The 72,089-nt window shown below is 43.4% G+C and overlaps 2 protein-coding genes across 3 annotated transcripts; both read left to right on the top strand.

The window, feature by feature from the left end:
* Positions 1-17,510: 17,510 nt before the first annotated feature.
* On the top strand, positions 17,511-33,697 carry E2F8 (E2F transcription factor 8). 2 transcript variants are annotated; one of them, XM_045557669.1, is made up of 13 exons: positions 17,512-17,767; positions 18,925-19,048; positions 20,787-21,068; positions 21,453-21,609; positions 23,603-23,917; positions 24,197-24,358; positions 25,942-26,079; positions 27,234-27,437; positions 27,744-27,831; positions 28,090-28,621; positions 31,925-32,057; positions 32,173-32,567; positions 32,945-33,697. In XM_045557669.1, exons 2-13 carry the CDS (start codon positions 19,034-19,036, stop codon positions 33,125-33,127), a joined length of 2,604 nt encoding a protein of 867 aa, XP_045413625.1. In that variant the 5' UTR covers positions 17,512-17,767; positions 18,925-19,033; the 3' UTR covers positions 33,128-33,697. The 2 variants fall into 2 exon arrangements, with proteins under 2 accessions (XP_045413626.1, XP_045413625.1); XM_045557670.1 differs by lacking the exon at positions 31,925-32,057 and having other exon boundaries at positions 17,511-17,767; positions 32,244-32,567.
* Positions 33,698-52,606: 18,909 nt separating this feature from the next.
* CSRP3 (cysteine and glycine rich protein 3) lies at positions 52,607-68,542 on the top strand. Its single transcript, XM_045557668.1, has 6 exons — positions 52,607-52,708; positions 61,282-61,421; positions 63,439-63,607; positions 65,380-65,512; positions 66,622-66,715; positions 68,213-68,542. Exons 2-6 carry the CDS (start codon positions 61,310-61,312, stop codon positions 68,287-68,289), a joined length of 585 nt encoding a protein of 194 aa, XP_045413624.1. The 5' UTR covers positions 52,607-52,708; positions 61,282-61,309; the 3' UTR covers positions 68,290-68,542.
* The last annotated feature ends 3,547 nt before the right edge of the window (positions 68,543-72,089 follow it).

Below are 72,089 nucleotides of genomic sequence, written 5' to 3'. Positions count from 1 at the left end.
ATGGAGCCATCACAGTGTACTGGGCTTTGTTCTAAGTGATTTTCAAGTGCTAACTCATTTTATCCACATGCCAAATCTATTAAGGAAGGTATTATCACTATCTTCATCATTACAGCTGGGGAAACTGAGGCACAGGTTAAGAAAGGTGCCTAGGAAGTTGGTGATATTTCTTTCCCAACTGAAGCATCTGACTCTCAAGCTCTGCTCTAACCACTGGTGTCAGACAGAGCTGGCTGTGTCACCTCAGGGGATGTAGTAACCTCCTTGGACACAGAAGCCTGGCACATGCCAGAGGCTCAATCAATTGTAGCTTCCCTTGACCTGAAGAAAGTCCTGTGATAAAATAACTTGCCACGTGCAGCCCTGGTGCTGGATTCCTGCTTTCAGGATGACCTGGAGGTACTTCCGTCCTTTCTTCCTCTCACAAAGGACTCAAGGACATTTGTCTTGAAATGTGATGGACAGTCATAAATGGGCCTGGACACTATCAAACAAGGAGACACATTCAACCTTGCTGACAGTCAAAAAACACACACTAGAATTAAATACCCTTTTCATCTATCAAATTAGAAAAGATTTTTTTTAAATGATGGTATCTAATGATGGCAGATGTTGAGTAAAACTTGTATTCCTAGACCCTACTATAACAGTGTCAATTGGAAACCAGTTTGGCCATGTAGAGTCAATTCTTGTTATTCATAGTAGTTACGTCCTATAAAGTCACCACTAAAACTGAATTAGCGAATTCAGAACCATTAGCGAATTCAGAACCATTGCTCCTAGGGCAAAATACAGGGTTATGTTCCTGTGAGCCTCTGGTCATCTCATTTTCATAAACCAATCAATATACAGCCTTGTTTTATATGTGCTTGTGTTTAAAGACACCATATTTAACATACTATATTTTGTTGATTCATTAACATTGAACATACAGCCAACAGCACCATTACTCACACCTGAACGAATCTCAAACACATATATTTTCTCTATAAGGCACATCATAGCCTTCTTGCACTTAGAAACACCAGATAGCACATCAACACTATGGTTGGGGGTCATTTTAAACAGCAAAATCACCAGCATAAAGCACAAAAATGCAAAAAACAACATGGCACTAAGTAGACCACGAAAAGCACACTTGTACACTTGTTTATAATACAACTGAATCAAGAAGGCAGGCGTGGGCCTTGCTTGACCTCAGCTGGGAATGTGCGTGGCAGGTGACTCAAATGCTTGCACTCTGTGCTTGTCCAAGAATGACCGTGGAAGCACAGCGGGTATTGATTTAGGGGTTACAAATACATTTTAGCAATTAGATGAATCCACAAATTCAGAATCTGTGAAAAATGAGGTTCATCTATATATATGAAGAACCTAACAAGTGTAAGTGCATTGAAAGGCACAGGTGACACAAATCAAGATTTGATTTCACAAGTACCTTTTGAACTGATCCTATTTCAGCTGAAAAAGATCAGCTGTGGCCTGGAGTGCAGGCTTGACGGCTAAGAACCGCTGTGCATTCCAGGCTGAGCACTACACCATGGAGAGCTGGAGGCCCCACACTTGGGTTTGGGGACGGGAAGCATCACAAAACCAGGCACAGGCTCCCCTCCCGTCACAGACTCCAGGCCCCGACCTCCAGGGAGAAAGCTCCCACCAAGAACCAAGGCCTTTGCAAGTGTCTGCCGAACGCATGGTTCTGGGGATGGCTGGGAGGACATCTCTCACTTGTTCCTGTCACGCTGGTCTCCTTGCTGTTCCCTTGAACACACCAGGCAGGGTACGATCCCACCTCAGGGCCTTGCACGTGCTGTCTGACCAGCCTAGAACACTCTCTAGACATTTGATTTCTTCCTTCACTCACCTCTTCCTGCTGTGCTCAGTGCGGACTTTTATGACCACCTACCCATCTCTCCCCCTCCTTTTTCCCTATTTTGTCTCCATAGCAATTATCACCATCCGATATATCATTTGTTTTACTTGTTCATTTATTATCTCTCACCCACATAAGCTAGGGGGAGGAGGGCTTTATCTTTTTTGCTGTAGCCCTATTCCTAGAAGGCAGCCTAGCACATAGTAGGCACTCAGTAAATATTTGTTGAATGAATGAATGTTAGTTACTAGTAAAACGATAGTGGGAATTAACATTTTTGCACCACTGTGTTGGGTTAACTCATGCCCATTTTGTAGGCCAAGGGACCAAGGCACCAGGGAGATTATGCAACTTAATTAAGGTCAACCAGCTAGTAAGAGATTGAACTGTAACAAAGCCCAGCTTTTTCTGACTCTAAAGTTAGAGTCAGCCCAGCTTTTTCTGACTCTTTTTATTTATCTGTTTACTTAGTTCTCTCTTCCCTCTTTATAATGCAAACTGTAGGAGGGCAGAAACTTCGGTTCATCAGTCCCTCCCTAGTACCAGGCAGAGTTAGGCCCCCCAAAGGATTTGTTGAATGAACACAGTAAGAAAAAAGCAACGCAGAATGATGAAATAGCTCACCTAAGGTCAAAAGCAGGGAATGGCCTGAGCTGGAAATCGCATCCATGCAGTCGTCATTCAACACATAAAGTTGAAGTGTCTCTTCCTCAGAGTCAGGTGCGGAGCCAGGCACTGGAGTCGTGGTGGTGGACGAGGAAGGGAAGTTTCTGGTCCTGCTCACAGGACTCAGCTCCAAAGGCTACGGTCCTCCTCCCAGCCTTGCTGGCCCGCTCTGTTTTCTTTCAGCTGTACGTACTTTTCGGCCTATGAACACTTTCTCACAAGCAATTGTGTACGCAGCGATTATTACTACACCTGTTTTTTGCATTGCCAGCTAAAATGCAGTTACATTTGAGTTGCAAACAAACAATGAGTAATTCTTCAGTATAAGTATGTTCCATGCGATACTCGAGGAATATTTATACTAAGAAATTACTCATTGTTTATCTGAAGTTCAAATTTAACTTCTCTTGGTTTTTTTCTCTTTTTTCCTCACGCAGAATCTATCTGGCAATCCTACAGATTTCATAGATAAGAAAACCGAGACTCATGAGAACAAAGAACTTCAGTAACTTGCCCCCAAAGCACGCAGCCAGTGGGAGAGCCAGAGCTAGCCCTTTCCACCGTGGGGCAATCAGCTGAGAGCTTCCTGAGTCCAAACACCTGACCTCTCACAGCTCTTTGCACTCCTTCCTCAAAGACCCCGTGCTTCTGAGCCCAAAACAATTCCAGGGTGGCTGTCTAAATCCATGTCCCCTGAGGATTATTTTGCTGTTGAAATGTCTCCTTGGCCTCCAGCAAAGAAGTAGTTTCTATATCTCTATTTAATCATTTTTAGTAAATTTTTTTCCTCATTATAAAAATACCTGTTTGTAATATATACACAGTGGAACACTATGCACCAATGAGAAAGAACAGCCTCTGCTACACACAACAACAGAACAGCGTGGCAAGTTTTTATACATTTATACACATCAACCTAAAAAAATAATACTGAGCAAACGTCCAGACACAAAAGAGAACATCCTGTCTGAGTCCACATATATAAAGTTCATAACACTCAAAACTAATCTAAGATGATGTATGTCAGAGGGGTTAGGGTCATTGGGAAGGAAAATGAGGGAACTTTCCAGGGTTTTGGTAACGTTCTGTGTCTTGATCTGGGTGATGGTTACACATGTGTATAAATAAATATATAAAAATTTACCAAGCTGTTCACTTAAGATTTGTATAGTTTTCCATGTGTAGGTTATACTTTAATGAAAAATTAAAAACCAGTAAACAATATATTCACACCTAATGGGTGTGGTGCACACTATCTGAGGGATGGGCATGCTTGTAGCTCTGACTCGGCAGTACAAAGGCAATATATGCAACCTAAATGTTTGTACCCCTGTAATATTCTGAAATAAAAAAAGCAAACAAATTAATGCATGTTCATTATTAAAAAGTGCCTAAAGTAGACAACTATAAAAAAATAAAAAATCATCTGTATTCCCACCACTGGGAGATATCACAACATTTAGTATGTATCCTTCCAGATCTTTTCCCAATAGCATTAACTTTTCATGAGCGTCTCCTAAGAAAGGAATCCAGGACCAATCACTGGAGGTGCTAACTTATTTAGGAGTCTGAATTTCCTGGGCATGACTTTCACTTACCCAGGAAGCCCTGACACACTAGATTTAATTTGGCCATTTTTAGAAAAGCATGGAACAATTAACAGCAAATAAATCGAATTAAAATCAAATTGAATACAGACTTTCAATGATATGTCAGAATTTAATTTTAAGCACAATAATAGAAAATGAAAGCTTGACTTGAAGGGATTCTTGAGCCTCCTGGGACCCCTGAGTGCCACCTACTGGTCATAGTCTTCCATGACACTCCCCATCATCTGAACGTATCCCCTTTCTACTTAAAAGCCTCAGCTATGATGCCTCCTTTTCTGGTGAGTTTACATGTCTCCCCCCAAGAGTTTTCCAAATGTCTTTGCTTCTCCAGTTAACTACACGGCTCTTAGAACATAGAAGTATCTTATAACAATAAATAGTTGCTGAACGAATGAAAGAATGGATGGGTAGATGGATGGATGGATGAGTGGGTGGATGGGTGGATGGATGGGGTAGATGGGTGGATGGGTGGGTGGGATGATAAATGGATGGATGAATGGATAGAAAGATAGATGGATGGCTAGATGGATGGGTAGACAGATGGACATTTTTTTTGCCTCATTGTAAAATAAGGGAATACTCCCTGCCCTACCCACCTCACAGGCTTTGTTGGAAGAATGGATAATCTAACCACCAGTAGAGACCATATAGATGTAAGGGAATATGATGACAACCTATTGCCAGGGGTGTAGGAGTCAAATTATGACCAGGGTAAACAGGGAGGCTACAGAGACAGGTAGTGTGTTAAAAACAGGAAACTTAAATAAATGTAAATTGTCTTAAGCCAGGGACTTAATAGGCACCTGAAAAATGCTGGCTTTTTTCCCTTTCCTCCCCACCCATTACAGCCCATTACAGCCCCAGCTACCAAATAAAAAATCCTTTCCATAGCATATGAGAAGTTAAGAATGGGGACTTATCCTTTCCTTGGCTCATTCAGAAATAAAATGATGGTCAACGTTTATTGTCCATTGTGAAACAGGCCAACACCACCATGCTTGTGGATGTGAGCTGGCACATCAAACCTCCCCTCATTTAGGAAAAGTGGCTTCTGAAACATCATTGCCAGGGTGGCTGATGGTGAAGTGCCCATCTGAGCATGTCCACTGTTGACAGCATTTGACAAGTGTCACACTTGCCTCACTTGTCTATCTGCACAGCAGGGCTCTGTTCTGCATAAAGTGGCACAATGTGGCCAAAAGAATATGGGCAAGGGGTGAGAAGGTTGGGCATTGCCACTCACTGGCTGGGTGACCTTGGGCAGGTCAGCTTGCCCTTGTCAGTATAGAAACATCGTAGACCGTGCAACAAGATAATGCCTGGGAAGACACTTTGTAAACTAAAGCAGTGGACTCAGGGTAAAGTGTGATGGCCACCCCAGGTGAACATCATGGCCCAGATGTGACCTGACCCAGCTCAAAAATTACAGGGGCTTCATTGATCTGGACCCAGCTCCTACTTATGAAATGCAACCCTGTTTTAGCAGCTACCTAACAATCTTATTTCACACTGAGCTTATGGCCCACTAAGACCTACCCCTATTGGCTTTATTTGTATGAACTGTACCCCTTCAATTACTCTTTGTTTGAGTAATTGATTTTTTAAACTAAATGTAGACTTTGTGCTACATTTCCATTAGATTAATCTCATTGCTTTGGTCCATCTACCTAGGCCATTAAAGTGTTTTTCACACTACTTTGCTATTCCATACATTACCTCACCCTGCTGACTTGGTGAGGGCTGAACATTTCAACAGTGTCCAATCCATGCATTCAATTTACATTGACTGAGCTCTTGCTGTTCTCTAGGCACTATGTAAGGAGCCAGGAGACATATAGCGTGTATCTGATGGAGGGTGGCAGGTCCATCACAGAGGTGAGCCCCGGCTGCCATGAGCTCAGAGAGCAGGACATGCCCATGGCTGCCACAGCAGGGGAAAGGTTTCCCAGTTTACGTGCTGTGCCAGAGGCCAAGACCCATTCCCCTTTTCTTTCTGAGCATACCACTAGACTGTATTTTCCAGCCCCCGACAGTTCTTGGTGCTTCTACATTAATGACCAGTCTTTCTTCCTGGGCAGATGAAAAGATTAAGTCCACTGTGGCAGGACTGTCATGATTTCCTCTGCCTTCCAAGCAAAGAAACTCCAGGTGGCAGTAGCTAGACTGTTCTTATTGCCCTGACCTCATCACCCTGTCTTCGTCTCCTTGCTAGCCCTCATGTCCCTCTGGCAAATATCAGTGGAGTTCCTACTCTAGGCCAGGTGCTATGTTGGGCTCCATTCTCTTAAATCCTCTTGGAGTTTGAAATCTCCACACTGGGGAGCAGCTTATTCCCCACTATGGTGGATGCCCTTCCCTAGCCCTTGCATCTCAGCCTAGACCAAGGTCTGAGCTTCTGCATCCCTATATGCCTGCTTAGTACTCGGCACTCCAAGGCACTGTGTAAAGTGCTGCACGAGGGAAGGAGAGAAGGCACAGAGAACCTTGTCCACTTGCTCTCTTGATTGGCAGAGCATTGCAGTAAGGAAAAACCTTGACTATGTGTAAAGAGACACAGGCTTGAGTCCATCAGCAACCGACAAACCTTGTAACTTTGGATACATCCTTCTGAGCTTTATTATAAAACCAGCTGAGTAAACTAGATATTTGAGTTCCCTTTCAGCTCTAATATTCTGATTCTTTCTATGCTAATCCCTAATTCTTGGATGAAACCTCTATTCTTATCATAATCTAGTTTTATAGTAAAACAAAAAAACTATTTTAAAAAGCAGAAGAAAGGGTAAAAGAGTTTAGGCAGCCTTCCTTATAATGAAACATCTGCTGGCAATATGCAGCCCAAAACTGAAAAACAACTGCTAAGTGTTATATTTTCAGAATATCCTAAGATTCTTCCTTGCCCATAACCTGATTTCTTTTAGGCCCAGACTAATCTTATCCAGACTCAAACTTCGTGCTAATTGTCAGGACTGGCTTGAATTATTCATGGAATTTCTATATTGGAATGGTCTGGGAGATATTCTTTGCAGATGTATTCATCCCTTCACATCTTCAGGAACTCTTAATAATGAGCTATTTGGATAGGCGAGTCCCTTAACTTCCTTGGGTCTCTGTTTCTTCACCTGTCAAGGAGGAAAACAGTTCCTCCCTTGATGTTGGCTCTAGAATGTCTTTGGTTCTATGATTGCGGGTGCCTCAGCCTGAAATTCCACATGCAGCTCACAAGCAACAGCAAACCATGCAGACATAAAAAAAAAAAATGAAGGATGCCATCTGATGATTAAACTCAAAAGGAATTATGCAATTAGCAAAGGACGTTGATCACACAACATGTGAGTCTAATTGCAGCACATGCAAATGTTTGCTAAATTAGATAAATATAGGTTTGCAGTCACTCTGGTGCACAGATTGAGTTGTAAAGTTAAGGAAAATATAAAAGTTAATTATAAGACGGGAGTGATAAACATAGGGTATGTGCACTAGGCTGATTAGGATTATTAACCAAGTAATCATCTCATGCCAAAGGTGGAGTGTTATAGGAGTCCGGGGCCCAGAGTCTCTCTACTGCATAATGAACTTACCACATTTTACAGGACATGAAAAACATGCTTCATTTTTACACAGCACCATCATCTGGGGAACCTCAGTACTTGGAACTGGTTATATTGGCTCACTAGTGTGCCCGATGCACGCTTGCTGAGGTGGGCAAGGCTTTGTGTATTGGCTTAGAGAAGAAATGCTATGTCCTGACCATTCTCAGACCCTCTCAAACCCGTACAAATGATAAATCCATCAGCCCATGAAGTGGCTCTCATGCGAGTGCACCTATTAGCCTGCCAGGACCTTCCAGGTCCAGGTAAAAAGAGTCCTGGAAAGGTAGCTACAGTGGGAGCCTAGGTTCTGGGGGCAGACTGCTGGGATTTGAATCCTGGGTCCATCACTAATTCTTTGACATGTTGGTTTAGCTCCACTGTGTCCTGGTATCATCTCTCTGTTAGAGACAACAGCACCTACCTCTCAGGGTTGTTGCAAGGCTTAAAGGAATAACACAAAGAATAGCCCTAAGAACACTGCCTGGCACATAGTAAACACCCAATAAATGACTCATTTCTTATTATTTGTTTTTCCCTGTTCATTAGGTTACTCATTCAACAAAGTAAGGGCACACTACATATAAGGCACTATTGCTAACAACCACAGTCAGGGATACACACACACACACACACACACACACACACACACACACACACACACACACACACACAGGTTCCATGGTCACATTGGGATACAGGGAGGAAATGTTGGCACACAAATAATTACAATGAAGCAACATGTGAGATGTACTGTTTCAGTGTTTCAAAATGCTTGAGGAGGGATCATTCCTGCAAGGTGCCTGGGGAAAGCTTCATTGAAGACAGGCCACTTCAGCTGGGCCAACAGAGAGAAGGTTGGGTGGGAAGGTATATAACATTCTAGGCAAAGGATACCTCATGAGCAAAGATGCTGAAGTCAGAAAATTCAAGGAAATGTCAAGTTATTGCAGGGAGTGGTGGGCAAGGCTGGAGCTTGCTGCCAAGCCCTGAGTCTGACTTCCTCCTGTGAGTCCCTGGGATGTTTTAAATGAAATGTGTTAGGACAAAGGAGTGTTAAAGGAAGATGGAGCTGGCAGTAAGCAGAAAGGGTGGAAAAGGAAAAGACTGGTGACAAAGGGAGCTGGAGACTGCTGCAATGGCCCCAAGGTATGGTGACAAGGGTAAGAATGAAAAAGGCAGGGAGGCAAGGGACACTGGGCCAAATTGACAAGACTCAGTGACCGAGTAGATGTGCAGAGCAAGAATAGGTAGACGGTAAGGTTTTCAACTTGGGTAGCAAGGACAGAAAGGGAGGCATGCTGGTCAACCAGAGATTCCGATCCCCAGTTACCCAGCATGTTATGCAAATGAGACCTCCACGGTGGGAGGCAGCACAGGGTAGGAGTTCGAGCACAGGCTTGAGAGTCAGACAGCTCAGAGTCCCCTGCTAGATGTGTTACCTTCAGCAAGTTTTAACTTCCCAGAGCTTCCATTTCCTCCTTCGAAAAACAGGGATAAAAACAACATACTGCTCAGGGATGTTGTGAAGATTAAATGAGATCATGTGATGGCAAAGCACCTGCACAGTGCCTGCCATATAGGGAGCTCTCAGAAAATCCTGAAAAAGAGAAAAGCCAGGCACAGTGGCTCACACCTGTGATCCCAGCGCTTTGGGAGGCCAAGGCAGGAGGATCGCTTGAGGCTAGGAGTTCAAGACCAGCCTGGGAATACAATGAGATGCCATCTCTACAAAACATGAAAAAATTAGCATTTTATTACACACCTGTAGTTCCAGTTACTTGGGAGACTGACTGAGGCACGAGGATCACTTGAGCTCAGGTGTTTGAGGCTGCAGTGAGTTCTGATCACGCCACTGTGCTCTAGCCCAGGTGACAGAGCAAGACCCTGCCTCTGAAAAAAAGAAAAGAAAGAAAAAGAAAACCAGTGCCCCAAGATGTAGAATATTCCTCAAAAATAAACAAATAAAAATTTAATACTTTGCATGCATATTCTCCTAAACATGGTTTATTCATGTTTTGTTGGTTCAGAAGCTCTTTGTGGATCCTGCAGAACCACCAGCATACTGTCCCTATGTGAAAGCCCCACAGAAGCACTGGCTGGCACATATTCACATCAGAATAAAGTTAAACCAGCTCCTTGTGTTGATTTGGAGCCAGAAATCCAGAAAGAGGGGGAGCAGTGAGCAACGATCCCAGATCCTGCTGCTGGAATCAGCCTCTGCACTTGGGTAAATTTCTCGCACGTTTCCATCCAGGACCCCATCGTTTTTCTTCTCCTGCCTCCCCAGCAATGCTCACTTCCACATGCCTTTCCCAATTTCCCAGGCGCTGCTGACCAGTCAGCTGCTGTGTGTGGACTTCAAAGGCCTATTGACACAGCTGCACACCACTGGGCCAGGCCTGTCTGAAATGCTTTATTCACACCTTAAGAGCAGCAGAGCCCACCCAAGGGGACTAATAAACCATCCCAGCTCCTGGAGCTCTGTTATTTAGTCAACAAAAATTCAACACACAAAAGCAAACTGGTTCTACCAAATGGGCCACTGGAGTTTGGAAATTATAAACCTGAATCCTGGCCTGATCTATTTTTCTGCCACTGCAGAGCTCTGCTCGCAGCTGACATCTTAGTGCAGACAAAATTGTCCTCCAGCCAAACTACTGTTATTTTTCAAAAATACCCTGAACTCTCTGAGACAATCTGTTAAGGGTCCAGAGAGACAGAAAGAGAGCAAGCTGCAAAGTAGGGGTTTGACCCCAGCTTGTCAGACTTCAAAGCCTGTGCTTTTCCTAGTTTTCAAGAAAAGCTCAGCCCTGGTGCAGAACTGTACAATGTTGGGAGGTTTAAGTGAAAAGGCTACTCTCCCGTTGTCACAGGGGAAACAACTGCAGCTCAGAGGAGTTGAGTGACTCGTGTAAGATCACACAGTGAATAGCAGCTCCTATTATGGAAACCAATGAGCTAGCAAGAGATTTGATCATATTAATAAGACTATTTCCTTACAATCAAATAGCAAGTAACATTTTCAAACAACGTTTTTACATATGTTGCCTCAGTTGGTTCCACACCATCAATGAAGTCTTTATGCCACAGATATTACCAGCCCATTTCACAGAGGAGGAAACTGAGGCTCAGAGCAGTAAGTGGCTTACCCAAAGTCACAGAGCTAGCAGGTACCAAGTTGAGACTACATCTGGAGTCTTCAGATTCTAAGCCAGTTGGCAAGTATTAACCAAATCCAATTCTATGTCCAGGCTTGTGATTAGAGAATGGAGATGTCTGTGTGCTAGGAGCAAACAGATAGGACAGCAAAGCACAGGAGAGGCGATATTTACTAATAAACTCAATAAACTAGACGAGAAAGCTTAAATGATGATGCGTTTACTAATTCTAATAAGAGGTAAGAGTATGCTCTCTTAAAGTATCTTCAACATATCTTTCTCAAGTATTTCTAGAAATTAAGTTCTTAAAAAAAAAAGACAAAGCAGGCCTCTAGTTTTAAGGATTCCAAAGACACTGGACGTTCCCTCCACAATAGAGCACAGAACACAGCTGCACCTGCAGGAGGGAATGGGGTGGGGGTTGGGCAGGGGGCAAAATAGAGGACACAGATTCAGCTGATCAGAAGAAACAATTTCCTGGCCGAGGGTTCTTACAGACACAATCTCACAATCTGGCTAGCAGGAATCTCTACAGAGTGATTAAGACAAGCAAAAAGAAAAAGAAAACCATATACACATTTGTCTGGATTGGTTTGGATTATAGTATGTATAATAATGTATTATTATAATAGCTATTATTGAGTACTTGTCATGTGCTAAAGATTGTGCTAAGCACTTTTCATCCATAATCTCATCTAATCCTCATGACAACCCTTCAAAGCATATAGTGAGGAAGGGGGAAAAGGAGGTTCAAAGAGGTTAGGTAATTTGCCATACGGCACACAACTATAACGATGAGATGGGCTTTGAACCAACCAAGGTCTGTTTCACGCCAAAGTCCTAACTTTTATCCACATCCTAGCCTACCTCAAGGAAGGATGACTGACTGGAAGATGCCCCTCTATTCTCCAAACCCTGAGTTTCTCTAAAAGCAGCCGTCTACCATAGGACACAGATATGACACTGTTATCACAAAGATGCCAAGGTAACTAGCATCCAAAAATTTCAGTTAACAAATAAATTTCTCTTTGTTAATAAAAACATAATGTCATTTTATATTCTTCAAATCAATTTTAAAACAATTATAGATTTTTCAAAGATTGAACTTGTAACAAAGTTTAACACTATTTCACAAGCACATGGAGAATTATCTGTTTTGTGGGTAAATTCAAATGCAATTAATTAATAACCATAATCACAAGTGGATTAATTTGTTCCAACCGATTTCCATATTGATAAATGCTGTGAGCTTTTATTGCAGATTTTCAACTAAGGCTAAGAAGAGAGCTATCTACTTCTTTTGGAAGATCTTAAATTTTTTGTCAACAATTTACGTTGGTCCTATTGTATGAGACCAATTTATGTTGGTCTCTGTATTGTATGATGAAGCAGTACAGTGAGCAGTGAAACTCTACCATAATATATCTGGGTATTGTAGGACACATTAGGTCAAATCAGATCCAGAAAACCATGACTTTAACAGGTATTCACAAACGCCGAGGAGTCGGAAGAAATCTGTTCAGGTTTCAGGAAGATGTGGGTTATTAAAGCACTTGGTGACTGCCTAGAACCTCATGGTGGGGATGCCCCAGAAGGACACAGCTGATCACCAGTCTGTTCTGTTCCCAGTGCCTGACTCCAGGATGGCTGAGACCCTGCTGAGGCCTAACGGACCCACTTATGCTGACTTCAATGATCATTCTGGGATAAACAGAGTTTCCTCCAGTGACTCCAAAGCAGCAGTCTTGAAGGACTCAGAAAAGCAGACAATTTGTCCAAATGCAGTCCACATCTCTGGAAGAGAGAGGAAAGAGTAAGTGAAAAGTTGACTCTGCTGTTGGGATCCCAAGGGCAGCCCCCGTGTCCTGTAGCTGGTGCCTAGGCCCGAGCAGTGATCCATACATATGGGCTGAAAAAAGACAACAGATCTTGGGTTCCTAGGGAAGAAAAATATCTACAGAAACATTTTTATAGTACTATAGAGGTAGGACATGGAAAAAGTCATGTTTGTTGGATTTAGAAGTGGCAGAGAAGTCTCATACTTAGAGGAAAATAATCAGATAATAGTAACAACAGCTAACACTTTGTGCCAGACGCTTCCTACTGCTTGACTGCAAACTCCAAAAGGACAAGGACTTGTCTCTTTCACTCACTTCGTACAACCAGCACCTAATTCAGGGTTTGGGGGCATGGTTGGTATTCAGTATACTATTTTTAAGTGAGTGAATAAATAAAACAGAAGCATCTAGATGAAGTAAAAAAAAAAAAAAAAAAAAAACCTGACACGTTAAAAGGTGTGGTAATCATGACCTGATTTGTCTAACATTATACAGCACCAAGTATGTGTCCAGTATTGGACTTAGTACTGAAGCTAAAGAGATTAAAAGACAAGGTATCTTCTGGGCTTAGTGGAATAACATTCTAGAGTAGAATTTAACTCAATCAACCAACATTAATCAAGCTCTGGGCCAGGCACCTGGCTGGGCACTAGGAAGACTGAAAGATGAGGAAGTCCCTCTCTCCACTGTCGAGAAGTTTACAGTGGTGTTGCTGGGTGGTGTTTAGAGTTGTGATCAAGAACAAGGGGATCAGTACAGATACCTTTCTATACCAGCTTTAAGCAAAGAGCAGCAATCACTGATCAGGGGGGTTATGGGATGCATGCTCCCTTTTTTTTTTTTTTTTGGCGACAGAGTCTCACTCACTGCAAACTCAAACTCCTGGGCTCAAGCGATCCTCTTGCCTCAGCCTCCCAAGTAGCTGGGACTACAGGCTGCACTACCACACCCGGCTAAGTTTTCCATTTTTTGTAGAGACAAGAGTGTCACCCTTGCTCAGGCTGGTCTCGAACTTCTGAGCTCAAGCAATCCTCCCACCTCTGCCTCCTAGAGGGCTAGGATTACAGACATGAGCCACCGCACCCAGCCTCCTGCATTTTTTAAGTAAATAAATTCCTGCCCCTACAGGAATCTGTATATATACTTTTTTAATGTCCTAGAACCAGGAAAAGTAGGTTTTTCCAACCCTCTGATAAGCACTAGATTACATGATGTTATGACAATTTTAAGATTATATGTGCAATAATACAATGAGTACAGAACTCAGACTCCAGTGAAGAGGACCCTCAATATTTTGTGCTCTATTATCCCCAAAGTATTTTAAAAATCTAGAAGCAGTAATTGCTCAATAAATGGCAGCAAATGTTGCTGTTGCAGCTGAGTCCAGGGCTGCAAATATCTATATAAGGCTTACTGGGAGTTCCCCACATGAGAGTCTGAGGTTATTTTACAAAGCCCTGCTGCTGCCGGGACAAACTCTGACCACGTCTAGCTCTGCAGTCAGCACACACCAGCTGCCGGCTCTCCCGCTTCCTGGGTCTCTTGTCGGTATCCATCCTCTTTAACCCAACCAGATTGGACCCAGCATGCCTCATTTGCAGGCAGAGTAACCAACTTGTTAAAGGGATCAGGGAGAGCTCAGATCTGGTTGACAGCAGCTGTGATCCAACCCAGCACATGGGGATTTGTGCAATTTAAAGCTCTAGACAGCTGTTTTGTGGTGGCAGTGCCACACTGCCACCGCGTGCTGCAGGAAAAGCACAAACCCAAATTGCCCCACTAGGTCGGGAAGTAAAGCTGGTGATACAAGCACCTGGGAGGTGGGGGTGGCAAGAGAGAGACAGAAAAGGTCTAGGAACCCATTAGCTAGAACAACTCCTTCCTGAGCCCCTCGTCCTCCCATGGTCAGCAAGGACGGTCCTGCCTGCTCTTTTCACACCCAGTGCATGACACTCTAGTGATGACGAAAAGGGACATGCTTCAGAAATCCCGAATGTTACCTTTGAATCTAGACACCTCAGATGACATCCATCTTTCTCCCTTACTTTTGATATCTTTTTTCATAATACCTTATTTCTTGCTGAACGTGTTACACAACACATCAGCCCTCTGAGTTGTGCAATCCACAAGGGTGGCAGCATGGAGTAGAAAAACTGGTCTAACTTCAGGGAGACACAGATTATACAACACGGTGAACAAAAGACCAGAAAGAAACACACAAATATTCCCTTGGATTATGTAACTAATAACTGGAAAACACCTTCGATGGCAAAATGAAAAAGATTTCAAGCTTGTTCCCTGATCCTTCCTTCTTGGTTTGCAGTAATCTATAAAAGTTTTCAATTGCCTTACATCTTTCCTTTACAGTTATGCTGAATTTCAGTTTGACACTCTATACAGTGTTGGATAGAATTATTTCAGCTTGCTTTCTTTTCTCATTACCTTTACACGAAAGGGTTGTCAAGACTTCAAAACTCCAATATATCACTTCACTTTTAATAGAACCACTTTTCAACATATTCAGTGAGTTTGATTATAATTTCACATGCTTCAATAAGACATGACAACTGTTATTAAGCAAGAATTACATCCCCACCTTTTCTATTTTTTATGTTGGGGGAGGGGTTACAATGGCTAAAGGCTGGCCTAAGGTGGCACTGACACTGCTTTCGTAGGAAATTTCAGAGGCAATGGAATGGGATATAGGAACTAAAAGCAGGTAGACCCAGATTCTAATTCTGGCTCTATAGCTAACTTGGCCATCACTTAAACCTTTTGTGCCTCAGTGTTCTTCTCTATAAAATGGGACAAAACTATCCTGTGAAGCAAGTGAAGACCACTACCCAGCACAGTGAACATGGCTTTCAGTGGAAAGCTCTAAAGAGTTACATACAGACTTGGCTTGCAATCCCTGCCCTGTCTGTCACTTATAGGAAGCCCTTGGATTTGTTACTTCAAAATGCTCTGCTGAGTAATAACCCATGCTTTATTACCTGTGCTGACTATGAAATGAGATGCCATCTGTGAAGTGTCACCAGAGGTGGCTGCTCCCTGCATTATTTGCCTTACAGGTACTTGTCACTCAGACACCTGCAGCATGAATGGCCCTATGGATCACAGATTTGAGGGAAATAGTCACTACCTTCGAACACAAGGGCATCAGACCTACTGCTTCTGAAGAGTCCCTTTAAAGGGGACTTAAAGCCTGCTGAACTCCCTGGGTGTAAACACTTAGGGAATGTTGGGCAGGGCAGAACCGGGACACTCCTATAAGCACTGATGGTTGAGGAGGTTGAGGGAGATGACAATCTGGCAAACAGCTAGTGGCTAAAGCTGAAGCACCAGCTGTCTTTTGTTGATGCACTTGGAGCCCCGCGTTGCTCCAGAAAAGGTGTACCTGGGTTCAGTAAGAGCCAGCCACTCCGTGCTATGGACTGTGGCACACTGTCCCGTGATCTCTGCTTTATTTCACATCTGGGACCTACAGGCGACCACCCCTTCTGCACAGCACCTTTCAGGTCGAAGCGCGTTCTTGAGCAATACCAGCACCTCAGCTGGAGACGAGGGGAGGACAGGGACACGACGGTGCTAACCGTTCGGGGCGGCCACTCTGCGCGCCCTGGGTCGCATTCCACTGGGATATGAGCCATGGCTCGTCACCTAGACCCCTGGCCCTACGGCGATAGCTGCAGTGCCCAGACCCTGGCATCAGTATTACAGCATTCCCGCCTTACCGAGTCCAGGAGCAAATAAGAATGTCTCGCTCCGCGAGTCAGCAATGGGAGATTCGCTGGTACAAAAGTAAGCGACGGGGCTGGGGGAGCGTGGCCCCGGGCCTTGCTGGAGTTTAAAGGCGTGAGATTACAGAGGAGGAAGAGCCCAAACCAAACAGTCGGTAGACACGAGCCCTGATCTTGGCGCGGTTGGGCAATACATGCGGTCCAGCAACCCCCGCACGCGTCCGCAGAAAAGGGGAAATGTTTTAAAGCCGAGAAAGCGGAGCAAGCCAACATTAGTGCAAACAATCCAGGCACAGGCGAGGCAGCGCTGCCGCCCCGAGCCTCAGTTTCCCTGTCTGCCAAATAAGGACGTTGGATTAAAGTGTCTCCCAACCCTGCTGTTACTCTAGGACTCTGCTCTATACTAGGCTAAAGCTGCCCGAGGATCGGAGACCGGAAAAAGAGGGAAAAGCGAGGGAAGACAACAGGGAGGAGCCGGTAGGAGACCACAAGAGGAAAGACGCCTGGACCAGGCTTGGCGGGTTTTCAACTTCACTGCTTCTCCTCCAACACCTGAGTTCTCACCGCTGATCCAAGGCCCCGCGCCCATCGAGTTTGGGCACCGGTAGCCAAGCTTCTCTCTGCTCACACCAATTTCTGAAAACCATGGGGCAGATGGTGGGCAGCACAATAATGCAAGCCAGGGATGGAAGGGGGAATGGTCCCAGCTGGGGTCCCGAGGGCAGGTGAGTGGACCTGGGGCTGGGCAGGAGGTGAGACAGTCCCAATCTGGGGATCACAGGGCACCCGCGCACCAGCCCGCGAGCCCCGGGCGGGCCAAATTTTATTCCCCAACTTTGAGCAAGGGGAGGGGGTGTATGCAAAAAAAAAAGGAAAAAAAGTTGCTGAACTTTTCCCCCAACTCTGCTGTGGAGGCGGGACGGAGGGCGGCGCCAGCACCCTGATTCGCCGGTGGCTGGTGTCTGGAGGCTCGGATTGGCGCGCGAGGTCCGGGGCCGGGACGAGCGGGCGTGGGGGAGGGGAGCGGCCCTCCCCGCCCGCGGGATCAGCTCGCGCCGGGAGCGGGTTAATTTCAAATCGGGGGCTTGACTGCTCCGGGACAGTCACGCTCCCTCCGCCCGCCCGCCGGCCCGCCAGTCCCGGCTCGGGCGTTTCCCTCCCGCACCCACCTCGGCGCGGCGGAAAGACAGACTGACTGCCCGACACGCGGACTCCCGGGCCTGAGCTGGGAAGGGCTGCCGAGGAGTCGGCGCTCGGCCCCCGCCGGCTCCAACCGTGAGGTGGACTGACAGGTCAGTGAGACGCAGAGGGACGCGGCGCCAGGCCAGCACAGCACCGGGAGCGGGTTCGGGCGGGGGCTGGCGGCGGCGGCGGCGGCGGCCGTTTCCCGCCTCCCGCTCCGCCGGGGGCAGTAGAAGGAGGAGCCGAGCTCCCGCGCAGAGGGGCGGGGGCGAGCGAGGGGGAGGGGCGGGGATGCCGTGGTTCCGGGCGCGGGTTTGCCCGCGCTCAAGCCCCGCGCTGCTAAGAGGCGGCGCCGGCCACGGTCCGGCTTTCCGCGCCAAATTTTTAAATCGGAGGCGGAAGGTCCGGCCCCGCCCCTGGCTCCGTCAACCAATTGCAGACCCACGGCCAGCTCTCTGATTGGTCGGGAGTCGTTGTCCTGGAAACCACGAGGATGCTGTCCGGGAACTGCAGGGCGGGCGGCGGGCGGTCCGGGCCTGGGGGAGGGGCGGTTGGCCGGGCGGAGGGGGAAGTGCGCCGGGCGCGGAGCGGGTGGCGGCAGGGGGACCGTACCTGTTTGCCTTATAGAACAAACGCAGCCTTCCATGGTGGAGCGCAACATCGCGGGGTGAACGGACCACCCGAATAGCGAGTACCTAGAGCTTTGCATCTTTAAGAAAGTCCTTTTTTAAAAAGTCTTAAACATAAGGCACTCTTTAAATGCCCGGCAGTAAGCTTAGAGCTTAGGGACTGAATTTGTAAGTTTCATAACGGGCAACTTGCCAAGACTTTACTGCTGAGCCTGTGCACGTGTGTGTAAGGGGAGAAATTCAGGCATAGATACAGACTTGTATCCGGATACTGGGGGTCGCGTGCGCTCAGTCCGGAGCCCTGATCTGTGAACAGGTGGGTGCTTGCTACAGTCTATTTGGTGGGGTCTGGAGAATGGCCCTCCTTTTCTAAACATGGGAGAGGGCTGTCACTGCAGGGCTGTGGGTTACTTGAAGTCTCATGACAGCGGATCCGTTTGCTGAAGAATTTACTGGCATTTGTTGGAGTTCTCGGCCCGGTGAGGCTATCTCTGGTCGGGAATAAAATGTAAATCTAGTTTGCCATTTTTCGTTAGTCTTTGTTTCTGTGGCCTGCTGTGTCCACGAAGGAATTTTCAACATAGGATCTCTTGGTATTTATTTTTCTCTAACTTTTTCTATTTCCTTTTTTCTTTAAGGATATTAAAATTTTTAATAGAGTTGATTAAACTACTTGAACCATTGAGATTTGGAGAGGAACTCCAGATTTTTCGTTTTTAAACTCTAAATGTATGAGAAATTTACAGAATGGAGAACGAAAAGGTACTTTTTAACTTCCATATTCTTTACTGCAGTTTTAACTCCATAATTTTTCATTATCCAGTGTATCTTATTAATGTCACATCCCTTTTTGGTTAGTCTCTGTAAAAACCTGGAAGGAAGGAAAATTTAATTTTTGAAGAGGGGTAGGGTTGCCCAGAGTTAAAGAATCTTTCTAGTTTTTAATGTTATGGTGGAAGTCTCAAAAGCATAAACAGAGAGAAACGGTATTTTTAAAAATAATGAAATTTGTTTGTTGTATTACAACACTTCCGAAGACTGTTTAACAATAGGAATTCAGACAGGCATTTGACATGATTCTAGATTGGATTTCGTTTTAAGATAATTTTTCTACCAAATTGTAAGCTTTTTTTAGGCTTATGGGAGCCTCAACATGCTCTGTTTATGAGGTAAATATTTTGTAAAGTTACAGTAGAATTATCACTAGTGGTGTCCAACTACTGTTAGGTAAGAAAAATAAGCTTATATGCAAATTTCCTAATAGTTACAGATGTTAGTCAAACAAGAGAATTACTATTGCTCTTGACAGTCTGTGGCAAAGGACAGCAGCCTTTAGAAAAACCCCATTCTTAGATCAGCACCTCCTAGATGCACATGCTGGCAGGGATCTCCCATTGGATCCATCACACTGACTTCCATATACGAGCACATTCTTGGAGTGAGAGAATATCTGGGTTCTTGTCCTGTGCCACCTCTCTCAGCCTGCATGTCCCCTTCTGCAAAATAGGAGTCCATGAAAATACAAATGGAAAAGCACTTGATAAATACCAAAGTGTCACAGACATGTAAAATAATCCCGTTCACCATGTTCCTAAAGTTAGTGGGTCTCTCCATTCTTTTAGTTACTGCCATTCCAAGCATTTTCTTTAAAATAGGTACAGATAGGAGAAATGGGCGGAATCCCAGATATCCCCAAGTGGAAGGAACAAAGTCTCCATTAGTCATATTTATGAACTGCTGTTAATTTACCCTTTTGTCTCATTGGCAGTCCCACTTCTACCAGAATCTAGCTTTATGAGCTTGGTGAGCTAATGTTACTTCTCTTGTGATGGAGAAATGTCATTTTCTCCATCTGTAAAGTGAGGGGTGGATATTCAAAGGGCAGACTTTTCTGGTGAGAAGTCCGCTCTTGGGCACTGTGGATTTTCCTGATAAATCTGACCATATGCTAACCCTCACCCTTGTCTGCTTGGCTCTCAGTGGTGTTTTTTTGAATACCCACTGCATGCAGCCATTATGCTAGGTGGATAATTATAATAGTTTCTGCCCTGGAGGCCTTTGCTCATGACAGTGTCATGAGTGAAAGTTGCTTCTAGGAGTTTGAGATCACTTAAAATTATCAGTCCTATTACGGGAAGCTAAGTGAAGGGTATATGGAAACACTCTAATATCTTGGCAACTCTTCTCTGTACCTAACATTATTTCAAATAAGAGCTAAGAATTATGTCTCAATTAAAGTTTTTTAAAAAATTCTTGAAACAAGATGAGAACATGTAGGACCATGCTTCATTGCAAAATTAAAAATGGGAAATTTAACTATTAGAATGGACAGTGTCAAGTGATCACTGCAATATAGATATTAACTTCATCAACTCTACAATCTCATTAGGCAATTTTTTCCTCAGCAATATTCTATTCATTGCTCAATTTCTAGAGTCAAAAGCTATCTGATAAAGCCTGTTTTACCATGGATTTAATTATTTACTTTTTTTTAAACCAGGAAAATCTCTTTTTTGAGCCACATAAAAGGGGACTAATGAAAACACCTCTGAAAGAATGCACTATGGCAAATATAGTGTTGGCAGAGATCCAGCCTGACTTTGGCCCTTTAACCACACCCACCAAGCCCAAGGAAGTCTCCCAGGGAGAGCCGTGGACACCAACAGCCAACCTAAAAATGCTCATCAGCGCTGTGAGCCCTGAGATCCGCAACAGAGATCAGAAAAGGGGGTTGTTGTTTGACAACAGAAGTGGATTACCTGAGGCCAAAGACTGTTTACATGTAGGTTTTCAGAGGACTGGGTGAAGACAAGAGAATTTCTTGGAGGGTTGTAGCTATTGCAGAAGTGCTAGCAATTTAAAGCATCACCATCCGAAGGCTGTCATTAACCTCCTTCAGAGCACCAGGAAGGTTTGGACCCCATCAAATTTAGAACTGGGAATTCTGAACCTTATAGTTATTTTTATTGCAGGCTTCCCCTTCCAGATTTGCCAAGCAGTTTGTACTAGTTCTCCCCCACTCCCGGTTTTTGCCCCTCAAATTTTGCAGCTGTTGAAGCTAAGCACATGTATGAATGAGTGGTGTTAGTCGTCAAGCACAGATGCCCCTCATAAATCTGTCAAACTTTATTTCAGAATAAGACATCATTTACCTTTTCCTTTGTAGGAACACTTTTCTGGAGATGAATATGAGAAATCTCAACCAAGCCGAAAAGAGAAAAGTTTAGGATTGTTATGCCATAAGTTCTTAGCACGCTACCCTAAGTATCCCAACCCTGCTGTGAATAATGACATCTGTCTTGATGAAGTAGCGGAGGAACTTAGTAAGTATCCCATGAGCTCACTGAAACAGTTCACGATTAAAGTGACTTTATGGACTTAACTCCTTCAGACCCATGCTCATCTAACCAGTGTTTGCATATGACACAGCTAAGACCACATGGACATGGTAAATCTCTACAGCCCTCTGAATTTAAGAATAAAGGCAAATAGTTTCTAATTTCATTGAATCTTAGAGGGGAAAAAAATTATAGTGGAGGTTGCTTGTGACTAAAGGTTATCTCTGAAGCTTTAAAGAAAGGAAACATTGTTTTATGACTTGTTTCACAAACAACTGCAACTGTGAACTTTTGGCACCTTCCTTGAATCCCCAGGCTGCTGCATGGTATTTTCCTAGCTGACATCAGGATCAGCTTCTGGGAGTGGGAACAGGATTTGTGTGTTCCCAGCCACTCAGCACTATTCTCAGTGGGTTTTCTGAGTGTTTTGTATTGGGCAAAAGTTACTATGTTCTTCCCACCACCTTCTTTCATTCCTCTGTTCGTAGACTCAAATCTACTTAAACCTAAAAAGAGATCTGTGGCAAATCTGAGTTCCTTTGAAATTATGCAAATATTCGAATCTAAAACTGTGAAGAGATGTACTATCCAGGATAATACATTTTAATACATAGCAATCACCCCATGAAGAAAAGTTTTGCCCTTCTAATACACATCCATAAATACCAACTTTATTTCACATTTTAAGAATATGCCATTTAGATTTATCTGCTTTTCACATACACTTAATCATAGCTAGGCAGGAAATAGTACCCATTAATTCAACAGGTATCTATTACTAACCACCTACTATGCGTTAGGCAATGTTTTAGGAGCTTCAAATGCATCAGTGAACACAAAGGGCAAAATCTCTTCTCTCCTGGAACCTATTCTAGTGGGGCAATCGATACTGAGCAAAAGACATAGTAAGTAAGTAATGATGATGTATGCTAGAAGGTAGTGCATACTATGGAAAAAAGAAAATCTAGAACAGGATGAAGGAGTTAGAAGTGCTGGAGAGGTGCTTTGCCATTTTAAGTTAAGTGCTCAGGTCATGTCAGGCCTTGTTGAAAAGGTGACATCTGAGCAAGGACTTGAAGCAAGGCAGAGAGCTGTGAAGACAAGGGGGAAGAGGTTCCAGGCAGAAGGAATAGCCCAGTACAAAGGCCTTCAGGCAAGGGCATAGGGACAGCTTCCAGGAACGGCAAGAGGCCAGTAGGGTGCACCCTTCCTCAATAGTGTTTTATATAACACTTTTCCAGGAAGGCTGGGTTTCATCAAATATTTGAATGTAAATCAACGTTGAAAGTCAATTTTTTGAACAAAGAGAATTCTAACATTGCAGAATATTGAAAATCCAATTTAAATAATTGAATCACTGATATCACATTGTTAATGGTAGCTACAAAGTAAGCAAAATTAGACTCAAAAAAGGGATATTTCATTTTATTTTTTAATGTCGGTTTTTAATAACTACATCATGATTTTTGTACTTTTCTGTAATTTCAGCACTTTGTACCTATCATATGAATACTATAAGCAGGGTTGTGTATGTTTGTGTATGTTGGAAGGATAATATAAGAAATGGATTAGGAAGTGTGGGATTTAGAGTATTAAAGACTTGGTTTTGGTACTTACTGGCTCTGTTCCTGGTGTGTGCTACTTAGCTGGTCGGAGCCTCTATTTCCTCATTATCAAAGTGCAAATAATAATATCTACCTCACAAGTTTAGGGTGAAAATTTCCTAAAGCTGTATGGCACATATTAGGCCTCAATAAATGTCTTCTTTCTAATTCATATTAACTTATTCATACCCTTCCAGAGCAGGGACATGTCTTTCTTACTTTCACACTGTATGTTGAACATGTGCACTTATAGTTAATAAAGTTATATTATCAGGAACCTAGTGAGTGATAAACTGTGGAATAAGAAGTTATTCAATTCTCAACACATTACAAAAACCTGACCCCAGTAACGTACAATTGTACTTTCTTTGCAGATGTTGAGCGTCGGCGCATTTACGATATCGTGAACGTCCTAGAGAGCTTACACATGGTGAGCCGCCTCGCCAAAAACAGGTACACCTGGCACGGGCGACATAATCTCAACAAGACCCTCGGTACTTTGAAGAGTGTCGGGCAGGAGAATAAGTACGCCGAGCAGATTATGATGATCAAAAAGAAAGAATATGAACAAGAGTTTGACTTCATTAAGAGTTACAGTATAGAGGATCATATCATCAAATCAAACGCGGGCCACAATGGACACCCAGACATGTGTTTTGTGGAACTCCCGGGAGTGGAATTTCGGGCAGGTGAGAGACAGTATGGAAAAGCCCAGGCTGGAGCTCCAGTGGCCAATCGGTTACCGCACGGTCCTTATGTGAAAAGCCCGGGCCGCATGGCGCTTCTCCTGCGTCCAAACAGAAGGTCCCGTGGAGAACACTCTGCTCTAAAGCTACTGCTGCCTTTAATGTTAAAATGCTGCAGTTGTCAGCGGTAGGATCAGGTGGTGGTATTTTTAGCCTTGTTACTTTAGAAGTCACTTGTCCCTTCATGAATTTTAATTCTCTAATCCTCATCCTTCTCCAAAGCTTCTGTAAACAGCCGCAAAGACAAGTCTTTAAGAGTAATGAGCCAGAAATTTGTGATGCTGTTTTTGGTGTCAACGCCTCAGATAGTAAGCCTAGAAATTGCTGCCAAGATTTTAATTGGGGAGGACCATGTGGAAGATTTGGATAAAAGCAAGTTTAAAAGTAAGTGTCATGACTGCCATGGAATTTTGGATCTATTCTTAAACAATACCATCTCAGTTATAAACTGGTTTCCAAATATATTGGGTACATAAACAGATCTTCTCTAATTATGTTTTTATATCTTCACTTCTCCTTAGAAGCCATGATAATACTGCATTAGCTAACTTGTAGGATTGGAAGATATGTATAACTACTCTTATTTGTCTGACACTTTGGCTTCATTTGATATTGTAATATTTTTTGTTCTCATTTTACATTAGTAGAATCTGTACTGTCTCAGGTCTAAGTGAGTAGTGAATTGTAAATCAGGACCAGACCCTAGGTCTCTACTCTTTCCACTGATGCTGATGTATGGGAATATAAAGAACACAAAATTGTCCCCTGAAGTGACTTGCAGCACAGGTGGTCTGCCATTTTGAATGGATTTGGCCAGATGACCTGCTCTCAGTTGGAAAGGGGTTACGGCCTGGGTTCCTAACACAGAGCGCAGCCCTCACTGCTATACCAGACTTTGCAGGAAGAGTGTTGGAAAGAAGCGCTCAGTAGATGGGGAGGGGCCTTTGCTGGGGGTTAACCTGAACATGGGCCACCTGTAGGACCCAGCTGTATGGTGAGGAAGAGCCACCCCAAGTGATCGCAGAGGTTGTGGGGAATACTTGGGAACCATCACACAGAGACCATCCTATAAAGCTCTACTTCTCCCATGGAAGTATATTCACACATCCCCAGGTTGACAGTGTATCTATAAAGACAGAATTAAGCAGAGCGTAAAGGCAATGATGCTGGCAACAGTCTTGGGAGATCTGTAACTTCAGAAAACACACCCTGATACTGATGGGTTCCGGCTTCTTCTGAGTCACCAGTTTTCAGCTCTCTGGTTCACTAATTAGTCACAGCCTTGGAAACTATTCTAGGAACTGTAGGTGTGTAACTTGCTGAACCCCCAGGGAACTTAGAGCCTTCTGGCAGGGCTACGAAGGGGACTCGATTTGTAATTTTGTACTATCAAGATAGAAGTAAAAACAGACTTTTTTTTAACATAACTTTTTAACATACACAAGCTTTGCAGAATTAATAAATTTAGTCTTTGCATATTATATAAAGATAATATGAAAGATTACAAATTTTGATGGGGTACAAAATTTTCCATGCTATGATATTAAATAAGTGTTGTTATAAGGTGTTGCAAGCAGAAAAGCAATACATTTGTCACTTTTATTTCTATCTGCTCATAAAATTCTTCTGAATCCTCATTAGAAGATTCCCAGGAATGGCGCCTTTTTATAAAAAATCTGTAACACAGTTTCAGATAAGGTGATCTCATCGAGTCATTTTTCCTTTTCAGCATGTGTTGTTGTCATTTCAAGATTCAGTACCAGCAGTAACTGAGTCTTTTAAATATTTAAAACTATTTTTTGTCTTAATTAAAGCAGTAGCACTAGGATGACTTAAAAGGAGTCACATGTTTCTCTGACATTGACGGTTAAGACAGCTCTTAGAATACGAAGTCCTTTCTTATGAAGCAAAATCTTTTGATCTTTCATTATTGCATTAAGTGGTATATATACTTCTTTTTTTGCCAGCAAAAATTAGGAGGTTATATGATATAGCTAATGTTCTGAGTAGCCTGGAGCTTATCAAGAAAGTTCATGTTACAGAGGAAAGAGGCCGAAAACCAGCTTTTAAATGGACAGGCCCAGAAATCAGTCCAAATACCAGTGGTATGTATTTTTCTTTCTTTCATTCTTTGCTTCATTATTTTGAATTAAGGCACGTTTGGAGATATTCTCCCTTCCCTGTCCTACCTACCACCCCCACATAGAAAGAACATATATAAATAGTTGAAAATACAATTAAAAATGAGTCCCAATATAGAAAGTTTGGCTTCTGGCGCCATCAGCAACCCAACTTCCATAACAACCTCGCCCCCTGTGCCCAGGAAATAAAATCTGTATAAAAAAAGACTTGGGAAATCGAAAGCACCACAAAGCGTAAGATACTGTTGTGGTTGTTGTTATGCTGCTCAGTGACCACAACAGAACTTGTACACATGGAGAACATGAAATGAGTTCATTCTGGTGTTGAGGTAGATCTTTCTAGTCCTCATCTCAACTGTGATCCTGACATTTTACATCCCACCAAAGATCCCCTCCCAGAACCACTAGAAAATGGCAAGAACGTGGGCCATGGAGGCAGAGGGAGACTCAGGTTTCAGTCTCAGCTTTGTCACTCATTAGCTATGTGGCCTCAGGCAAGTGACTTCTCTGAGGGTCAGTTTCCTCACCTGTGAAATGGGAAGAACAATAGCACCTTTCACTGTTATTTTGGTATAATCTCAGACAAAGGTCTTTTGGTGCAGGAATTTGGAGTGAAGGCTCTGGGAACATACTGACCAGGTTCATGTCGCAGGCACACGTGCTTCTAGCGGAGAGACCCCGAGTCAGTGGGTTAATATCATTGAGTATCAGAGCTCTCACCTCTCATGGGGGTGCATTTCCTGAGGAGGACCTACTTCGGGAAGGATCACTATATTTCATCAGATTGAAGACTCAACTGACTATAAGATGCACAATTTTTTATATATCACTAAGACAGAAAACTCACTAGTAACTCCTCTCCAGCACACCACTGGTTATAAGATATAGTGTAGTTTTGGAAATGTTAAAGTATGAAGTCTCATGTCCCAGAATTCATTCAATAAGGTAAACAAGGTTTTGTATGTAAAGTCCTTAGACCAGCATCTGGCACATAATTGGTGACCTATAGTTGTTGCCACTTTTCTCTGTAAAATCATTTCAAAACTACATTTTGATTTCACATCCCAGAAGGAAGCTGAACCACCCGTATTTTAACACACAGACCTTTCCTGTTTCAGACCCCAGCCCAGTCACTCCTTTTGCCACCTCTGATTTAGAGGTCAGGCGGTCTTCAAAAGAGAACTGTGCCAAAAACCTCTTTTCCACACGTGGGAAACCAAACTTCACTCGACACCCATCTCTTATCAAGCTGGTGAAGAGTATAGAAAGTGATCGAAGAAAGATAAATTCTGCTCCCAGTAGCCCTGTGAAGACCAACAAAGGTATGTTTTCAATAACGTCAGAGCTCTGCTAGGAAGAATTTCTTTTTATCTCATGTTTTTTTAGCTTACTTGATCCCTGCAATACTTGTCAGAGAATTGTTTCAATATCCATGTACCCAAGCCTTCTTGAAGCCGAACTTATGTACTTAAAGGATAAAAAGTCACTTGTGGGGCTTAGTGTTTAATTGCCATGCAGTTTTGAAGGGAGGTACATGTTTTCTGTCCCTTTGACTCCAACGAGGTTTCCTCTATGTGAACATGTGTTCTTTAGCTTTGACCAGTGCCCCTCCTTTTCTGTTTCACCAGCTGAGAGTTCTCAGAATCCTGCACCCTTCCCAAGTAAAATGGCTCAGCTCGCAGCTATTTGCAAAATGCAACTAGAAGAGCAATCCAGGTAGGTTGGCAATGCTCTTTAGCAACGAACAGGGTGCATTGCTTTTGCATTGCATTATTGGGATTACTTATTTCATGTGAGAACAGGCACTAGCCTTGGAAACGGGAGAGAAAATCTTCTCTATGTCTCATACTCAGTCATTACAGAAACTATCTGCTAGTTTCAAAACAGCATGGCTTCAATCTGAGGCTTCAAGTGGTAGAACATCTCAGAGAAAATGTGTTTCCATTGTGTCATGTTTTAAATCTTGTCCTTTAGTGAACCCAGAAAGAAAGTGAAAGTACAACTGGCAAGATCTGGGCACTGCACACCAGTGGCCCCTCTGGACACCCCGGTGAATGCTGAGCTGGAGCTGACAGCACCGTCCCTCATCCAGCCCCTGGGGGTGGTCCCACTGATCCCCAGCCCGTTGTCATCAGCGGTGCCCGTGATCCTACCTCCGGCCCCTTCAGGCCCATCCTATGCCATCTACTTGCAGCCTGCCCAAGCCCAAACCATGACACCGCCCCAAGGCCTGAGCCCGACGCTCTGCCCCACTCACTCTTCTAAAGCTACTGGACCAAAAGACTCCACCGATGCCACCACTGAGAAGGCAGCCAGTGATGCCACCAAGTCCAGTGCCTCCACCAGGACCGGAAACTTGCAGCCAGCCCCACAGAGACAGGGTACGAAGAACCGAAACAGGGAGCCAGCTGGAGAAAGAGGCTCAAAGAGGGCAAGCATGCTTGAAGATAGTGCTTCCAAAAAGAAATTTAAAGAGGATTTAAAAGGACTTGAAAATGTCTCCGCAGTAAGTACAAAGCTTTAGGAATTTCTTGGTCAATTAGAGGAGAATTTGGTGGCTTGGGAAATTTATCAGAGCAAAGAACAATCTTTCAGAAGACAGAGGAACTGTTTCTTAGCATCCCATAATCCAAATGAGGGCCCAGACAGCTAATCCCCTGACTGGGATGACGGCAGGGACATTTTTAACCTTTGGAGGGAGGGATTATTTGCTCTCTTTTTAAAGCACCACGGGTGGTTGTCCTTAAGTCCATTTCTCCATCACATGCTGGAATGCAAACACCTGTCATGAAAGTCTTAAATAATTCACAAGCAGACGTAACCCCGCCTGAATGGATGGGTGCGTAGGGTTCCTGTAACTTCTTTCTGAGTCATTACCTAATGCTTGTCATGTAACTGGCATCTGTTGCCTAGAAGATAAAGTGTTCCCCCTGTTTTTACTTTCTACCTAAAATTTAAACCAAAATATCCATTTTGTGTAAATAGAAAAATCAAACTGATTTTGACAAATTGTAGGTATATTTGATGTACTGGTTTCTAGAGAATTTTTTCTCCTAGGTGGAGATTAGTTCAGATAGGAATTATTATCCATCAGATGCCTACCCACATACCAGACATAATAGGTATTAGGCACTTTTACATACATTATCTCATTTTTCTCCCATAGGACAATTATATATGAAAGACATTACTGTATCAAATAAATACCACTAAACATGGAAGCAGAAGTTAATCTCTCATTTTGTCCCTGCTGTTAATGCAAGTTATTTTACTTTTCTATGTCTTGTTTTTCCTCATCTATGAGGAATTTATTCTACCAGTTTTTCTTGATCACCTATAAATAAACCACTGGGATCTGGGTCAAATCTAACCTAGCACCTGCCTTTGGTGGCAGTTGCTTTTGAGTACTTGCCCCATGGCCATGTTACAATTTCTGTGAAGTTAAGTGAATTTATACATAAAGGGGTTTGATCCCTTTAAGACACTGTATAAGCTGAAGGGTATTATCTGTTACTGTTGTTATTAAGGAAGCTTTAGAGTTTGTCAAATCTTCCCTGAGGATGGCCTCATGGTAACCATTCAAACATCTATTATCTTACATAGTATCATTTTGTATTTAATGTACGTGCTAGGGGGGAAATCGTAAAGCTTTGGCTTGATTCAATTTTCTAGGGGGTCCGTAATCTCTTTGGGCCAATGGGTATGATTTAATAATGGTCTCCTGTTGGTCCCTTAGTTATTCAGGATTAAGGTTTTCAGCGGGTAGATTTTTCACATACCCTGCTTCTTTTTTTCATATCTACAACTTCATTTTGACCATTTCTTTTTAGCATGGATTGAGTGAAACAAAGAACATGAGAGATCCATGTGTTAGTTCATTCATCAAATATTTACTGAGAATCTCCACTTCTAGGAGAGAAGACGGTGTGCAAATAAACAGACACATCAGGTAGTGAATGATGAGGATGATGATGTGACAGGAGAAGGGGGTGGTAGGGCTGCTGTAAGCTAGAAGAAATGACATTCGAGCTGAAATATGTCAGATTCACTCATCCTGCTAATTAAATAGTTCTAATTTTTTTTTTAAAAAGAAATTGGCATTATAGGTTAAAAAGTTTTGCAATGAATGTAGTTTGTTGAAAATTGAAAAATAATTGTGATTAGAGTACTACAGGCTTTATTGAAGACTTGAAAGAGTTAAACCAGCAACCAGAGTAATTGTATCACGGGAGCATACGACTAAAGATGACAGAGAGCAGCTCTTTGTAAAATGCTTAAATCCACCCCTTAAAAATTCTCTATTTCTGCAGCTTTCAAGGCACCTACTACTAGTGAAGATTTTGAGCAGTACCAGGCATCTAAGAAACAAAATTAAAAGCTTGTGGTACGCTTTTAGCTTTGTGGTTCCCAAGGAGAAGACCTATTAACAGCTAGATCAAACTGTTGTTTTGACAAAGGAGAGAAAAAAGCTCTGAAGAAAGATTAAAGAAGGGCCCCTAGTTTATACGAGCTGTTTTTGGCTTTTGCCAGTCCCACTCCCAGTAAGGCTAAAGCGGACTTTTCAGGCAGTTCAGCCACCCATGTAGACTTTTTCTGTTTGGTAAAATACAGTGATCTAACAAGCATGGTGGGAGGTACATGCAACACATACCTGGGCCTTTTCTATTTGGAATAAAACTATTGCCTAAAGCTTTTGCTCAGTGACATGTGGGACTCTAATATGAACTATCAGTTCTCTTGTAATTTATTAACTCTAGTGTGCTTTAGTTTGCATATTCTAAGATTGCTTGTTATCATTAGAGCAAGCAGTACTAGGGGGAAAAAAATCTATGCTTGTATGATTCCTTTGTTCTAAATCAGGGATCTGCAAACTTTCTCTAAAGGGCCAGAGAGTAAGTATTTTTTGGCTTTGTGGACCATATGGGCTCTGCCACACCTGTTCAACTCTGCCATCGTAGCAGGAAAGCAGCTATAGATAATGCACAAGTGAATGGGCATGGCTGTGTTCAAATAAAATTTTATTTACAAAACCAGGCAGGGAGTGGGATTTGGCCCATAGGACATAGTTTGCCCACCCCTTCTCTAAATCAACATTGCTTAAAATGTTTTCTTTGAATACTAGTCCTCCTTAATAACCTACCAAAAATATAGTTGCCAAATAGTCTCAGAAATGCTACATGCTGTGTGCTCCACTTAGGGATTTATAATGCATGCCATCATTAGAGTCAGTTGGAAATTCTCTGATAAAGACACTATTCGCCTTTGTTTAGTTCAGCATTTCCCAAACGTGTTTGACCCTGAATTAAGTAACACCTGTTTGCATCCCTAGGGGATGCAGACCTAGGGGTCCCTCAGAGTACTCTTTAGGAAATATCATCCTACATAATTAAGGAACAATCAGATAGCAATCTACTAGCGTTATACACGGTGTTCTTCTGGCTTCTGACAGTTGGCACCACCTTACCCCAAGAAGTCTGTATGCAGGAGTTAGGATGTCAGTGTGCGGATTGTGTGCTGGGTGAATCCCACCCCTAAGCAGGCTCAGTGCCAGTTTCCAGATGTTTCCCAAGACCATAGGTGGCATATAAGAAGCAGATGTTCTGTATTATTCAGGACAAGCATTGGGAAGGGTAGGCAGATATTGTCCTCTAGGAGCCAGGTGGCTGGCCTGCCTGCAGCCCATACTGCTGGGGGCTTTGGTCTGATGAAACAAGCAACAACCAAGGAATGTTCGTCCTGAAGAGGCACGCGGCCATTTTTTTTTTCCTGTGTTTGTGTGCACAATAAGCCCTTCCTCCTTGTTTTCTAGACCTCGCTCCCATCAGGATACCTAATCCCTCTCACACACTGCTCATCCCTGGGGGCAGAGTCCATCCTGTCTAGTAAAGAAACCTCAGGTGCTCTTTCCCCAAACCACAGGATCTACAGCTCCCCGATCGCAGGTGAGTAGACTGAAAATACTATTCAAACGTGGGCTGGTCTCAAGTTCCCTTAAGCCTTTAAACTTCTTGGACAAATGCCTGTGCTTTTAAGATATCTTCACCCTTTTCTTTCCAGGTGTTATTCCAGTGACATCATCTGAACTCACTGCTGTTAATTTTCCCTCTTTTCATGTAACACCTTTGAAGCTAATGGTCTCACCAACTTCCGTGGCAGCCGTACCTGTCGGGAACAGCCCGGCTCTCGCTGCAGGCCACCCCGTTCCCATCCAGAACCCAAGCTCAGCCATTGTAAACTTCACCCTTCAGCACCTGGGACTCATCTCCCCTGGTGTCCAGGTGTCTGCCAGCCCTGGAGCCGGAATCATTCCTGTGTCTCCAAGGATAGAGGCTGTTAGTGTCCTACCAGAAAATGCAGGCACTCAGCAAGGAAGAGCCGCCAGTTATGACTCGCCAAGCCCAGGCCAGAGCCAACGAAATGGACAATCAGTTGCTGTGATGGGGGCACAACAGGTGAGAGTGTTCGCATTTAATTTAATTTTTCTTTGTGTTATTAAGTCCCAAATATCTGTATCATAGGAGACTTGCTTTTGCTTTCCTTCTTTGGAGAGTGAAAGGATGGGAGAATAAGGAGACTGAAGGTTCACCTTCCTTCCTCAACGCAGGAAGAGTGCCAGAGGAGTCTATATTATTGGGTTATCATGAGATTTTTGTCTCTCTTTAACAAAATAATTGAGAATTTAAAATTCACAGAAGCTTCCCTCGCCAATTTCAAGATATGTGAGTTTCCCAACATGGAACATCCATCCAGTCGCGTCCTCCAAGTTCGCTGGGACATATGTATCTGCGTGTGTTTGACTTCTTTTTTCCATTCCTCTCTTTCCCATCAGCCTGTTCCTGTGACACCCAAAGGGTCACAATTAGTGGCCGAAAGTTTCTTCCGTACCCCAGGTGGACCCACCAAGCCAACTAGCTCATCCTATGTGGATTTCGACGGTGCTAATCAAACCTCCTTAGGAACTCTCTTTGTTCCACAGCGAAAACTGGAAGTCTCAACAGAGGATGTCCACTAATTCACAGATGTTGGCTTGGTTTGATTTTCTAAAGAGTTGTTCAGTAGAGAAGATGCACACAGACTGATTTGGAGAACACATTCTCTGAAAATACTGTAAATATGTTGGGGGTTTGCTCAATGTCAAAGCAGATATTTGTTTTTGTACATATATATGTTTACATATACACACATTTGTATAAAGCTATGTTTAGCCTTCAGTCCTACAAAATAAAATGTTGAACTAAGGTATATTAACTTCTAGGGGGAGAAGATTCATTATTTCAGCTGTGCCTTATACTATTATGCAAAGTAACTATATTAAAGTTTACTTCCCTTTGAGTATATATGTTTGACATGCCTAACACAGCATTCTCTTAAACTTTTTGCACAAAGAAAATGCTGTGTGATGTATAATGCTGTATTTTTAAATAGGGCTATAGCTATATTTTTTGTAATTTCCTTAATCTGTTGTTGCAAGATGCCTTTTTGTAAAGTTCGCAACAATCCTCAATCAAGTCTATGGAAAAATTATTTATAAAGTGTATTTTTTAATCATAAGTTGTTCAAATTAAAACTTTTCTAAAATGTAGTTAACATTTTCATTTGGCCCATAAGAGCACTGTTGGGAGAAAATTAAAATTTATCTAATCTCAGAGGCAAATTCTTGGTAAGGAGAATACATGCTGGCTTTCCTTAGATATGTGAAATTTAAAGAATGTTTCTACATTCTTACCCACTTTTGACCCTGGATGTTGCTCCACTTTTGCAGAAGTGAAAATGGCTTTGGAGAGGCTGTTGCTTGGCCAGGGACACCCAGCCAAGTCCCATGTGCTTCCTACCGCACGCTGGGAGATTAGGAATGAAAGGCAGGAGCTGGGATCCTCCCTCCTCTGCCCTGGCATGACCAGCATCTATCCCAGGCTCTCTGCTCTCCGCAGAGGAGGGTCTGCAACCCAGCCTCTTACCAGACTTTCTGGATGGCCCAGCTCCAGGGATGGGAAAACAGCAGTAAGGATTCCAATTGCCTCCACACTCAGGGAACTACCACACTCAACCCTCAAGCTCCAAGAGAAGGAAAAAGCTACAATGTATTAAGTGTACCTCTCCTTGACCCCCTTGTTATGGGATGAATTGCACTCTGAGAACTGACAAGAGCCTTCCTAGATCAGTGTCGTAAAGCTGTGGTCCCCAACCCTCAGGCCATGGCCCAATACTGGTCCATGGCCTATTAAGAACCAGGCCGTGCATCACTGCTTGAGCTCCCTGGCCCCCAACCCCAGCCCCGCCCCCATCCATGGAAAAATTGTCTTCCATGAAACTGGTCCCTAGTACCAAAAAGGTTGGGGACTGCTGTCTTAAAGGATCATCATAGTATCTACGTCCTACTTGTTTACTATATGTCAGACACTGTTAAACATTTTAAATGCATTATCTTTATGAGCTAGGACTATGAGGTCACTGAGGCTCACAGAGGTTAAAACAAGTCCACGGTCACACTGCTAGTGTATGCAAGGATTCAACTCCTGTCTATCGGACCTCTTTGTCCATTACCCATCTGCCTCCAGATGCCTGCCTGGCTGCTCCAGTAGGAACTAAGCACATTGTCTCAAGGTAATCTGAGCATTTGTAAGGTCACTCCCCTTTCAGATATCCATGTTTTGTTTGCACAGCCAAGTACAGCTAAGAGAGGGCAGATTTTCACCTTGACCTAGCGACCCCTCTTCCTCCACAACACTAGAAAACCAACATAAGCTATAGTTCTTCAAAAGTACATTTGCCTTTGTTTTTATCCTACTTGGAGGGCATGCTCCCTGCCTTTAAAGTGCTTATGATATAGTTAAGGAAGACAGTATGTACACATGAATAAATTAAAAAAGCATTTCCACATCATAAAGAGAAGGTAAGTTGCCAAATGGTAGATAATAAGCAAAATATATAGTCCTATAGAGGCTACTAGATTTAACTGTATACACAGAGCTACGGGAGAGACACCAACCCGGACAGCTGCTGCAGCTCTGAGGAGGCAGAGCTCCCTACATCTCCTGCTGGCTGAACTAGAGGGACTGGAAGCCAATATTTTGTTTTGCCTCCATCAATTCTCCACATGAAGAAATAGGTGTGTTAGGTTTTAAGGCAGCTCTGGGGATTGTCCCATCCAGTTCTGCCACTCTGACAGATTTGCAAGGTTGTCCTTTGCTTCCCACCTCCTGTTGTTCATGCCCTGGTATGATCCCCTATGACTTGTTTCTAACCAATAGGATACAGTAAAGGGGATAGGATGTGTGATTATGTGATCACAGGACATAAGATTATGATGCCTGTCTTGCCAGTCTCTCCCTTGCTGGCTTTGAGAAATCAGAGCAGCCATGGCAAGGACCCACCATGGCAAGGAATACGGGCCATGGTGAGTCTGTGCCTTGAGCTGAAGGCAGCCTGCAGCCTATACCCAGCAGGAAACTGAAATCCTCAGCCCTACCTATAGCTGCAAGGAACTGAATTCTGCCAACAACCTGGACTAACCTGGGGCAGATCTTTCCTCAGTTGAGCCTCAAATGAGACCTCAACCCCAACTGCTACCTTGATTGCAGCTTTGTAAGACCCTATGCAAAGGACCCAACTAAGCCATGCCTGGACTCCTGACCCATAGAAACTGTGAGATAATAAATGTGTTGTTTTAAGGTGCTAAGTTTGTGATAATATTGTTAAGCAGCAGTAGGTAACTAATATAGCCACATAACCCAGCAGTATTCATAGATGTCTTCTTCCAGTTTGTCTTATTTGTTGGTTTTATAAGCATGCACAGAAGGAACCATCCCGGGGACATGGTAATCCCAAAGGCTTTAATGGGAGAAGCCCTCTCCATTCATTTTTAAAGCTAGAAGCAACTTTAAAGATGCTAGGTAGTAGCACAGTAGCAGACAAAGTTATCTGTCCAGCATGCAATTTCTCTTCCCAAACAGGCCTCCTTATTTCCTCTTAAGGAATTATATTTTCCACATCAGCTGGAGCCCAGTAGACTGTAACTGGGGGTCCCACCCATGTCTAGCAAGAATGGACTTTTCATTCTCCCTGGAACTTGACGTTCTACTTCATCTTAGCAGTGGTGTGCTCACCATTCTGTTCCTTCTGCAAGACTACAGCTCGGGTTCCTGCTTCCCAGCCTCTGGAAAGGCCATGGCACCTGCCCATGTTCAAACCTGATTTTCAGCCATCTGCTGATTCTGCAGGCCCTTGCTATCCTTCCAATGCATTTCTTTTGCTTAAAGTAGCCAGTTATTTCTGTGGTTGGTAACCCAAGGACTCCTGCCATATCAGAGGGAAACCCAGAGCCAAGGCTTCCCAGTTCTCGGACCAGTAAGTTTCCTATTCCCTGGGCCTGGTGAAATCCAGCCAATGAATAAATAGAAAAGGCCTTCAGAAACATGTATCTCACTAGAAAATGCAAGAAACTCACCTGCTCAAGTGACTGTAAAGTGCCATTTCAAATATCGGAAAGGGAAATAGTTGAAATAAGAGACAGAAGAAACCCAGGAAACTAGTGCAATAGGATTTGATGCCAAAAAAAATTTTTAAATCGGCTTTAAAACAAGTTCCCTCAGCCTTGTCCTTTTCAAGTGATTAGTGTTCCTGCAGATAAAGGATAAAGAGATTTTCAGAACTTAAAGCAGATAAGCTGTCTGAGCAATCCTATTAATTATATAAAAGAATGTGAGCTGGCTGCAGATTCTTTACAGTATTTGTCGCTGGTAGTTTTCAGATCTTGAGGGCTTAAAGAGAAAAGCTCAAAGGAAAGGTGTCATTAGTTTATGTTGAAAAAAAGTATCAATCTCTTAATCAATTTTTAAAGAAGCGGTTTTACATCTCTATGTCCGATTTGAGTGAACTCAAGTCAATGACTTGCTCAATCGGATCAGTAGCTAAATGAGGACTTGTCATGATTATTAACATTTTGCAGAAAAATATAGGTAGGGAATATATTAGCAGCATCTTCCAACAGTCAAGTAATCAACTGCATTTTTGAAAGGCCCTGTATATATTGAATTCTATTTTAAAAGCATTTATTCAATTTTTACCATAAGCTCAGCACTGTGTTGTGCAAAACAATGCCTATTATCCTTTGTTTAATAAAATATCCTCTATGTGTGAATCTTTTATAAGTCTATCCTGAACAAAACATTTTTATTTCAGTTACGATGGATCAAAATCTTTCTAAAAGGATAATTTCGCTCCTCAATTCCTAAATAGAGTATTGTACTTTGAATGTAATTTAATCTTTTCATGTTTCAGAAATTTATGAGCATTATTATTTTATTAAATTCAAATTCAACACACAAAAGTTAGGCCACCTGGCCGGGCGCGGTGGCTCATGCCTGTAATCCTAGCACTCTGGGAGCCCTTGGCAGGAGGATTGCTTGAGGTCAGGAGTTCGAGACCAGCCTGAGCAAGAGCAAGACCCCATCTCTACTAAAAAATAGAAAGAAATTATCTGGACAACTAAAAATATATGTAGAAAAAAAATTAGCCAGGCATGGTGGTGCATGCCTGTAGTCCCAGCTACTCGGGAGGCTGAGGCAGAAGGATTGCTTGAGCCCAGGATTTTGAGGTTGCTGTGAGCTAGGCTGACGCCACTGCACTCTAGCCCAGGCAACAGAGCGAGACTCTGTCTCAAAAAAAAATTAGGCCACCTGTCATATAGTAATGCCTTCAGGGGCTATTAAATGTGTAGGCCTATATTCTCCTAAAATTAATGGCTCCAGAATATTATGCTTTTCAGGTTCTATTTTTCGTGGTTCTCTGTCTCCAACTTTGATATCAGCTTCTACTTGCCTTGTCCCTACCCTCATGAATAATGTCTCTCCTCTGACCCAGGGAAACTGAAGGATCCCAGGGAACTCATGTCACCAAACTCGCTTTTCTAAACCATTCCAAGTCAATCGATTTCTAACTACTTAGGGGGTGCCCCATCCCTGTCCTGCAGGGAAAGTTTGTAAACTCATGCCAGATACTTGTTTCTCTTCCAATCAGTGCTCTTTCTCACTATCCACACAAACCAGAACTTGTTGGTACTGGGAATTCAGGACCATGATGGAATGCCAGGAATGCTGAATACAATTTATATGCCTATATTCATTATCAAAATCCAACACTTAGATGATAAGGACATTTCTATACAGAGCTATTCTGAGAAACAGAAACAGGTCCTTGATGTCTTAGGAGAAAGAGTGGGGCTCAGGAAAGAAAAAGGGATGGTTTTATTGAGCATCTACTATTACACCTACTTCAAAACAATATTATCAGACCCATTTTGAGGACATGTCTCTATCACACAGCCACAAGGCCTGCGCCAATCCGGCCACACCGTGCACTCCAGAGCTCAGTAAGCCTGGCACTGTCCCACGTGTGCTTCAGACCGTGGTGAAACAGGCTGGTTCCAGATTGTTCATGACAAACGAGGACAGCACTTCAGTGGCATTACTTCCAAGGCGTGACCACTATTGCTATTTCAGGCTCTATACTCACGGTGATTTATCCTGTATCAAGTTGCTTAAGCCAGAATGTTTCACAAACGTCCCTTCACGTTGTGGTTGTGATTTTGAGTTGGCCGAAAAGGGAATTTCCAAAGGATGTTGGAGGGAGAAATGAAACAACCACGCTTGCCCTTGGAACGCCATTACGATGTGACACAGTGACGGCCACGAAAGTGTCCATGGCCTCTGGCTTGCCCTGCTGTCCTCCACTTCTCGTCCCCTGCCTCTTCATGCCAGTGGGTTGTGCTGGCGAACAAGCGGCTCCAGGCGTCTCTCCAAAAGCTTGGACGTGGACCCCCAGAGGCATCAGCTGCCCAGATATTCCCCCACCGCCAGCCCCTCCTCCGCCGTCCCGCTGTGGTGGCCGGACATGCTTGGCTTCTCGCACTGGCGGGTTCGTGACTCCTCAGTCCTCCAACTCGCCCTTGCAAACCTTTGCTCCCCCAGCTCTTCCCACCATGGGGCTCATTCCGGTAAGAAATTCCTTACTTCATAACTCCCAGTGGCTCTGCTTCCCTGATTAAACCTTGGCTATACAATACCATGTGGCACTTTTGAAAGGAAATGGGGCAAAAAAAAGTTCCAGAGAGAGGGAGAGTCAGGGGCCATCTACTTCCAGTGCCCAGAGAAGAGGATGTGCCAGCAAGTTGGCACTTTGCAAGCTATGGGTAGTTTTAGTCGCCAGTATTTTCATAGCTACAAATCCAGGCACTAAAACATTCTATTTCAAAGTACCCTTTACAAATGCATTGCATGGAGCTCAGCCACCACCCACGGCAGCGATCCGACCCGCTGTGGTCACCATGCCAGGGGACTCTGCATCCAAAATCTCTCTTGACCCAGCTCAGTGAGGGAGGAAACGCATGGCCTAGGAGCCACAGTCTGGATTCTCTAAGGAAGGCCCCTAACCTCTCAGGTCTGGTTTCCTCCCTCTATCATTATAGAAGTGAGCTCAAGGAGATGATTTCTTAGGTCCCTTAGAAATAAATTTTTATGAAAAGCAAATTCAAACTCACTAGTGATACCTAGCACATAAGCAGAAACTGTACCCAAGTGAAAGAATTTTGTCAAATATATAGGAAAGGGCTGATCCTAGGGATGGAAGGAGGCTCTTAATGAAACCACTAATCTTCAGACTTGAGCACACCATACTCCTCTTGGCTAAGACCACATAAAACAGATTTAGGGTTTATTGCTGCTATTATTGCAAGAGATTGTTATTTCCATGAAACTAATCTTATAGACTGGAAGTCTATCTGTTCTCCTGTGGATTTTAGTATCTCGACTTTGCTATCAGTTATAGAGCAAATATATATATATATATATATTTGTCTTCTCTGGGACATTTTTTGAGATGACCTATGTGATCCAGAGCTTCAGGTAAAATTTTGAGAGAAATGAATAGAATGGTACATCATTAGCAAGAAGCTTTGGGAATGGGATACTCTGAGTAACACAGAGCCTGAGGATCTCAGGGCAGAAAAGGACTCTGGTGACCATTTATTTCATCTGGGGGTTCACAAACTTCCAACTTCAACCCTAACTTGGGCCCCAAACCAGTGCTAGGTTGGCTATATCAGAAACACCAGAGAGCACCTTCTACAGATTCTTGGGCTCCTATTCCCAGAGATGGGTCCAAGGTAAGGCCCTTGAATCTGTATAATTTAAAGCTTACCAAGTAATTCTGATTTGTTGCCAGGTTTGGAGAATGATGACCTAGGACAATCCTTATCCAGTATTTATATTGTCATCACAGAATTTCTGGTGCTCACCAAGACAAAGTAAGCCCATTACAGCCTGTCTTCCACTGATTATAGCCAAAATCTCTGGACAGAATGCAAATGCAACTATCTGAGATAGCAACTGGCGTGGCAGTGACCTTACTGGGTTTTTCATCCCTTCTTTATCTCTTAGCTTTGATATTGGAACCACCACTCTCAGAAGGCTGGTGAACAACTCGTGGTATGAACCTAACCTGGTTGATTGCCTGCTAAAACAAACAGGTAAAACTCAACATTCTCCAGAGGGCTTTAACAGGATCTTTTGACTCGTAGCCTATATAGAACTCTCGAAACTCAACAATAAGAAAACAATCCAATTTTTTTACCTGGGCAAGATATTTGAACAGTCACTTTACTAAAGTAGATACATGGGTGGCAAATAAGCACATTAAGAGATGCTTGACACCATTATTCATTAGAGAAATGCAAATTAAAGTCACACTAAAATACACACCTGCTAGAATGGCTAGAACTTAAGAAACAGCAAAACAGAAAATTGACCATACCAAGTGCTGGTGAGGGTGCAGAGCAACTGGAACTCTCACACATTGCTGGTGGGAGTGCACAGGCACCTTGGAAAACAATTTAGCAGTTCCTTAGAAAGTTGAACATGGACTTACCATGTGACCGAGAAATTCCACTCTGAGGAATTTCCCTTCAAAAAATGAAGAGTTATATTTACCCTCCAAGAAAACCCTGTGTGCCAGTATTTGTGGCATATTTATTCATAATTGCTCCAAACTGGAAAGAGACCAAATAACAACCCATTTATCCTGTTTGGTGTTCTCTGAGCTTCATATATCTGTGGTTTGGTGTCTGACATTAATTTTGGGAAATATTCAGTCATTATTGCTTCAAATATTTCTTCTGTTTCTTTCTATCTCCTCCTTCTGGTATTCCCAGTACGCACATTTGAACCTTTTATAGTTGTCCCATAGTTCTTGGATATTTTGTTCTGTTCATTTTCAGTCTTTTTTCTCTTTGCTTTTAGTTTGGGAAGTTTCTTTTGACATCCTCAAACTCACTGATTCTTTCCTGTGTCTGGTCTACTAATGAACCCATCAAAGCTATTCTTCATTTCTATTACAGAGGTGTTTTTTTTTATTATTTCTAGCATTTCCTTTCTGATTTTTTCTTAGAATTTTCACCTCTCTGCCTATATTACCCATCTGTTCTTGCATATTGTCTACTTTTCCACTAAAGCCCTTAGCTTATTAATCATAGTTGTTTTAAATTCCTGATCTGATAATTCCAATGTCCCTGTCATATCTGAGTTTAGTTTTGATGCTTGCTCTGGGGTGATTTTTTGTGTGTGTGTGCCTATTAGTATGTCTTATAATTTTTGGATTAAAGCCAGATATGATGTACTGGTTAAATTAACCTAATAGTGGTTCCCACTGAAATTTCTACTCATGGGTTTCTGCTCCAGTAAATTGTGGTTCTTCATATCCACCTATCTGTCTCTCCAACTGGGGGGCAACAGCTTGTCCTGGGATCTCAATTCTTTGACAGACCTAAGAGAAGATGTTGATTTTCAGTTTGTTCAGATTTTTACTTATTGTTAGGATGGAGTGACAACTTTCAAGTTCCATAAATGCTGGGCTAGAAGCCAGAAGTTTCCCAAATATTCTCCAACTGGTGAATGAGTGGACACTGTGGTATAATCACACAACTGAATACTACTTAGCAATACAAAGGAACAAACCATGAATGAGTCAGTAATGTGGATGAATCTCAAATGCACCACGCTAAGTGAAAGACACTTGATTCAAGAGGCTGGCTACCGTGTGATTCCATTTATATGGCCTTCTGGAAAAGGCAAAACTATCGGGATAGAGGACAGATCAGTTGGGAATGGGAGTGGGTGTGATTACAAAGGGGCAGCTCAAAAGGACTTTTGGGTGGGGGTAGAACTGTTCTATGTCTTGATTGTGGTGGGGATTATATGAGTCTATGCATTTGTCAGAACTTGTGTAAAACTGTATCATAAAAAGTACATACATTTAAAAATATTTTTTCATTGCCATCACAACACCCTCATCTGAGTTGTTCCTAGACTCTACTTGAAGGTTTCCTGTGGTAGGGAATTTACTCTTTTTCCCAATCACTGTACAAGGGAATGGGTTACAGGTTGCCAAGATATTAATCATCTCAGCCCTCAGGTAGGTGGGAGATATTGGACTAATCGTTTCCACAGTGGCTGTAAAAATTATTTAATTTTCTATCATTGCCATAAAATGAAAAAGGATATGCTACCATATTCAACATCTCAAAGATTTTCTTTTACATTGAAACAATATCAATATCAGATTAGGAAACTGTAAGTTAAAACAACGAGATACCACTACACATCTATCTGTAATGTCTACTCTCATTGAGCCTACTTTTTCCTTTTCTTGGAACAAATTTATTCCCTCCTTATATATATGAGAGTAATTCAGATATTTGAAGGTTTGCTATAAGTTTTCATATTCCCACCATCATCAATTCTTCCCTGAATGTGTCTGGTACCTTGGGCTATTTCTCACATGGCATGTATTTAAAATTACCACTCCCCAGAACATGATATTCATTTTCAATATTTCTTCCTAATCACTAGAACAGGATATTTAATTTTCAATTAGCATAGGATCTACAAAAAAATTTATGTTGAAGCTGATTTCATGATTCATGCCTTCGCACATCTAAGAGAGTATGCAGAGTGCAGTACTTCTTTGCAGACTGAAAATATTACTGGGTCTCACGGTCGTCAAGTTTTGTGGTCTATCTGTACTGGCTCTATGTATAGACTCTGGGAGTTCTTATAGCACTTTCGAATGCTAGCATTTGGTGATAACTAAAGGAATTCATAGACTTGAAATATCATCAAACAAGTCAACAATAGCTACAACACAACCTCCAGCACCATATCTCAGCATCTATAAAAGGCTCCACATCTATAAAAAGATCCACAGTTGTCACACCATATATTTGGCCCCTGTACAGAACTAGGTTATCCTGTGACTACAGTTCCTTATTGCCCTGACCACTTCTTCTCAAATACTCATGAAGCAAAATCCTCCCATCTTCCAGGAAACAGGAGACCTTTCTCAGGTTCCAGCTAATCTTCTCAGGAAATTGTTCCTCATTCACACAGCATTTCATCATCTACTTAAGTCCATATTCCAGCTGACAGCCATTGCCATAATAGTATGTGTACTCAGTAAGAAATAACTTTTATCTCCAGTGGGTTTACAGGACATGAAATCCCTTGACATATGACATCAGGTACAGCAAAGTTAGGTTTAAGAAATGGGGTTGAAGTCTACAGCCTTAAGACATCCCCTCAGTGAATATTTGAAATACACATTCAAAGTTCTAACTCAGATTTGACCACAAGTCATTTTTCTAACTTCTATTCCTGTTAATTCCTAAGTCAAGGAAATACAAATAAAACAAAGCCTATTTCTATAAGCTAGAAACAAATTTCTGGTTAATTGAGATTTCCACTAAAGCAATTTAAGTAGACTTTTTCTTGAATAGGTCCATTAAAAACAGAAAGAATGGTTTTGCAGTGTTCTGGGAAAAAAACTGCAAAAGCTCTGCAAAAAACACCTTCAAGAGAATGAGAAGATAAGCCACAGACTGGGAGAAAATATTTGCAAAACATATATATGATAAAGAACTATTATCCAAATATATAAAGAAAACTCTTAAAACTCAACAATAAGAGAATGAACAACCTGATTTAAAAATTGACAAAAGATCTGAATATACACCTCTCCAAACATATATAGACAACAAATAAAGAAATGAAATAAGATGTTCAATATCATATGTAATTAGGAAACTGCAAATTAAAACAACAGTGAGATACCACTTCACATCTATTAGAATGGCCAAAATGCAAAACACTGACATCAAATGCTGGTGAGCTTTCATTTATTGCTGATGGAAATGCACTTTGGAACACATTTTGGCAATTTCTTACAAAACTAAATATACTCTTACCATACAATCTAGATATTTATCCAAATGAGTTATGTCCATACATAAAAACTTATGTCTAAACAAAAATATGCACACAAATATTAATACTTATAGCAGTTTTATTCATAATTGCCAAAACTTGGAAGCAACCAAGATGTTCTTCAGTATTCATATGGATAAACTGTATTACATCCAGATGATGGAATATTATTCAGCACTAAAAAGAAATGAGCTATTAAGCCATGAAAAGACATGGAGGAATCTTAGATGTACATTATTAAGTGAAAGAAGCCAATCTGAAAAGGCTACATACCATATGATTTCAACTATATGATATTCTGGAAAAAGCAAAATTATGGAAACAGTAAAAAGATCAGTGATTGCCAGGGATTAGAGGGGAGGAAGAGCTGAATAGATGAAGCACAAAAGATTTTTAAGGCAGTGAGATTAGCCTATATGATACTCTAATGGTGGACACATGTCATTACATATATATCCAAACCCGCAGAATGAACAACAGGAAGAGTGAGCCCTAATGTAAACCATGGACTTCGGGTGATAACGATGTGTCAGTGTAGGTTCATTGATTGTAACAAATGCACCACGTGGTGCAGGACATTGGTACTAGGAGAGGCTGTGCCATGTGTGGGGGCTGGGGATATATGGGAACTCTGTATCTTCCATACAATGTCGCTGTGACCCTAAAATTGCTCTAAAAAAACAAAGACTATTTTTAAGAAATAGGAATAACAGCACTTCAGAATACTGGGGGGTTTTCAGGTTTCTTCCTATACAAATGGTAATTATCATGGTATCCAGTAGGAGCCAATGACACAACTGCTCACACCACCTTGAAGATTCCAACTCGTCTTTCACCTGTGTCATTTTATAGAATGTCTTCCCTAAAGACCTGAGTTTTAGACTCAACATTCAAGCATATTCTCCTTCCCCTCCAAACCATCTTCAAGTGTGGCTTGACCACTTTATGCTCTCCTCCATTTTTATGAACCCAAAAGCTCAACTAATCTTCCTAATGTCTTTTTCTTCTCCTAACGTGTGTCCTTCCAACTTTAAAGGGGCAGAGCCCTGATTTTTGGGCAGGCAGGCGTTTTTTGTTGTTGTTGTTGTTGTTAGTTGTTTTTGCCTTCCCTACTCCATATCAGGAGTTCTCCCTTCATAAAATATCTTGTACCCTTTCTAATACCCAAATTTTACGTCATAGGGCCATAGTTGGACAAAGACATTTTTATGACAATATAGAAAGTCTACTCCTGTTGCTAAAGTTCCATCACAGTCAAAGAGAACTAAAAGCTTGGTTTTCCTAACTAGAAAATAAGAATCAACAAATTATAAAATTGGAAGATACCTTAGAAATCATTTTGCCTAGCATAAATATTCTATAGGGAAGAAACTAGAAAGAAGACCTGACTGATCAAAGGGAACACAGCTAGTTAATAGCAAAGCTAAGACTGGAAACCCATAGCTGTTCACTCCAATCTATTTCCACTATAAGCACAGTACAAACTTTTTGGTAACGCCAATAAAAGGCTTCTAACTATTATAAAAATGCATCCAATCCTTACTGACTATAAACTTAAATAAGTTTTTTTTTCCTTCTGAATTTGTGCTTTATCTCTTGCTGCTTATAGCAGATATGGTAGGAATTTAGCCCTTGCAAGACCTCTCAAAATTACTCAAATGAATAAATGCAACCCCCAATTTTTAAATGTCTACTGGACGCCAACACTGAGGGCCAAGTGATTAATAAAATGCCATCTTTTCCCCAGAGGAGTTCATCATGTAATGAGCCAAAAAGACATGTGAACAACCAGCCAAAGCCTCCTATAATGAGAAGTGTGAAGAGCACGTTTTGGGGGCTCAAAGCAGAGAGCGGTGCATCCTACCTGGACAGGGTAGGGGTGGAGGCCTCCCCTGAAGAAGCAATTTGAGCTGTTTATGAAGGATGAGGAAGCTTCCACTGGAGGGAGGAGGTGGAGGAGGAGGAGGACATTCCAGGCAGAGGAGGGAGTGTGAGCAAAGCAGACAGGCATGAAAGTACTGGCTATTTTGGGAGAACCGTGATTAGACTGGAGAGGCTGGAAGATACGATAAAGGAAAGTGGGGCTGTGGGAGAAGTTGGAAAGTTAATTTGGGGCAAGAAGAAGAAACTTGAAAACTGTGTCAAATTTTTTGGTCTCATAATAATGGGGCATTAACAGAGGTCCTCAAGCTGAAGGGCGCCATCATCAGATCGTGTATTGAAAGACGACTCTGGTGCCGGCGTGACAGATGGAAGGGAGGTGGGGAAACTGAGGCAGGGGGTACTTAGGCAAGATGTCTGCACCAGGGAGATAAGAGGAACAGGAATAAAAAGAAGGGCTGATTCAAAAGATGTTTGGGTGTCTGTTCTTGACCCAGGTGAACAATAAAGACTATTAGACCCATGGAAATACCTCCTAAGAGGATCCCACTGGCCCACTTCCGAACCTCTGTGAGTTGATTTGCATCTGTGGATCAGCTGGCCCTGCGATACCCTTCTCAGGGGGCTGTGCGGCCCTGGGCTTCTCCCAGAGGCTTTGTACTGGCTGAATAGCAAATGTAGGGACAGCCTCTATTGAAGCCGAGGGGCTGTTCATGTAAAGCCCTGCTAATCTCTCAGTGCAAGAAGTTGAGCCGGTGCTTTGTCTGTGCAGGTGCTCAGACCCATGGTGTCCTCTCTCCCATCTACATAATGCCGATGAGATCAGTTAAAATTTCTATCAAAGCATTGGCTCTGGGGCAGAGAACCTGGGTTTGAGGTCTGACTTTACCATTTACTAGCTGTGTGACCTAACCTTGCAAGCCAGGTTCTTCAGCTGTAAAAAGGGGACAATAACACCTATATCTTCTCTCTGCTGGTGTGAGAGACAGAAACGAGGAGAACAAGGGACAGAGACAGAGAGGCAAGAGATTGCATCCAAGAGAGAATCAAATACATCACAGTGCTTTTAAACTGAAAAGCATTATGTAAGAAACACTGTTATCATAGCAAGCGACGAATGGCCATGAAAACAAGGAGGCCAATTTTTAAAATCTAGATAATGTAAATAAATGAGCTGTTCATTTCGTCAAATCCTTCTTCATTTCCGTAAAGATGACAAAATTTGTTTTTATTAGTATTTCTTGGGGAAAAAAGAAGCATCTTGATGCACTTATGTGTCGCTTTGCTCATTTCTATGCCTTTCATAGATGGGACACGTGACCTGAAGCAACTTTTGAATGGTAGGTTAGAGTTCATTCTCTTTTTGAAATAAGAGCCAATGATAAAAGTCAGACCACTGGTGCATAGAAATAGTGAGACTCCCTAGTTACTCAAAGAATGTGGTTGACACTGAATACATTATGGTCCAATTATGTTTCTTTTCAGAGTGGTTTGGATGAGCAGATGAAAGCTGAGATTCCCAGGTCTGCAAGTTCTTCTGAAAATATTCCCTCTTTTGTGTGGCATGGTTTAGAGCAGTGGTTTCCGAAGTGGGGGAGAGGGACAGCATCCTAGGGAATATGTGAAGTAATATTAGAGTATGAGAAAAAGAATTAGAACTTTTATTATATTTATATCTTTTTAGTGCATAGGTTTGAATATGTTTCATAATGTGTATATATTCATATATATGATACACTTATAAACCTGTGTGTGTATGTGTGTGTACTGCTTAAAAATGTTTACTGAGGGAACCACGATCAAACAAGTTTGGGAGCCATCATTGTAGAAGGGCTTTGGAGTTAGATCTGGGTTTAAATTTCCCTGTTACCTTTGTGATGTGTAGCTCCTCGTAATTTCTGAATTTTTAGTTATCCTAGGGAAACAAAGGGGAGAAAGCAGTGGATTCTAGTCCCAACATTGCCAGGAACTCACATTTAACTGAAGAGTGTGGTCCTGGAGGACTGATCTCATTTTCATGAGCTACATTTATCTCATTCCTCATTCATAAAATGAGAGGAATAATAATACCTTCTTGACAAAGTGATTGTGCAGACTAAATAAAACACTGTTTCTAATGTAGTTCCTTTTTCTTTCTGGTTTCAGGTGCAGAGGCAGTGTTTCAAGACGCGTGTTTTAGATTGAATGCACTGCCTTGCTGGGGCTCCCTCATGCCCTCTGTCTCAGTGACTGACTCGTCTATGGTGACTCGGGGGAGTACTGAGGCGGGAGGAGTGGGTTCAAGTCCCAGAATTACCATCACTTACCAATGAGTGAATGGTCAGCTAGCGTTGACTGAGCACCCTGCCATGTGTCCAACACTTGCTTCATATTATCTATTCCTCATGGCACCACAAAAGGAGTTTGGGGACTTTTTCCTTTTTCAGATGAAGAAGGCTAGAGCAGGGCTGCCCAGTAGAACTTTCTGTGATGATGGAAACATTCTACACCTGTGCTATCCACAGTGTAGGCACTAGCCTCATGTGGCTGTTAGGCATTTGGGATGTGGCTACTGTGAAGAAGAAACTGAGTTTTTAATCTTATTTATTTTTAAATAATTTCAATTTAAATAGCCACATATTGCCATTGGCTACTGGGTTGGACAGCACAGTTCTAGAGATTGCTGGCAGACCACAGCACTCCAGAGAGAGGTTTAAAAGAAAATAAATCAGAAATAACGCTGAAGAACAACAAAAATAAAGTCCATTAGCAAGTGATAAACTTTGAAGAATTCCAGAGAGAAAGCAGAAAGACGTGGATTAACAAAGGAAGAACATCCCATCACATGTAGCAGAGCACTGTCGTTAGTGGGGAGCTGTTCTAGGGCATTCCAAACTTGCAATCAGAGGACACACGGAGTATGAGGGGCTCTGGGCTGTCACCAAGTGATGAGTAAGAAACTTGGTCCAGGGCCAGTGGCCTCCCTGACTTTCCAGTGTGGCTCCAGGCTAAGGGCCAGAAAGTCTGGGAGACTCCCCAGAGAACCAGTGACCTCCAGAGGGGCTGGGAGCACCACACCTGGAAGACAAACGCCACGGCACACACCTGGCAGCAGACTCCTCCCTGTCCCACAATCGCTATGTGAAAGCACTTTTATGTAATCAGAAGTGGTTTCCACCAAGAGGTCAACAGGAATCCTCAAATAAAATGATAAACATATAGCCAAAAATCCCCCAAAAGATTTGAAAAACCAGGACCATGAAGGAGAAACACTAAACCCAACAAACAAAAGAACCAATATCCAAGAAAACAGAATTAATAGAGAAAACAGAAGAAGACTTCCCCCAAATTATTAACGGTATAATTAATATCCTCAGAGAGATTAAATATGTCACTCATAAAGCAAGGATAGGCTATTTAAAAAAAATTAGGTATCTTAAAATTATAAAAGTAATTATTTTAAAAATTCATAGAGGAGCTGAGTAGCTCATCTACTCATTCATCAGTAGGGATGAAATGTGGATTATTAATAGTTCTGTGTAAGACTGAGCTAAGGAAGTCTCCTTGAATAAACATAAAAGAACAAAGAAATTCTAACTTTTTTATTTCATCCATTTTTATATATTTATTTTCAAAGATAGAAATTATTCAGCAAATGTTTCTTTGTATATTTTTATGCTTTGTATTTTAACACATAAATATTCGTGACTGTTTCTCTTTATTGTGTACAGCACATTTTACCGACATCAACAAATCTATTTTAAAATTCTTTTGGTCCCAAATTATATTTTATCTCTTATTATTATTGCCAACCTGCTTAGTTTTTTACTGTATATTTTTCTACTATATATTTGCAGACACCTTTATTTTTAGACTTATTTCAAGAGCATTTCTTTAAACAATATATGGTTGAACTTCTTGTTCAATCACACCTAAGAGTCTTTGTTGTTTAATATTTTATGAACATGCCTATTCATGTGCATTGTTATTACTGAAATATTCACCCAATTTCTATAACTATATTTAAACACTGTATATTTTTAAGTGACTCTTTACTGCTTCCTTTTTTTTTCCCAAAAATTCTAACTTCTGATGAGAGTTCCAGCAAGAGGAAACATTAAATACAGGAGGGAATGAATAAAAGAAATGATAAAAGAAAATTTCCCAAAGCTGAAAAAAAATGTGAGTTTTCAGGTTGAACTGACCTACCAAAATCCAAGCAAGATAAAATTTAAAAGACCTGAACTGAGAAAATTGTCACAAAATTCAAAAGAAGATCCTCAAAGTCTGCAGAGGAAACAAAGCAAGTCAATACAGGACTGTGAGTAAGCTTGACACCTGCACTGTCATCTACTTACTCAAAGTTCTGACCCAAAATGATTTTGAATCTGGATTTCTAAATTGAACCCAACTAGCATTCAAGTGAAAGCAAAATTAAGACTGTTAGGGGCTGAATTGTGTCTCTACAAAATTCCTATGTACTTTAGAATGTTACTGTAATTAGAGATAGAGTCTTTTTTAAAGAGGTAATTAAGTTAAAATGAGGTCCTATGGGTGGGTCCTATTCCAGTATGACTGATGTCCTTGTAAGAAGAGGAAGTTAGGACAGACAGGCACAGGGAGAAAATAGCCACCTACAAGTCAAAAGAAGCCTCAGAAACCAACCCTGCTCACACCTTGGTCTTGGACTTCTAGCCTCCAGAATTGTGAGAAAATAAATTTCTGTTGTTTAAACCACTCAGTCTATGGCATTTGTAACATTACGTGACAATTCAGTAAGTTGACAACAGACTCTCAATGAATTCATCAAGAATGCATTTTATCACACACACACACACACAGAAAATTAAAGATGTAAGATACAAAAAGCATACAAGAAATAGTAGTTGAATAAAGAAAACCATATAATTGGTAATAAGGTTTAAATAAGTACTAATGTATAATGAAGAAAACTAATTACAATCCAAAAGTAAGATCCCAGATGATCTGCACGTCGTGTTGTGGACAGGGTTTAAAGGCAAGGTCAGGGTTGCAAAGAGGGCGGGTGGTCATGGTGAAAGTGTGCTATTCCTTTCAAGCAATGCAGCTCCTCTTTTATCTGGTCTATATAGTGATGTTCTATTTATGATTATCTATAGATAAAAGCATTCTGATGCAAAAAAAAAAAAAAGACACACACAAAAGTTTGAAAGCCACTATCCTAGAAGAGTTCTAAAGTCCTTCCTAGCCTGAACCTTCTACGGTCATGATTGCCTCAGTTCTGTCCCATGAAGACACACACCAAGGATATCCCCACAGGAGGCTGTGCCATGGCCACCTTTGTGAAATTGCCACAACCTTCTCGGCAGTGAAATATTCCATCATTCAACCAACTGCTTTGCGGGCAGGTAACTGACGGGCTCATATGACTGATTTGGAGGGCTGGGTCTCATAAACCTCCTGGTTGGGTTCTACCTACGCCTAACCACGACATCCAGGTCAACGCGGGTGGACGGCGCCTGTGCCTGAGGAGCAGATGGCCTGGAGCCCCCTGTCTGTGCCTCGGTCTCCTCCTCATCCATAACAGGAGAGGCTGGTCTTTAAATCTCCAAACTTCTTGTCAGGTCTTAAATTCTATAATTTGTGTCAGTCCATGATGCTTGATCAAAGCCAGACGGTGTGAATTCCAGGCAAAGCAAAATTAAACCTCCAAAGAAAATGTGGGTCTACAGAGACTTATGAAGACTATGTGATGTTATATCTACTGTGTCAAATTCTTAAATAGAGAAAGATGATGGACAAAGTAACTCAAAATTTTTGAAACGAAACTTTTCTTCATAGGACAGAAGGAGGGACAGGCTTCCGGTGATTAGCTGACCTTTCTCTACCCAAGCTTCTTTGAGGAGATTATCTAAATATCGTTTCAGACACCCATCACGCTTATTTTTAGCTCTGCATTCTCTTCAGGAGTGTGGTGACCTGTGGCTCAGAGTTCCCGAGGGCTCCCAGATATGACTCATGATTCACGCAGGTACCTTGCGTTGATTCCCAGGAAAGCCAGTGGGGTGGAGGCCTGGAGAAATTATTTTAGATATGAAATCCTTTTCTCTTGTTCCCATTTGAACCACTTGATCAGAAATTTACATACTCCATAAATTGACCCCTTGGTTCTATAAGCAACTGGCAATTAAAATAGAATCCAAGTGATATTGTTCTCCAAGAGGCTCACAGCTGGCGTGGGGGGGACAAAACTCAGGGATTTGGTCACAGGCTATTTTCAGCCTCTGATAGCAGTTGTGTTACTCATGTCTCATTCACCCTCTCCCCTCGGCCTCCCTCCTGCCCTTTCCTAAGCAGGCCAAGACTGGTGACAGTCTCTATATATTTAAAGAGCACGAGAGCCCCCCTTACTCAGTTGAGCCGAGGAGAGACCACATAGGCAGGTGAGTGGAGTGAAGCAGGCATTTGGGCTGGGGGCGGGCTGGCGTGGTGGCTGGTTGGGACTAGAAAGCATCACATAAGAGGAAGGGTGTGTTTCATGTTCCAAGTGCCAGCATCCGCTCTGGTTCAGTGCAAGGAGGTTTAAGTTATACTTGATTCTGGTGTGGATCTAGCGGGGCTTAAAAAATTCCTAAATTCCTAAAAAGAGGATTAATATTTGGGGGCTCAAGGGAACCTCATAGATAGAGAAATGAGTAAGGGATTATTTTTGGTCTAAAACTACTTTCATGGTGGAGTATTGTTCCCTACTGTCTTAGGTGAGATGGCAGGAAAGAGAAATAAGAGAAAGTCCAGCGGGCTAAATTTCAATAGATCTGGGCTAAATTTCTAGTCCTAGAACCACCACATAACTAGTGGATGAGAGACTTTGAGGAAGTCCTTCAGGGTCTTGGTCCCCATCTCTGCAAGGATCGATATAAACTGGTGACATTTTTCTAAACTGTAAAGGACTGCACGGATACGAAGCGGTTGTAATAGACCCGATACAGATGACAGCGTTCCGGGGCTCTAACTATGCTTTGGAATCGCACTATTCAAAAGGTGTGGGTGAATGACTGAGATTTCGGGTTTGTTGGTTTAAAATAATTTTACATCCCAAAGATGTTCAGCAACAGGCTTGCTTGTAATCATTTAAAATTAATCAAAACTGGACCCAAAAAAGACATTGCTACATTGAAAGTCCATTAAAAGCTGTACTAAATCAGAAGATAATTCCCAGATGGGGGTGAGGGGTGATTTCCAGTGTTTCTTCCAAGTTTCAGTCAAGGATTTTTTTTTTTTTTTAATATCTCAGTGAATGATGGGCAGAAGTGCGACTGAGACTAAGAAGCGATTTTAAGCCGTGGTCTCAGGGCTTGGTGCCCTCCCGGGGCGGACACAGGTGCTTCTGCAGCCAGCTGCACAGGCCACCGGTCAGAGCCAGGGAGCCAGGCAGGAGGCAGGGGTGCGGGGAGGCGGGAGGGAGGGAGGGGAAGGGAGCGTGGGCAGCAGCATCCACAAGCCAAACAGCCAAAATCTTCTCAGAGAAAATGGAGACAGAATCTTGCTAGAACACCAATTCAGAAATCCTGGGAACTTTGAGGAGAAAGTAGAAGAAAACAAAGAGGATCAGTTATAGAGTCTGTCCAAATGATAGCTCTGAATATCACTTAACTTCTTGGAGTTTCCATTCTCTGAACAGCAAAATTAAGATAAGGCCACCTATCTCAAAGGAATTTGTGAGAATTGAATGAGATAAAATATAGGAAAGTATGTTATAAAGCTAATAAAACTATACGAATGTGCAAGGCCTTTGAGAAAAGGCACAGAGACAGACCCAATGGGTTCGGGAGGATTTCCTGCCAAGTACAAGTGCAAGGATAAAAGTCCAGAGGTCAGAGTGGGTGACGAGCTGACCAGGAGTGAGAAGACAATTAATTTGTTTACAAGAAGAAGGACACAGGACTAGGAATATAATACATGCGAAACACAACTGCTGAGGCAGGACTTCCAATGGCAATTCCAGATGTTTGGGAATACCGTATGTCAAGGGTTGGGCTTCACGGTCAAAGAGAAACGTGATGCAAATGTGGAAAACCTGCAGTTATTCATCCCAGCGAAGAAATGCAGGAAGGGAGACAGCAGTGGTCTCGAGGGCTGCGGTGGACGGAGCCCGTTCTGGGCTTCACTGTGGACCTCATCATGGGAAAGAGTCTGTCATGATTTGATAGCTGCTTACTGCCCTGGGCAGGTGTGGAACAAGCATCAGCTTATTTAAGTGTCAGAAAACGTCCTGCAAAAAGTCATTCTTCAGTGGAAGAAATGAAAGTTCAAGAAAGCATAGCCATCCCCCAGGGTCACGTGTCTTAGAAGTGGCAGAGCCAGCATGTAACCTGGGGTATGGTGTGATCTTTAAAAATAAATTGTGAAGGTCAAAATGGAACAAAGAGTGAGTTTTGGAGAGGAAAAGGCAGCCACACTTTAGAGTTAATTTCAGCAAAGGTGTAATATGGCCATGTGTTACAGCCTTGGTTTAACAGGTGTGTCTACCGTGTCTGAGTTTTAAAAGGGTGACAGCGACACTCGGGTTTGTTTCCTGGCAGTGAGCAACCTGTGTTTCCCAGGCTTTGCAAAAGGGCCTCCAGCTGGCAGATTTCATCTATCTGGGTTCAGAAGCTAAGAAGGAAGCCACTGACCTTGAGTGTCTTACACTGGGGGCTGAAGGGCATGGTCTCCCCTGGGCCACAGAGACCCTGCTTGGACAGGCTGCTTCCAGATGGATCCAACCCAAGGGGGCCCACTCTCCCTGGCCTGCCCACACCTGTTGCCGGGTGTGGCATACTCTGAGGGCTGAACCAGAAGGACCATGTAGAAAAAGCAGGGAGAGATTTGTTTGTTTTAAGAAAATAGATTTGGAAACGGGAGATAAATAATACTAACAACAATACCAATAATGCAAGCAACTAAAATTATTAAATGCCTGCTATGTACTAAGTAATTATATACAGCATCTAAGCTATTATTGTCTATTTAACCTGAAGACAACCTTCTCAGACAAGCCTTCTCATCCAGTCTTCATGTGCATGAGGACACTGGACTCGGAGAATTTGAGCCATCTGCCCAAGGTCCAACAGTTAGTGTTTTTGAACCCTGGCTTGTTTCTTTCCAAAGCCCGTGCTTTTTCACCATGCCATGCCATCTTTCTTTCCTGAATTAAGAGAAGACTATAGAGACACCGTATTTGAGAGGGGACACCCCTGGGCAGTGTTTCTGCAAGGTGAAGCTTCGACTGCTGTTCTGATCCTTAAATCTGTCTCAGGGCTTGAAGGACCCTTGAAGGGCCTTCAGGGCATAGCAGCCACCTGGACATCCATCGCCCCCAAGCTGAAAGTCACGTGGACATCCATCCCCCCCAAGCTGAAACTCAACAGTGTGAGAGATCTCCCCAACTCAAGGGAGCCCTTTCCACGTTTAAACAGCACTGGCTCTTAGAAAGTCCTGCGTTTTACTGAGTCGCCTTCAGTCTCCCTGTTGCTCTCACCTGTGAGTAGCCTCTCTGTCCCACGGAGAGACCACGGATCTCTCACACCTCAATTGCCATCAACAGGGAAGTTTGGTTAATGGAGGTGTTGACCCTTGTCCCCTCTACAGTGTTGTGAGCAGGAGCAGGACGTACAGAAGCAGCTTTACTGGGGTTTGAACTGCAGCTCTGCCACTCACTAGCTGTGTGACCTTGGACAAGCTACTTAAGCTCTCTGTTCAGTTTTCTCATCAGCAAAATGGGATAACAAAATTTGCTCTGCAGGGCTGTTGTAAGTATTAAAGATAATTTACATAAAGCAACTGACAAATAGTAAAAGATAAATAGTAACTAATATTGATCTGAGAATACAGCTTTGAAGTCAGAGAAACCTAAGGTCCAGCTTAGCCTTGTGACACATACCAGTCATGTGACTTTGGGCAAGTGATATAATTTCCCTAAGACTCCATTCCCCATCTGTAAAGTAAATGTTATAATAGCACCTACAGCACCTGGCCCCAGGGCTGTGCTCTGGACACATTAGCTTCAATAATAACATTATTATCTTAGTAATGATGATGATATCACTTAGATTCCACATATGTGTTCCTGTGATCCAAAATCTTTGTCTCAGCCAGTGTAGACAATTTAACTCATTATATGGAATTAGGCATCTAGTAGGATGACCAAGTGAATCAGCACTGAGCGGAAAACAGCAGCATTGTGGCATTGTCACTTAAGGTCTCTGCTAAAAGTCCTGGCCTGATGTTCCCTCCCAGGTTCTTTAATGGACCTACAAAGAAGAAACTGCATCACTAAGTGCCCATTTTATGTATCCCACCACTTCTGCCCTGAGGCATCATCTCTCAGTTTCACAGTTGGTAGTGAAAGAGAGAGAGAGGTGGGAGGAAGGGAGGAAGGGAGGAGGCAAGGAAAGAAGGAAGGAAGAAAGGAAGGCAGGGAGGGAACTGGATTAGGAAGAATTTGCCCAAGATATTCAATGTGGTTATTCTTTTAAAAATTCAGATTGATACATGACAACTTAGAGTTGTGGCAGAACTACTTACCTCTTACATATGATAATACTCTACAGTTTACGAAGTGATTTGACAGTACTTGAATGATACGATTCTCCCAGCAATAGTGAGCTAAAAGAGACTATTGCCCCCATTTTAGCTAGGATACTGAAGTTCAGAGAGGTTAGTTTTCCCAGATCACTTTGAAGAGGCTTTGAAGAGGCAAGATGGAACTAGAACCCTGGCCTCCTGCATCTATCTGATCCAGTACATTTCCCACCCACCCACTGAAGCACATTCCCAGTGCAGTCTCTTCCACAGCTTTGAGTCTACACAAGGTAGTCTCTCACTGGGATCTGGGTATCCAAGGCTGGAGTCCAACCTCTCCCAGGCTGATGCGGCAGGGCTCTCCATTCTGTCTCATCCGCATAAATTCCAGACTATCCCCCATTTCAGTCCTGACCCACGACTTGTCTGTGATAACATAGCCATCTCAGGGACTGGCTCAGAGAGTAGTGCCAGGTGGTGTGATGGAGATTGTGACCCAGGTGACAAATGTGGCTGAGTGACGGGCAAGCCTATATTTGGTGTCCCACCTTCAATGACCCTTGCCAGTACCAGGCAACACTGATAAACAAATGGCCCATCCCTTGGTACCTTGCCAGGGTAAACTCACATTCCAGGCCTGGCTAGGGGAGTGTTGAGACACAGGAATTCCAAAGCCTTGCTGGAGGCTGAAAAGGTTATACATGTAAGCCAGGAACTAGACGGGATTTCAAACCATAGTTACTTAATTATTAGCACATTGGTGCCATTTGAACAACCTGAAGTGAAGTGAGTAACAATGCTTTGCCTTTGAATAACTTCCCAGTACTACTTTAAATTCCATCATATGTCCATGACCTTCCTGAGCAGGAGACAATATTTTCAACGTTTTTCACCCAAGTTCAAGGTCACAAGGTCAATATAAGAATCCATGTCTTTAGATTCCAGATGCTTTAAAACACTCTCTGCTTTTTGGCCAAAGAAATCAAAGACATCTTCTGTGTTCAGCCTCAGTAGTTAATATTCCCATCTTCAGAAATGGAACTGAGTATCTGTTAATAGAATACTCACAGAATTCTATTTTGGGTTTTAAGTACTGATGATGTATGTATGTCAGATATTTATGATCACTGAAATACAACCTGTGCTAGGATACATTTGCTTGTGAAGAAGGTATTATCTGTAATCTTATTCTCATTTTAAAAAGGATACCTAAGCTTTGCTGAATATGAAAATGTGTGTGTGTGTGTGTGTGTGTGTGTGTGTGTGTGTGTGTGTGTATTTCCATCCCCCAAGAGGTATATCTGTCTCCCACTAACTTGCAGGACATGCCAATGGAATCTCCACTGAAAATCTGAAATGAGAAATTTGACCTAGGGTTGTTTTCATTGAAAATTTCTATATTATTAATTTTACAAGTGTCACTGTCATGTTCCTTGATAAAATATATTAAATTTCTCCTCTATTTTATATCATGTTGAAACTCAGGTCCAAAATGAATACGAGCAAAATTATGTGATCCTTCTCTTTTCTAGAAAATGTATTATCTTTAATGAAAGAAGAATGGATCTTAGAAAAAGAAGATAGCTAAGAAAATACCCATAAATATTTGCTTTTTTATGCTACACCTTCATTCTAAATGAGGAGGCCAGGCAATCTTAAAAATCTATTCTGGGCTGGGCATGGTGGCTCACGCCTGTAATCCTAGCACTCTGGGAGGTCTAGGCGGGAGAATCGCTTGAGCTCAGGAGTTCAAGACCAGCCTGAGCAAGAGCGAGACTCCACCTCTACTAAATACAGAAAAATTAGCCAGCGTGGTGGTGTGCACCTGAAATCCCAGCTACTCGGGAGGCTGAGGCAGGAGGATCGCTTGAGCCCAGGAGTTTGAGGTTGCTGTGAGCTAGGCTGATACTAAGTTGGCACTCTAGCCCAGGTGACAGAATAAGACTCCATCTCAAAAAAAAAAAAAAAATCTCTTCCAACCCTGAAAGTCTATAGTTTAAATGAAGTCCAAAATAAACAAATTGGGCTCTGTTAGAGGATATTAAGGCCTCTATGCCTTTCTGCTTGCTCTTTTTTCTGCATGAATGTCTTTTCTCTTTTTCTCTATCTGGTGAACTTCTATTAACCCTTCAAAACCCTGTCTGAATGTGATCTCTGCTATGACCCTCCAACAACCCACTGTTTTTACCCCCAGCCTAAATGTGGCTGGCCACTCCCTCATTTGGCTTCCATGGCACTTCTCACAAGACTCTTCTCTGCTACAAAGTACTCAGATTTCTGCCCAACTTCCTCACTAGAATACGGGGCTCTCAATGCCAGGGGACCCAAATTACCATTTTTGTAAGTTTTCCTCCCTTAATCCCTCACTGAGTACCTAGTGCAGTGATGACACATGATAGGTTAGGTAGTAAATGCACGGTCAGTGAGTGAGTGAATGAATGAATGAATGAATGGATATAGGCTTGATTCCAAGCCTTTCAACTCAAAATCCATTATTCTTTCCATTATCCTGAACAACCTGAACTATAGAAATAGAAACACTAAAGGTTTCCTTTTTAAAAGTTATTTTCTATAATTTCACTGAATAAACAGAAGAGCCATTTCTATGAGAGGAAGGATCACATGTTCCTAGCTAACCTCACAGCTTCTCTAAGTGGGGAAAGCTCTTTGGGGGATATTTAGATAGGAATGTTCCCTTCAGTCCTAGTGTCAGGTTCAATGGTCTGTTTGCTATTTACTTTCTGTTTCTTAGCAAGAAACTGTCTTTGTTATGAGACTGAGAGACACTCCGGACCAGTTGACCCAGGAGGGCTTAGTGTTAATCGCCAACTATTATAAGAAGGTGACTGGCTTCCCAGAAGGGAAAGAGAAGGTCAGAAGCAGCCACTCAGAACGGCCTGATAGTGCTTAGTGTCAATGACAAGATGACACACCAGGCTTCTTAGAAACCAAAGGATCCCAGTGGAAATTCAGCTCCCCTGGGCAGCTGGCAGGATTCTAGAAATTTCATTGCATATCAATGGCTAATTTCAGTTCTGCTGTGGGGGAAACTGAAAACTTAGATTCCTACTTAAAGACACAGACACAGAAAGACCATTATTTTTAAATCCTGTTTTCTGAGTAATATCTCTTAAGCATGATCTTCTGGTGAGGAGACAATGACAGTACAAGGGCTGCAGCCATCAGCAGCTCCTTGCAACCGAATGTCTCTGGGGTGCAGGAGGACACGCCAGTACCGTGGTCTGGCTCCTGTCTGGCGCTGGGAACCTAGTCAAGCACCTTCCTGCACATCGTGTCATTTGGTTCTCTAAACCTGCGGTCCCCAACCCTCGGGCTGTGGACTGGTACCAGTCTGTGGCCTCTTAGGGACCTGGCTGCCCACCCTCATCCCCCTGCAGTCTGTGGAAAAATTGTCTTCCCTGAAACTTATGAATGTGGGGGGTGCACACAGCGGGAGGTGAGCTACAGGGCAGCGAGCATATTTACAGCCACCCCCCATCGCTGCATCACTGCCTGAGCTCCACCAACACCCCCCATATCCCTAACCCCATTCATGGAAAAATTGTCTTCCATGAAACTGGTCCCTGGTGCCAAAAAGGTTGGGGACCACTGCTCTAAACAACACTGTAAAGCAGCAAGGAAAAGAATGGCTCCCTTCGTCGTATAGATGGGAAAACAGATGTAAGGAAAAGCTATGTGGTTCATCCTGGTACACACAGCAAGCAGAGGGTGACCCTGGGAGTGGGAGCAGAAGGTAGGTTTCCAGCCTACGGACGTGGCAGAGTGCCAGTATGTCTTACTGCCTGGTGATGGCGCTCTTAAAAAGGAGTTCATTGATATGAGGACTAAATCTAAATGGGAGATCTTATATATATTTCTATCAGCGAGATAAGCTAAGACTTTGCTACCCAAAGGGTAGTCCGCTGCCAGCAGCATCAGCATTGCCTGGAGGCGGTTAGAACTGCAGAATTTCCTGCCTCTCCCCAGATCTACCAGACCAGAATCTGCGTTCTAGCAGGATCCAAGGTGACTGAGAAGCACTGAGCTAGACATGAAGACAATACCATTTTCCTATGTGACTCCCACTTTGATGGAATAATTTTTTACACTCTAGATGGAAAAATAATAATACTCAATATTTGTGTATAATTTTATGTACACAAAATTAGCCCATTCATTCCTTCCAAGAACTCTGTGAGATGACATAGGGGCAGATGCTATTGAAATTTAAAAGAAGAGGAAACTGAGTCCCAACGTGGTAAGTGATCACTCAAAACCATCTGAGCATCTGAGCTTATTCAGTGGTTAGCACACAGTAGCTATTTGACGAATGAATGAATGAACCACCAAACAAACCGGGCTGAATCCTGGTCTTCAGGCCATTGCACTGTTAGGGACTGGTTCACTCCTGGGGTCATCTAAATTTAAGGGTATTTGCTTTATATCCTGTTAGACTTGACTTTGGTCAGAGAGTCTTCAAGATGCCAAACTGGGGCGGAGGCGCAAAATGTGGAGCCTGCGACAAGACCGTCTACCACGCGGAGGAAATCCAGTGCAATGGAAGGAGTTTCCACAAGACCTGTTTCCACTGCAGTGAGTTGGGTGACGCCACGGGGCCCCTCACAGCCAGAGGACATTGCAAACCTCACAATTAACTGCAGATGCTGTCAGCCAGTGGTTCTCATTGTGCGGGCCCGGAATTGGCAGCATCACCATCACCTGGGAACTTGTTAGAAGTAGAACTCTACTAAGACACGAGGGTGCTCTCCCCGCTCAAAGTCAGAACAAGCTGGCCTGCCACCACTCTCTGTGGGGAAAACCTTGATCCAGTGGCGACATGGACAGCATGTGACTTGGCAGAGAAGGGAAGCCAGTGTTTATCTGGAGCCAGGGTGGACTTGGCTCTCTGTGTTGCCCCCGCTGGCCAGCTGTCAGGGAAGCCAGCTGTGACTGGTCCTGCCTAAGAAAGAACCTGTGTCAGGCAGGGGGCAACACGAGCCAACTCCGTAAGACTCAGAAAGGGAAGCGTTTCAGGGCCTGGGCACCAGCAACTTCATAAAGAAAATCTTGACCATCACCTGCCAGACACAGATTCACAAATCTCAAAGCTAGGGGGACCTCTGAGATCCTGTGGTCCCCCTGAGAGTCTGGCTCTGCCTGACTCATGTGACTTTGAAGAGGTCATTCTCACCTCCAAGCCCAGGTCGCATGCATCTGCAGCAGAGCCGAGCACCGTCGCACTCCCAGCCCGGTGTTCTGTGCAGGACTGCGTTCTGCAGAGTCTCCTGGCAGCTAGTCCTGTTTGGGGAAAAATCGGCCATGGCTGTGAAATGGCCACTTACCTTCTCTGCTTCCCTCCAGCAGGTCTGGCTTCAGGGCTAGCTTTGCTGGGTATTTGGGTGGCCCCCTCCCCATCTAGTCCCCAACTCCCCACCACACCCCCATACCTCAGCCCAGTGGCTGCAAGGCACCCAGGTAGCTGCAAACCGTTTCAAACAGAACTCCATCTGTTAGGACAGGGAAATTCTCCATCCTTACGCTGCCAGAAACGGTAACGTTTTATCAGCTGCAGGAGTTTCCATTACCCCTTACCTCCCACAGCAAACGTAATTATCATCGAAGAACAGGTGAACTGCTGCTCTGAGTGATTGGGTTGGTGGACTTAACTAATGCTTTGGGTTTTAATGATGAGTAATTGTTTTTAAGTCATCTCATACATCCCTCGGATTCACCATTGTTATTACAATTACGCAGAATTCATTGCTAGAGAGAGTTCATTCCATAACCCTCTGGCTTTTGTCCAAAAATAGCCAGTGTTCTTTAAAAAAAAAAAAAAAGTGGGAGTGAGGAATATTGGAAAGAACACTGGAATTGGAGTAAAAAGGACTAGAGTTTGAGTCTGGGCTCTGCCGTGCACTGACTATGCAACTTTGGGCAGGTCATTTCACCATTGTGAGCCTCAATCTCCCCATCTATGAAACAGAGACGGTTATATGTATCACACAGGTTGTTACAAGGAAGAAACTGGGGTTCTTGATCTGGAAATCCAGGCTTCTAGGCCTTTATATTAGGTAACACGCAGGAATCGGGGCTCAGGTCTGTCCCCATCACTACCTCCCCTGCCTCCGGAACGGGACTAAAATTAGCCTCAGTGAATATCACGGAGCCCTTCAAAGGCCATGAAAAGTACAGAAACTGCTCAATCCTGATTCTTATATGATGAAAAAAAAGATAAGCTCCTCTCCTGCCTCAGCCTCCCCCTCCTCGCCCCCACAGATACACACACACACACACACACTTCCCTGATGTCATCTGGGGTGAGACACTCAGGGACCTGGTTCTTAGCAGGTCCAAGACCACACGCGTGGTTCCAGTGCTGGCCTCTGCCCCTTGCTAGCTGGGTCCCATCGCACCCTATTTCCTCATCTGTGAAATCAGGACTGTCTTAGAGTGTGCAATTCAGGGCAGATGCTCCGGTCAGGAATCAAAGTTGTATTCTTGGCCTGAAGCCCCCTCGTGCTGGGTCTCTGGCACCGAGCATGGCATTGCGGGTGTAGGGAAGGGGAGAAGGCTCTCAGCCCGAGCCCCTGACCCTTCCTTTCCCTGGCAGTGGCCTGCAGGAAGGCCCTCGACAGCACGACAGTCGCGGCTCACGAGTCCGAGATCTACTGCAAGACCTGCTATGGTCGCAGGTACGGCCCCAAGGGCATCGGGTATGGACAAGGCGCCGGCTGTCTCAGCACGGACACGGGCGAGCACCTCGGCCTCCAGTTCCAACAGTGAGTTCCCGCCCCTCTCCCCCCTCCCTGTTAGAGTCTCCAATTATCAGGACAGTTCATTCTGTTCCCATAGCAACGTTTTCTGGAAGTGAGAGAATGGACTCTATTGTTGACTTGCCAACAATGGGAATACTCAGTCTGACCAAGTCTGAACAACGTGTCATCTCTCCAAAGACTCTCTTTAAATTATCTGCCTTTCTAAAGGGCAATTACTTTTACACCATGGCTCTTGGTTTGCATGTCAAGAGAAAACCCAGAAAGTACAGATGTTCCATTGTTTGACCTTTGCAAAATCACATGGAGTCTCTTTTTTTCCCCTTTGAGAGTTTCTGTGTAAATCATATAAATATGGCAGGAAGCAATGGCCATTCTCTGTGTGCTTGACATGAAAAGATTTTTTCCCTTAGGTTGTAAGATGACTAATGTCCGCATGGCAGGGTGAGTGTGTCTGCAGGGGTGGGCTGAGCTTTGGAATAAACAATCAATTACAATTGTTCTAGGGGGCTCTCCAGCTGCCTGTGGCCAATGCAGGAGTGCCGGAGTGCCCCCAACATTATCCTATGGAGCTGGGACATCACACTGGCCACCTCCATCCACCAGTCTGCTCCCCTTGGTTCACTTTCTCGGTGATCACACTGACCTCAGCCCAGACCTGAGGATAGTCCGATGGCCCCTGGCCTGCAGCCACTGTCTGGCCAGCTGGCATCTGGGCTCAGCCCCGCAGTGGAACTGGCCACAAAGGCCCAGATCAACTGAGGAAGTGTCCCACGGAGGGCCTGCCCCAGAGAGCACTTAGATGTCTGAGGAGTCACCCCCATAAAAGAGAGTAACCCATGGGAGAGCCTGGAAAAGTTGGGGAATGTGTGATTAGTCATCTTAAGGAGAGGATTTCTCTTTGTTCATTTTTCTCATTATTCAATCTAGCTGAAGACTCTTCTCAAAGAAGAAAAGATGATACCAACAGCATTCTCTGCCCCCTAGTAACTGAAGTTTGCTTTTCAACATTAGGGCTTCCTTGTGATGCTGCGCAAAGAGTGACGAGAGTCTGAAGACCTGGGTTTCATCCCAGCCCCACCACTTACCTGAGCCGCCTGGCCCCGGGCAGTCCCCCCTCTGACCCTCACTGTCCAGCTAGCTCCACTGCTTTACAGGGCTGTGGCAGCTCAAGTGACATAATGCACAAGGAAACACCAAAAGATATAAGCACACAAGGGGCTATTACTGTGCGTCTGTTTTGGACATTGTTCCCTGGAACAGGTGACCTTCACATCAGCATGACAGCTTGAATTGTGGTGAGGAAAGCATCAGTCCTTCGGACTGTGGTTTTTCAGGAACTGGTTAGCACCAACTGTCAAGATCCTATCTTGCCCTGTAATTTTCACAACGCACTTCAGAAAGGAAAACTGTGGCCTTCGAGATAGCACAGAAAAACATAAACACGCACAGCAGCAATGACAACACAAGGACAACAACACAAGCTGACATACCCGGAAGACTTGCTAAGTACTCTACAGCAGAAAGGAAAAATTTAAACCATTTTAGCTAACATTTATAGCTCTTCCTACATGCTGGGCAGGCACGGTTCTAAGTGCGTTACACATGTTATCTCATTGAACCCTCTCCACAACGCTGTGAGAAAGGCTCTGGGATTATCCCCATTTTCCAGAGGAGGAGTCTGAGACAGAGACATGAAGTAACTTGCTCAGGGTCACACAGCTTGTACTGTTTGCCAAGGGAGGTCTACATTTCATCCGTTTGCCTATTTCGGCCAGGTCCCCAAAGCAGGCACGCTCAGCCACCACCAGCAACCCTTCCAAGTTCACTGCGAAGTTCGGAGAGTCGGAGAAGTGCCCTCGATGCGGAAAGTCAGTCTACGCCGCTGAGAAGGTCATGGGAGGCGGCAAGGTAAGGCCTTCTGTGTGAGCCGAAGGGGGTTTGCTCATCTCCACCAGACCAGCTGGGAGCAACGGGACAGACAGTGGGAACCGTGTGGCAGGTGGGGCCAGACCTCTCATTCTCCTTAGCTCCCGGAACCACTTTGGAAGGCACACGTGCTCACCCACTCTCCCAGGCTGGGACCGTCACCCTGCAGGCCTTTGGAAAGCTAGAACCAGGGCAGTTAGGTGCAATAAGCATGAGCCTACTGGGTGGGCGGCACCGAGCTAAAAGCTCCAGGGATACAAAGGTCCACACACCCCCTGCCCCCAAGTGTCCACAATCCTTCCAAAAAGGTGTCAGCCCTGGGGCCCCTCACCACTGCCTAATTTAGGCTGCTATGTAGGGAACCGCTCACAGCGGGAAGAAGCATCCTCACTCACAAATGCTCCTGCTCAGGGAAGGCATCAGATGTCTGAGACAATTATGCACGCTTGCTCTACAAGTTCCGGTTTCAGGCCCAAAGCCACAGTAGTCACCAAAGGAGCTACACCTGAGGAAAGAGAAAAATCCTGTTTACACTAAATGGGGGGACGGAGAGCGTCTGGCTTCAAATGCAAGGGCAATCTCCATCCAAGACCAGACATTTGAAGACCTAAGAGAACCTCTAGGCTGAGGCAGGAACATCACTCGATCCCAGGTGGTCAAGGCCAGCCAGGGCAACAGAGCAAGACCCCATCTCAAAATTTAAAAAAAGAGTGAATCCCCTGGATAATTGCCTTATCTCTTTACTTTTTTCCTTCTTTAACTTTATATTCAATATAAACATTACCCACTGCTCCAAGTCCAAGTCCTTCTCCAACCAGTTTGTTCCTTGGATCTTTTTGGCCTGGGAATTCTGAAGGAATACATACATAAATCACCCTGATAAATCCATCTACAGGGTTCTGAGAATTGCTAGCCAAAGCCATAGCACCTCATTTTCTCCAAACTCCTGGGAAAATTATTCTGGGGGCCCATTAGGTCAGTGAATGGCTGAGACAGTGGCACTCCTTTGCACACTGCTGGTCAGAGGACTTGAAATGGAAACAGAATGTGCTGCCCACCTCACTAATATGCAACTCTCCTGTGCCCCCCAGCCTTGGCACAAGACCTGTTTCCGCTGTGCCATCTGTGGGAAGAGTCTGGAGTCCACGAATGTCACTGACAAAGATGGGGAACTTTACTGCAAAGGTAAGTGATTCCAGAGACTTTCTTGGGATATGTTTTCCCAAAAAAAGTCTCCTGGGAGGGGAAGTTGAGGCCTGCCTGTGCCTGCCGGGAGGCATGGCTGCTCAGCCCGGGCAGGGTTTGCATCCTCAGGATGGGGAGAAAAACCACCTAGGGGAAAGCAATCTCCTGCCCGATGCAGCTCAGGTCCTCTTCACTGGAGCACCTGGCAGGGACCAGGTGCTTGCAGATGCTCAGTGGTTCAGGGTGGCTGGGTGCCTGGGGGAGAGAGGAAGAGGAGGAAACTGTGTTCCCTTTGGCCTTGGAAGAGGCCTCGGGCCTGGACAAACAGCATCATAGTCGCTTCTGAAAATCCAAATGCCCCCTGTCCACCTGAATGGCAGATAAGGGTGACTGGAGGAGGGTGAACACTTGAGTTTATTACTGCATATCTATCTCCTTCCTCCCTCCGTCCCCTCCCTCCCCACCTCCCGACAGTTCTGTTTCTGATGTACATCACTTATTGACCACAGGGACAGATCAGGTTTTCCTCCTGGTCCTCACAGCTCTGCGCCTCCATAATCCCTTGGTCTTGTGGAGAGGCGGTAGAGACTTAGCTCCTTCCTGACACCATGAACGGAAGAGACGCACTAGACCAAGGCCATGTGTCCTCAAGCCCAGAGCCTCCGCTAGGCCTCTTCTGTTGCTTAGCAGACCTTCATCACTTAATGATGGTGCCTCAAGATCTCCAATGCATGTGTTGGAATGGAGCAGGGGGAGCAATGGAGAGGGGTTAAGAGAGAGAACTTTGTTACTCAAGACTAGGTTGCCAGAGCTTTTCCCACGATGAGATGGGAACTAGCCCACTATCTGACAGATGGTTGCCATCTCCGGGCAGTAGAAGACACAGAGGATCCTCAGCATGCATAGGCCATAATGCCCTAAAACGTTGTTGCAGTCAGCAGGGAAACCAACATGTAAACACACAATCGCATTTCAAAGTGAAAAGAGCTTTAGCAGAGGAACACTCATAATGCAGTTGTCTACAAAATGGAAAGTAATCAGGTTGGGGGGATGAGAAAGGTGCCTTAGAAGACGTGCTTCCTCTGGGGCTTGCAGGGTGAAGGTGGGGCAGTCCAGGCACAGGGAGTCGTGATCACAAACACACCTAAGCTGGGACATCATGGCTCATTCCAAGAACTGCAAGTGGTTGTGTGTCCCTAGAGCGTAGGAGGGAGGCAGGAGGCAGGAGGCAGCAGGGGACGAGGCTAGACAGGCCATGCAGAGCCAGAGTACGCTGAATAAATGGGAAAATGTCTGTGAACAAACACAGTGAAGTGTGAAGAAGTATAAACAATTTTATTAGTGGATCTAGGATAAGTATAGTTCAATTTATTTAAAAGTTAACTTATATGCATAAATTTATCAAAAGGATGCGTCTAACAGGTAAAAGGATTGTGCCCAGAAATAATGGTGCTAACCAATGTATTCTCTCTCCCCTCATCCCCTTCTCATCCACAGTTTGCTATGCCAAAAATTTTGGCCCCACGGGGATTGGCTTTGGAGGCCTTACACATCAAGTGGAAAAGAAAGAGTGAAAAGGTATACCATCTCTCGGATTTTTCACCCACCTAAAGCATTTGCCAAGTAATCCTACCAGATGGAAACCGTTCCCCACACAGCCTCTCATTTGTAGTTGGACAGTGTTTCTCTCCAGAAGTGATAATAGCCTTTTCCTAAAGTTAGAAGAGACCTCTGGACAAAACTTACATAAAATGTAATCTGTAACAAATGCTTCGTTATTTATAATACGTGGGGTGGGAAAGGCAATAAATATATGTTTGAGTGGTATCTTTTATTGTCTTCTGGATCTTTTCTGGATAAAGGAAAATTTTCAAAAAACACAGAGCTAGTTCAGAAAACTAGTTGCAGAGAATGTAATGAGTCTGGACGTCAACTGGGAAAGGAATGAGAAGGAAGAAACCACAGGCAAAGGAAGGCAGTCTCTCAGAAGCTGTCGGCTGAGTGTTTCCTAGTTATTGCTAATGGAGAAGAAAACAGTAAGTTCGGGAGAAAATAGAGAACATGATAGCAAATTCTAAAAGGAAAATCAAAACTAATAAAATTGCTGAAGAGTTGATCCTTTTGTCTTATCACGAACTATGTAATGTTACACATTTCGTGAAAACTCAGAAATGACAACAAAGCATGGCATTTGCTTCTGCATTATAAACAACATGAGGATGATTTTCTTTTATTCTAGGACAATTCCCTGGGGTTTAGCAATTTTCTTAAGACTCCTACGTCAAATTGCCAGCCTCACAAATGAAACACAGCCAATTAGAAGTGTCTTTCTCTGCTTCTTCAGCAAGTTCTCAGCAGCTCCGGTGCTTGTATCTTCTTAGGCTTCTACTTTTAACAACCACAGCATTTCTCCCACCGCCATGCAATTCTGAATTATTTGGAGTAAATGAAAGCAAATGAAAATCTATCGTAAAAACTATGAAACACTAGGCTAAACCACAGGTTTTTCTATGCTCCAAGTCCCAAGGAAGGCTTTCTTTAGAATGAGCATTTATTCAGTACTGCTTATGTGTTGTCTTGGACGAGGCTCTGCACAAACTTTAAAAGCAATATACTACCTTGGCCCTCTGTTAGGGACTCCCAGGTTTGCTGAGGGGTAAGACACACGTGTGAAATGACTACGGGACAATGCAACTCTTCCTCTTCTGCTGCATTTCACAGTTCCTAGCCCCACAGCCCACCCATCCAGGAAGACTGAAGCTAAAAAGTTCAGTCATCCTTAGCCTTGCCCTCTTCCTCACCCTTCTTTGTCTCATTCCCCAAGACTCCTTGATCCCAAATCCCTCCATTCCCGGTGTTTAGTATGTATGGTAGTCTGCTAGGGCGCCTTGGCAAAGTACTACAGACTAGGTGTGGCTTAAACAACAGGAATTTGTTGTCTCACAGTACTGGAGGCTGAAGTCTTTGAGATCAAGGTGTTGGCAGGGTTGGTTTCTCCTGAGGCCTCCCGCCTTGGCTTATAGATGGCCGTCTTCTCCCTGTGTCTTCACACGGTCTTCTCTGTGTGTCTGTGTCCTCATCTCCTCTTCTTAGAAGGACACCAGTCATGTTGAATTAGGGACCATCTGAATAACCTCATTTTAACTTAATTGTCTCTTTAAAGGCCCTTTCTGCAAATGTAGTTACATTCTGAGATTCTAGGGGGTAGGACTACAACCTAAGAATTTTGGGGAGAAACAATTCAACCCATAACAGTGTATCGTATAAGGACTTTCACAAACTGGCCTCAGCCTTACCCTTTCAGCTTAGCTTTAGATAATCTCTTCCACACAAGTTCCAGCTACACTCAAAAGACTCGAAGCTTTCCAAATATGCCTCACCCCATCATGCCTTTGCTAATGCTGTTCCTTCTGCCTGGAATTCCTGGAGGATAAAACCCCCTCCATATTTACGCCTTTAGCCTGGTGAACTCTTATTAGTTAAGACACAGGTCCAATGCCGTCTCCTCTGCAAATCATTCCTGAACTACCTGAGCAGAATTAATCTACCCTGTGCTCTCATAGCCGGTATGTAATTAACATTGCACTCTCTTGTTGCATTGAAATTTTGAATTCCCATTTGCCTCCTTGTTAGAATGTGACATGCTTACATTCACAGTGCTCCACAAATAGGAGGCACTTAATAAACATTTGTTGAGTGAATGAAGTGGAAGTGTAGGCCAGAGTAAATGCAAATTCTGCTAGAATTTAAAATGAGATTATTACATACTGGAGGGAAACAAAACAAAGGAAGAACCTTATTGTGGTTCAGGGATAGTGGAGTTTTTGCTCCTGAGCACACTGTTCTACTACACTTCTCAGACGCCCCTGCTGTCGACTGGGACGTGTGATTGAGTTTGGCCCCTGGAGTCCTGGCTTCCATGGCCTCTCGAGAGAGTCTCCGATCTCTCCACCTCTGGATGCAAAAGGTCCTAGGAAGTGGTGGAGCCACTAGCTGGAAAGGAGCATGGGTCCCTCATGGAAGGACATCTCTTAACAGCTAAAGGGACCATTGCACGAGGAATAAATACTACTATGTTAAGCCACTGGGATTGGGGGGGGATATTTATTATCATGTTTACTCCCTTGACTAATACACACCTGAAATATGATTTGTGCTACATCCAAGTCATTCCACTTCTCACAGCTTCAGTGTCATCCTGTCTGTTTAAGCCCCAGAGGGCATCAAGATTTTGCCTAGTATTTGTGAAAGTGATTCAAATTTGTTGTCTCCAATGTGACTATACAGATCTTGAAGAAAGGAATAAAGTTACAGCAAGATAGCATGACAGTCACATTCCCCTGGCCCTGACAAACACAACTGGGTTTGCCTTGGCTTTAAAATAAAACAGGAACTAAACCTTGCTATTATGCCCCAAGCTACCGCCTCCTCCCTTCTCCTCTCAGAGCCAAGCTGCATGGCTAGATTCCACTTAGTCCTTGGTCTTCCAGCATCTGTCTTCTGAGTCCTCTCCTGGCCCCTACTCTCTACCCACAACCACCACTAATAACCAAGGCAGGAAATAACCTCTTAATCACAAACTCTTTAGTCTTTCCTCAGTTGTCCTCAGCCCCTCCTTAGCTCCTGACAACTGACTGCTTCCCCTCTGAAATGAATTCTTCTCCATGGATTCCATGACACTGTACTCTCTTGGTTAGCCTCCTACCCAATCTCCTCTAAGTTACTTCCTCCTCTCCTCCAGCTTCCTAAATCCATATTCTGCAAGGTCATGTTGCTCCTTTCTCTTTCTCACACTTTTTCTGTTTGTTTGCATTAGTTGCCATCATTGGTCTCTTTTTAAAAAAACCTTTCATACCAATGTGTACTCAAGGGAAAAGACAAACTAGAAGGGAGGGGGTAAGATTCCTTAAGCAAATAGTAAGTAGTGTGTACAGGTAAGAACCAACTGAGGAATCTGACAAAAATTAGAATTTGAAAACTCACTCCCCAGAGACTGATTTGAAAGGCCTGAGATGGAAAATTTGAATTTTTAACAAGTGAGCCCTGGACCCCCCAACCTTGCCTCTGTGATTGGGATCTAAATGGCCTATGGACCACAATTTGGACCACAATGCTCACTCACTTGGTAGGGGTTGGTGAGAAAAGAGAGGGGAGAGAGGATATAGACTAAAAAGTCCTTTTGTCCCTCAATTGAGAATCAGAGGCTTCAAACACAATTCTGCTCACATGATGTCTTTCTTAAAAACCCTTTAATTGGGTTTAAGTAGGTCAAAAATTAATTCAAATATTTACTGAATGAATACTATGTGTGAGGTAATATTTTAGGCGACTGGGATTCTACAGTGGCAACCCCACTTATTTAACAGTATCTATG

The sequence above is a fragment of the Lemur catta genome, chromosome 7 (genome assembly GCF_020740605.2).
Source record: "Lemur catta isolate mLemCat1 chromosome 7, mLemCat1.pri, whole genome shotgun sequence".
Taxonomy (NCBI): Eukaryota; Metazoa; Chordata; class Mammalia; order Primates; family Lemuridae; genus Lemur; species Lemur catta.
This window is presented reverse-complemented; position numbering and strand designations above follow the sequence as displayed.

Coding starts and splice junctions, on each gene's coding strand:
- E2F8 (XM_045557669.1), top strand. Junction 24,359..25,941: donor GGATAAAAGCAAGTTTAAAA/GTAAGTGTCATG, acceptor TTTTTTTGCCAG/CAAAAATTAGGAGGTTATAT. Junction 28,622..31,924: donor GACTTGAAAATGTCTCCGCA/GTAAGTACAAAG, acceptor CTTGTTTTCTAG/ACCTCGCTCCCATCAGGATA.
- CSRP3 (XM_045557668.1), top strand. CDS start 61,310: ATGCCAAACTGGGGCGGAGGCGCAAAATGTGGAGCCTGCGACAAGACC. Junction 61,422..63,438: donor CAAGACCTGTTTCCACTGCA/GTGAGTTGGGTG, acceptor TTTCCCTGGCAG/TGGCCTGCAGGAAGGCCCTC. Junction 66,716..68,212: donor TGGGGAACTTTACTGCAAAG/GTAAGTGATTCC, acceptor TCTCATCCACAG/TTTGCTATGCCAAAAATTTT.